Source organism: Bombina bombina, chromosome 3, assembly GCF_027579735.1.
Source record: "Bombina bombina isolate aBomBom1 chromosome 3, aBomBom1.pri, whole genome shotgun sequence".
Lineage (NCBI taxonomy): Eukaryota > Metazoa > Chordata > Amphibia > Anura > Bombinatoridae > Bombina > Bombina bombina.
The window spans coordinates 82236308-82308396 of NC_069501.1; the positions used below are offsets into that span (position 1 = coordinate 82236308).

At 38.1% G+C, this 72089-nt stretch overlaps 1 protein-coding gene across 1 annotated transcript; it reads right to left on the reverse strand.

Annotated features, from left to right (window-relative positions):
* Positions 1–21547: 21547 nt before the first annotated feature.
* LOC128651498 (putative gastrointestinal growth factor xP4) lies at positions 21548–56222 on the reverse strand. Its single transcript, XM_053704533.1, has 5 exons — positions 56144–56222; positions 40499–40636; positions 39899–40036; positions 33366–33512; positions 21548–23205 (listed from the first exon to the last, which is right to left on the reverse strand). Exons 1-5 carry the CDS (start codon positions 56220–56222, stop codon positions 23201–23203), a joined length of 507 nt encoding a protein of 168 aa, XP_053560508.1. The 3' UTR covers positions 21548–23200.
* Positions 56223–72089: the final 15867 nt, after the last annotated feature.

The window sequence follows — 72089 nt, forward strand, 5'->3', positions numbered from 1 at the left end:
GTCACCTTAAATTATTACCTTTGATTAAGCTGCAAATAGCCTCCTGCACTTTACTATATCATGTAGCAGGAACAGTAAAAAAGTTATTTTGAAATGAATATTGTTTCTGGACACTTTGAAATGGCTGCCAAGCTCCACCCACTGATGACATCACCATCTTGACAGTCTGTTGAATCCAAATAGTGAAGATGTTGTGATTGGTCACCAATCAGACATCTGGTTAATTGCACAAAGTGAGTAAGAGCACTTGTAAAGACTTAGCATGTATATACCTATAAAGTAAGATAACTTGTAAAGACATACAATATATATGCCTATTTAGTAAGATCACTTGTAAAGACATTGGGGACAATTTATGTAAATGCAAGCGGACATGATACAATGATACATGTCCGCCGCAGAATGATAAAAGACTGCTGCTCCATAACTTGTCCACCAGCTCTGAGGCCGCGGAGAGAAATCAACCGATCCTATACGATCGGACTTATTGACACCCCCTACTAGTGGCCGATACATCTATTTAGTAAGATAACTTGTAAAGACATAGCATGTATATGCCTATTTAGTAAGAGCACTTGTAAAGACATAGCATGTATACGCCTATTTAGTAAGATAACTTGTAAAGACATAGGCAAAGATTTAGAGTTCGGCGGTAGCCGTCAAAACCAGCGTTAGAGGCTCCTAACGCTGGTTTTGGGCGCCCGCTGGTATTTGGAGTCAGTGATTAAAGGGTCTAACGCTCACTTTTCAGCCGCGACTTTTCCATACCGCAGATCCCCCTACGCCATTTGCGTAGCCTATCTTTTCAATGGGATCTTTCTAACGCTGGTATTTAGAGTCGTTTCTGCAGTGAGCGTTAGAGCTCTAACGACAAGATTCCAGCCGCCTGAAAATAGCAGGAGTTAAGAGCTTTCTGGCTAACGCCGGTTTATAAAGCTGTTAACTACTGTACCCTAAAGTACACTAACACCCATAAACTACCTATGTACCCCTAAACCGAGGTCCCCCCACATCGCCGCCACTCGATTAAAATTTTTAACCCCTAATCTGCCGACCGCCACCTACGTTATACTTATGTACCCCTAATCTGCTGCCCCTAACACCGCCGACCCCTGTATTATATCTATTAACCCCTAACTTGCCCCCCACAACGTCGCCGCAAGCTACTTAAAATAATTAACCCCTAATCTTCCGACCGCAAATCGCCGCCACCTTCGTTATCCCTATGTACCCCTAATCTGCTACCCCTAACATCGCCGACCCCTATGTTATATTTATTAACCCCTAATCTGCCCCCCACAACGTCGCCGACACCTACCTACACTTATTAACCCCTAATCTGCCGAGCGGACCTGAGCGCTACTATAATAAAGTTATTAACCCCTAATCCGCCTCACTAACCCTATCATAAATAGTATTAACCCCTAATCTGCCCTCCCTAACATCGCCGACACCTACCTTCAATTATTAACCCCTAATCTGCCGACCGGAGCTCACCGCTATTCTAATAAATGTATTAACCCCTAAAGCTAAGTCTAACCCTAACACTAACACCCCCCTAAGTTAAATATAATTTTTATCTAACGAAATAAATTAACTCTTATTAAATAAATAATTCCTATTTAAAGCTAAATACTTACCTGTAAAATACATCCTAATATAGCTACAATATAAATTATAATTATATTATAGCTATTTTAGGATTAATATTTATTTTACAGGCAACTTTGTAATTATTTTAACCAGGTACAATAGCTATTAAATAGTTAAGAACTATTTAATAGTTACCTAGTTAAAATAATTACAAATTTACCTGTAAAATAAATCCTAACCTAAGATATAATTAAACCTAACACTACCCTATCAATAAAATAATTAAATAAACTACCTACAATTACCTACAATTAACCTAACACTACACTATCAATAAATTAATTAAACACAATTGCTACAAATAAATAAAATTAAATAAACTATCTAAAGTACAAAAAATAAAAAAGAACTAAGTTACAGAAAATAATAAAATATTTACAAACATAAGAAAAATATTACAACAATTTTAAACTAATTACACCTACTCTAAGCCCCCTAATAAAATAACAAAGCCCCCCAAAATAAAAAATTCCCTACCCTATTCTAAAATACAAATATTACAAGCTCTTTTACCTTACCAGCCCTGAACAGGGCCCTTTGCGGGGCATGCCCCAAGAATTTCAGCTCTTTTGCCTGTAAAAAAAAACATACAATACCCCCCCCCCAACATTACAACCCACCACCCACATACCCCTAATCTAACCCAAACCCCCCTTAAATAAACCTAACACTACCCCCCTGATGATCTTCCTACCTTGTCTTCACCATGCCAGGTTCACCGATCCGTCCTGGCTCCAAGATCTTCATCCACCCCAAGCGGGGGCTAGACATCCACTGAAGAAGTCCAGAAGAGGGTCCAAAGTCTTCCTCCTATCCGGCAAGAAGAGGACATCCGGACCGGCAAACATCTTCTCCAAGCGGCATCTTCTATCTTCTTCCATCCGATGACGACCGGCTCCATCTTGAAGACCTCCAGCGCGGATCCATCCTCTTCTTCCGACGACTAGACGACGAATGACGGTTCCTTTAAGGGACGTCATCCAAGATGGCGTCCCTCGAATTCCGATTGGCTGATAGGATTCTATCAGCCAATCGGAATTAAGGTAGGAATTTTCTGATTGGCTGATGGAATCAGCCAATCAGAATATAGTTCAATCCGATTGGCTGATCCAATCAGCCAATCAGATTGAGCTCGCATTCTATTGGCTGTTCCGATCAGCCAATAGAATGCGAGCTCAATCTGATTGGCTGATTGGATCAGCCAATCGGATTGAACTATATTCTGATTGGCTGATTCCATCAGCCAATCAGAAAATTCCTACCTTAATTCCGATTGGCTGATAGAATCCTATCAGCCAATCGGAATTCGAGGGACGCCATCTTGGATGACGTCCCTTAAAGGAACCGTCATTCGTCGTCTAGTCGTCGGAAGAAGAGGATGGATCCGCGCTGGAGGTCTTCAAGATGGAGCCGGTCGTCATCGGATGGAAGAAGATAGAAGATGCCGCTTGGAGAAGATGTTTGCCGGTCCGGATGTCCTCTTCTTGCCGGATAGGAGGAAGACTTTGGACCCTCTTCTGGACTTCTTCAGTGGATGTCTAGCCCCCGCTTGGGGTGGATGAAGATCTTGGAGCCAGGACGGATCGGTGAACCTGGCATGGTGAAGACAAGGTAGGAAGATCATCAGGGGGGTAGTGTTAGGTTTATTTAAGGGGGGTTTGGGTTAGATTAGGGGTATGTGGGTGGTGGGTTGTAATGTTGGGGGGGGGGTATTGTATGTTTTTTTTTACAGGCAAAAGAGCTGAAATTCTTGGGGCATGCCCCGCAAAGGGCCCTGTTTAGGGCTGGTAAGGTAAAAGAGCTTGTAATATTTGTATTTTAGAATAGGGTAGGGAATTTTTTATTTTGGGGGGCTTTGTTATTTTATTAGGGGGCTTAGAGTAGGTGTAATTAGTTTAAAATTGTTGTAATATTTTTCTTATGTTTGTAAATATTTTATTATTTTCTGTAACTTAGTTCTTTTTTATTTTTTGTACTTTAGATAGTTTATTTAATTTTATTTATTTGTAGCAATTGTGTTTAATTAATTTATTGATAGTGTAGTGTTAGGTTAATTGTAGGTAATTGTAGGTAGTTTATTTAATTATTTTATTGATAGGGTAGTGTTAGGTTTAATTATATCTTAGGTTAGGATTTATTTTACAGGTAAATTTGTAATTATTTTAACTAGGTAACTATTAAATAGTTCTTAACTATTTAATAGCTATTGTACCTGGTTAAAATAATTACAAAGTTGCCTGTAAAATAAATATTAATCCTAAAATAGCTATAATATAATTATAATTTATATTGTAGCTATATTAGGATTTATTTTACAGGTAAGTATTTAGCTTTAAATAGGAATTATTTATTTAATAAGAGTTAATTTATTTCGTTAGATAAAAATTATATTTAACTTAGGGGGGTGTTAGTGTTAGGGTTAGACTTAGCTTTAGGGGTTAATACATTTATTAGAATAGCGGTGAGCTCCGGTCGGCAGATTAGGGGTTAATAATTGAAGGTAGGTGTCGGCGATGTTAGGGAGGGCAGATTAGGGGTTAATACTATTTATGATAGGGTTAGTGAGGCGGATTAGGGGTTAATAACTTTATTATAGTAGCGCTCAGGTCCGCTCGGCAGATTAGGGGTTAATAAGTGTAGGTAGGTGTCGGCGACGTTGTGGGGGGCAGATTAGGGGTTAATAAATATAACATAGGGGTCGGCGATGTTAGGGCAGCAGATTAGGGGTACATAGGGATAACGTAGGTGGCGGCGGTTTACGGAGCGGCAGATTAGGGGTTAAAAGTGTAATGCAGGGGTCAGCGATAGCGGGGGGCGGCAGATTAGGGGTTAATAAGTGTAAGGTTAGGGGTGTTTAGACTCGGGGTACATGTTAGGGTGTTAGGTGCAGACGTAGGAAGTGTTTCCCCATAGGAAACAATGGGGCTGCGTTAGGAGCTGAACGCTGCTTTTTTGCAGGTGTTAGGTTTTTTTTCAGCTCAAACAGCCCCATTGTTTCCTATGGGAGAATCGTGCACGAGCACGTTTTTGATGCCGGCCGCGTCCGTAAGCAACTCTGGTATCGAGAGTTGCATTTGCGGTAAAAATGCTCTACGCTCCTTTTTTGGAGCCTAACGCAGCATTTGTTTGAACTCTCGATACCAGAGTTAAATTTATGGTGCGGCCAGAAAAAAACCCGCGGAGCGTTAACAGCCCTTTTACCGCCGAACTCTAAATCTAGGCCTTAGCATTTATACGCCTATTTAGTAAGAGCACTTGTAAAGACATAGCATGTATACGCCTATTTAGTAAGATAACTTGTAAAGACATAGCATGTATAGGCCGATTTAGTAAGATAACTTGTAAAGACATAGCATGTATAGGCCTATTTAGTAAGATAACTTGTAAAGACATAGCATGTATACACCTATTTAGTAAGATAACTTGTAAAGACATAGTATGTATAGGCCCTTTTTAGTAAGAGCACTTGTAAAGACATAGCATGTATACGTCTATTTAGTAAAAGCACTTGCAAAGACATAGGGTAGCTTTACCAATGTCTGTCCGACATGATACGGTGTAGCATTTATCATTGCAAAGCAGTTCACCAGAACTGCTTGTGCAATGCCGCCCCTTGCAGATTCGCGGCCAATCAGCCCCTAGCAGGGGGTGTCAACCAGCCTGATCATATAGGATTGGGCAGATTAAAGACCGCAGCCTTAGAGGCCTGAAGGCTCGCACGGAAATAAGGGGCCCTTGTTAAATCTACACCATTGCATGTATATGTCTATTTAGTAAGATAACTTGCAAAGACATAGCATGTATACACCTATGTAGTAAGATAACTTGTAAAGACATAGCATGTATACGCCTATGTAGTAAGATAACTTGTAAAGACATAGCATGTATACACCTATGTAGTAAGATAACTTGTAAAGACATAGCATGTATACGCCTATGTAGTAAGATAACTTGTAAAGACATAGCATGTATACGCCTATGTAGTAAGATAACTTGTAAAGACATAGCATGTATACGCCTATGTAGTAAGATTACCCTGTAAAGACATAACATGTATACACCTATTTAGTAAGATAACTTGTAAAGAGATAGCATGTATACGCCTATATAGTAAGATAACTTGTAAAGACATAGCATGTATACGCCTATGTAGTAAGATAACTTGTAAAGACTTAGCATGTATACACCTATGTAGTAAGATAACTTGTAAAGACATAGCATGTATACGCCTATATAGTAAGATAACTTGTAAAGACATAGCATGTATACACCTATGTAGTAAGATAACTTGTAAAGACATAGCATGTATACGCCTATATAGTAAGATAACTTGTAAAGACATAGCATGTATACACCTATGTAGTAAGATAACTTGTAAAGACAAAGCATGTATACGCCTATGTAGTAAGATAACTTGTAAAGACATAGCATGTATACGCCTATATAGTAAGATAACTTGTAAAGACATAGCATGTATATGCCTTTGTAGTAAGATAATTTGTAAAGACATAGCATGTATACACCTATTTAGTAAGATGACTTGTAAAGACATAGCATGTATACGCCTATGTAGTAAGATAACTTGTAAAGACATAACATGTATACGCCTATGTAGTAAGATAACTTGTAAAGACATAGCATATATACACCAATGTAGTAAGATAACTTGTAAAGACATAGCATGTATATGCCTATTTAGTAAGATAACTTGTAATGACATAGCATATATACGCCTATGTAGTAAGATAACTTGTAAAGACATAGCATGTATACGCCTATGTAGTAAGATAACTTGTAAAGACATAGCATGTATACGCCTATGTAGTAAGATAACTTGTAAAGACATAGCATGTATATACCTATGTAGTAAGATAACTTGTAAAGACATAGCATGTATACACCTATGTAGTAAGATAACTTGTAAAGACATAGGCCTCTATTTATCAAGCTGTCTACTTACCTGCATTCGACGGCCCCAATACGCTCGCCTAAGTTTGCCTAACATCGCTGCTGCGGACCTGAATACGCTCTCCAAAATTATCAAGAAAGCTGTCAAAAAGCTGCGCACCAAGTACGGGGGCAATGAGCAGCGAACTGTTGTTAACTAACAGTCATCGATCTCGCTGCTCTTCGGCTTTTTCACAGCTTTATTGATAAAATGTCACTAAGCACCCACACTATACTATACTGTTTACCCCCCTAAACCCCCCGCAACTAAATAAAGTTATTAACCCCTAAACCGCTGCTCCCGGACCCCGGCGCACCTACATAAAATTATTAACCCCTAAACCGCCACTCCCGGAGCTCACCACCACCTACATTATACATATTAAATCCTAATCTGCCGCCCCCAATACCGCCGCCACCTACATAAACTTATTAACCCCTATTCTGCCACTCCCGGAGCCCGCCGCAACTAAATAAACATTTTAACCCCTAAACCGCCACTCCCGGAGCCCACCGCCACCTACATTACATTTATTAACCCCTATCCTGCCCCCCTACACCACCGCCACCTACATTACATTTATTAACCCCTAATCTGCCCCCCCTACACTGCCGCCACTATATTAAATTAATTAACCCCTAAACCTAAGTCTAACCCTAACCCTAACACCCCCCTAACTTAAATATAATTTAAATAAATCTAAATAAAATTACTATTATTAACTAAATTATTCCTATTTAAAACTAAATACTTACCTGTAAAATAAACCCTAAGATAGCTACAATATAACTAATAGTTACATTGTAGCTATTTTAGGATTTTTTTTTATTTTATAGGCAAGTTTGTATTTATTTTAACTAGGTAGAATAGTTAATAAATATTTAATAACTCCCTAGCTAAAATAAATACAAAATTACCTGTAAAATAAATCCCTAACCTAAGTTGCAATTACACCTAACACTATACTATAATTAAATAAATTAAATTAATTAAATACAATTACCTACAATTAAATAAAATTAACTAAAATTAAGTAAAGTACAACCCCCCCCCCCACTAAATTACAGAAAATAAAAAATAAATTACAAGAATTTTAAACTAATTACACCTAATCTAAGCCCCCTAATAAAATAAAAAATCCCCCCAAAATAATAAAATTCCCTACCCTATACTAAATTACAAATAGCCCTTAAAAGGGCCTTTTGCGGGGCATTGCCCCAAAATAATCAGCTCTTTTAGCTGAAAAAAAAGAAATACAACCCCCCCAACATTAAAACCCACCACCCACACATCCAACCCTAGTCTAAAACCCACCCAAACCCCCCTTAAAAAAACCTAATACTAACCCCCTGAAGATCACCCTACCTTGAGCCGTCTTCACCCAGCCGGGCCGAAGTCCTCAACTAATCCAGGCGAAGTGGTCCTCCAGATGGGCAGAAGTCTTCATCCAATCCGGCCAGAAGAGGTTCTCCAGATGGGCAGAAGTCTTCATCCAGGCGGCATCTTAAATCTTCTTCCATCCAACGAGGAGCGGCACCATCTTGAAGACATCCGACACGGAGCATCCATCGACCCCGACAACTAAACGATGAATGATGGTTCCTTTAAATGACGTCATCCAAGATGGCGTCCCTTGAATTCCGATTGGCTGATAGGATTCTATCAGCCAATCTGAATTAAGGTAGGAAAAATCCGATTGGCTGATGCAATCAGCCAATCGGATTGAAGTTCAATCCGATTAGCTGATCCAATCAGCCCATAGGATTGACCTCACATTCTATTGGCTGTTCCGATCAGCCAATAGAATGCAAGGTCAATCCTATTGGCTGATTGGATCAATCAATCGGATTGAACTTCAATCCGATTGGCTGATTGCATCAGCCAATCAGATTTTTCCTACCTTAATTCCGATTGGCTGATAGAATCCTATCAGCCAATCGGAATTCAAGGGACGCCATCTTGGATGACGTCATTTAAAGGAACCGTCATTCCTCGTTTAGTCATCGGGATCGATGGATGCTCCGCGTTGGATGTCTTCAAGATGGTGCCGCTCCTCGTTGGATGGAAGAAGATAGAAGATGCCGCCTGGATGAAGACTTCTGCCCGTCTGGAGGACCTCTTCTGGCCGGATTGGATGAAGACTTCTGCCCATCTGGAGGACCACTTCGCCCGGATTCGTTGAGGACTTCGGCCCGGCTGGGTGAAGACGGCTCAAGGTAGGGTGATCTTCAGGGGGTTAGTGTTAGGTTTTTTTAAGGGGGGTTTGGGTGGGTTTTAGAGTAGGGTTGGGTGTGTGGGTGGTGGGTTTTAATGTTGGGGGGGTTGTATTTCTTTTTTTTTTCAGGTAAAAGAGCTGATTATTTTGGGGCAATGCCCCGCAAAAGGTCCTTTTAAGGGCTATTTGTAATTTAGTAAAGGGTAGGGAATTTTATTATTTTGGGGGGATTTTTTATTTTATTAGGGGGCTTAGATTAGGTGTAATTAGTTTAAAATTCTTGTAATTTATTTTTTATTTTCTCTAATTTAGTGGGGGGGTTTTTGTACTTTAGTTAATTTTAGTTAATTTTATTTAATTGTAGGTAATTGTGTTTAATTAATTTAATTTATTTAATTATAGTATAGTGTTAGGTGTAATTGTAACTTAGGTTAGGTTTTATTTTACAGGTACTTTTGTATTTATTTTAGCTAGGTGGTTATTAAATAGTTAATAACTATTTAATAACTATTGTACCTAGTTAAAATAAATACAAAGTTGCCTGTAAAATAAAAATAAATCCTAAAATAGCTACAATGTAACTATGAGTTATATTGTAGCTATCTTAGGGTTTATTTTACAGGTAAGTATTTAACTTTAAATAGGAATAATTTAGTTAATAATAGTAATATTTATTTAGATTTATTTAAATTATATTTAAGTTAGGGGGGGTTAGACTTAGGTCTAGGGTTTAATAACTTTAATATAGTGGCAGAGGTGTAGGGGGGGCAGGATAGGGGTTAATATGTATAATGTTGGTGGCGGCGGGGTCCATGAGCGGCGGTTTAGGGGTTTATACTTTTATTTAGTTGCGGCGGGGTCCGGGAGCTGCGGTTTAGGGGTTAATCAGTTTATTTAGTGGCGGTGGGCTCCGGGAGCGGCGGTTTAGGGGTTAATAAGTATTATATAGGATAGGTGGCGGCAGTGTAGGGGGGGCAGATTAGGGGTGTTTAGACTCGGGGTACATGTTAGGGTGTTAGGTGCAGACATTTCCCATAGGAATCAATGGGATATCGGGCAGCAGCGAACATGAGCTTTCGCTGCTGTCAGACTCCCATTGATTCCTAAGGAATCCGCCGCCTCCAGGGCGGCAGATTGAAAACCAGGTACGCTGGGCTGGAATAGTGGTGAGCGTACCTGGTTGTTCTTTGATAACTAGCAAAAGTAGTCAGATTTTGCCGAACTTGCGTTCGGAACATCTGTAGTGACGTAAGCATCGATATGTGTCGGACTGAGTCCGGCGGATCATATGTTACATCACTAGATTCTACTTTTGCCGTTCTGTAGGGCTTGATAACTTTGGCGGATCAGCCTCGCCACAAATACGCTGCGGAATTCCAGCGTATTTGCGGTTGACGGCTTGATAAATAGAGGCCATAGCATGTATACGCCTATGTAGTAAGAGCACTTGTAAAGACATAGCATGTATACACCTATTTAGTAAGATAACTTGTAAAGACATAGCATGTATACACCTATTTAGTAAGATAACTTGTAAAGACATAGCATGTATACACCTATATAGTAAGATTACTTGTAAAGACATAACATGTATACACCTATTTAGTAAGATAACTTGTAAAGACATAGCATGTATACGCCTATATAGTAAGATAACTTGTAAGACATAGCATGTATACACCTATGTAGTAAGATAACTTGTAAAGACATAGCATGTATACACCTATTTAGTAAGATAACTTGTAAAGACATAGCATGTATACACCTATGTAGTAAGATAACTTGTAAAGACATAGCATGTATACACCTATTTAGTAAGATAACTTGTAAAGACATAGCATGTATACACCTATGTAGTAAGATAACTTGTAAAGACATAGCATGTATACACCTATGTAGTAAGATAACTTGTAAAGACATAGCATGTATACACCTATGTAGTAAGATAACTTGTAAAGACATAGCATGTATACACCTATTTAGTAAGATAACTTGTAAAGACATAGCATGTATACACCTATGTAGTAAGATAACTTGTAAAGACATAGCATGTATACGCCTATGTAGTAAGATAACTTGTAAAGACATAGCATGTATACACCTATGTAGTAAGATAACTTGTAAAGACATAGCATGTATACGCCTATGTAGTAAGATAACTTGTAAAGACATAGCATGTATACACCTATGTAGTAAGATAACTTGTAAAGACATAGCATGTATACGCCTATGTAGTAAGATAACTTGTAAAGACATAGCATGTATACACCTATTTAGTAAGATAACTTGTAAAAACATAGCATGTATACACCTATGTAGTAAGATAACTTGTAAAGACATAGCATGTATACACCTATTTAGTAAGATAACTTGTAAAGACATAGCATGTATACACCTATGTAGTAAGATAACTTGTAAAGACATAGCATGTATACACCTATTTAGTAAGATAACTTGTAAAGACATAGCATGTATACACCTATGTAGTAAGATAACTTGTAAAGACATAGCATGTATACGCCTATCTAGTAAGATAACTTGTAAAGACATAGCATGTATACACCTATGTAGTAAGATAACTTGTAAAGACATAGCATGTATACGCCTATGTAGTAAGATAACTTGTAAAGACATAGCATGTATACACCTATGTAGTAAGATAACTTGTAAAGACATAGCATGTATACGCCTATGTAGTAAGATAACTTGTAAAGACATAGCATGTATACACCTATTTAGTAAGATAACTTGTAAAGACATAGCATGTATACACCTATGTAGTAAGATAACTTGTAAAGACATAGCATGTATACACCTATGTAGTAAGATAACATGTTAAGACATTGCATGTATACACCTATATAGTAAAAGCACTTGTAAAGACAAAGGCCTCAATTTACCAAGTGTCGAGCAGTGATTCACCATAGCATTTGCCATCATTGAGGGAAAAATTAATTCTGAAGTTGATCGTGATATCCTACAGGATAATATTGTCTATACTTGTGACTTTGTGGAAGATGAGATTACTTTTTATGACCAATTCATGCAGAAAACCAACTAATTTCAAAGGCTTCAAATACTTTTTCTTGCCACTTTATATATAATTTTACTAGAGGTGCCACCCCTCTGAAATAGGAGTAGTTGCCCTGCTTACGTAGCAAGTAATGCAGAGGAAAAGACCACCACAAACCAAATAGATAAAGTTATTATGTTTACTTCATTTAGAGTGAAACTTACCCAAAATAGGAGGGATTTTAATGTTTGCTCAGATAGATGCACATATTGTAATTAATTTAAAGTTTTTCAGTGAAACATAAACTCTCTAATCTTGCTAGCACAACTCACACAGTCTGTAAATCAAGATGAAAAAAGTGGGCAGCTCCTTCTAATGCTAAGGTTTTGCCCAGATTAAAAGTAAACACAGAGACATCTCTGAGGGGATATGAGTACATTATATCACAGGGTCCATATAAGAAATTATTAACTGACCTGTTTATTAACAGGACTGTTCAAAGGACAAGAAGTCATTCATTGAGAATTGAGGAACAGAGGATTTCAACAACAGCAATGTAAAGGGTTCTCTACAGTTAGAACAATAAGGATATCAATGATCTGCCTAATGAAGTTGTTTTGGCAAATTCAGTAGATGCTTTTGAAAAGGTCTAGATACATTTTTGGTAATGTGGGATATATAAGGCTATAACAGTCGGTATTATTATTACAGTATCTTGTTTATCCCATAAGTCTGATTGCAAGAAGGACTTTTCCTTTTCTGGCACAATTGGAACATTGCTTTGTCTTCTTTTGGGTCAACAGTAGCAACAGGAATGTGGGAAAGATTAACCCCTTAATGACCACAGCACTTTTCCATTTTCTGTCCGTTTGGGACCAAGGCTATTTTTACATTTCTGCGGTGTTTGTGTTTAGCTGTAATTTTCCTCTTACTCATTTACTGTACCCACACATATTATAAACGGTTTTCTCGCCATTAAATGGACTTTCTAAAGATACCATTATTTTCATCATATCTTATCATTTACTATAAAAAAAAATATAAAATATGAGGAAAAAATTGAAAAAAACACACTTTTTCTAACTATGACCCCCAAAATCTGTTACACATCTACAACTACCAAAAAACACCCATGCTAAATAGTTTCTAAATTTTGTCCTGAGTTTAGAAATACCCAATGTTTACATGTTCTTTGCTTTTTTTGTAAGTTATAGGGCCATAAATACAATTAGCACTTTGCTATTTCCAAACCATTATTTTTCAAAATTAGCGCTAGTTACATTAGAACACTAATATCTTTCAGGAATCTCTGAATATCCATTGACATGTATATATTTTTTTTTAGTAGACATCCCAAAGTATTCATCTAGGCCCATTTTGGTATATTTCATGCCACCATTTCACCGCCAAATGCGATTAAATACAAAAAATCGTTCACTTTTTTACAATTTTTTTCACAAACTTTTGGTTTCTCACTGAAATTATTTACAAACAGCTTGTGTAATTATGGCTTAAATGGTTGTAAATTCTTCTCTGGGATCCCCTTTGTTCAGAAATAGCAGACATATATGGCTTTGGCGTTGCTTTTTAGTAATTAGAAGGCTGCTAAATACCACTGCGCACTACACGTGTATTATGCCCAGCAGTGAAGGGGTTAATTATGGAGCATGTAGGGAGCCTTTAGGGATAATTTTAGCTTTAGTGTAGTGTAGTAGACAACCCCTAGTATTGATCTAGGCCAATTTTGGTATATTTCATGCCACCATTTCACCGCCAAATGCGATCAAATTAAAAAAAACGTTAAATTTTTCACAATTTTAGGTTTCTCACTGAAATCATTTACAAACAGCTTGTGCAATTATGGCACAAATGGTTGTAAATGCTTCTCTGGGATCCCCTTTGTTCAGAAATAGCAGACATATATGACTTTGGCGTTGCTTTTTGGTAATTAGAAGGCCGCCAAATGCCGCTGCATTTCACACGTGTATTATGGCTAGCAGTGAAGGGGTTAATTATGTAGCTTGTAGGGAGCTTGCAGGGTTAATTTTAGCTTTAGTGTAGAGCTCAGCCTCCCACCTGAAACATGAGACCCCCTGATCCCTCCCAAACAGCTCTCTTCCCTCCCCCACCCCACAATTGTCCCCGCCATCTTAAGTACTGGCAGAAACTCTGCCAGTACTAAAATAAAAGCTATATTTGGGCTTTATTTGTGTTTTTTTTAGCATATTTACATATGCTGCTGTGTAGGATCCCCCCTTAGCTCCCAGCCTCACTGATCCCCCACCAAACAGCTCTCTAACCCTCCCCCTCTGCCTTAATGGGCGCCATCTTGGGTACTGGCAGCTGTCTGCCAGTACCCAGTGTAGTCAAAAAAATGTGCCTTTTTATTTTTTTAAATGATTTTTTCTGTAGTGTAGCTTCCCCCCCCCCCCAAGATCAACCCCCCACCCCTTCCATGTCCCTTAGCTGTTTATTAACAGCTTTAAAAACTTTATTTTTTTTACTTCTCCCAGTTTATTTTTCTGTAGTGCAGCGGTTCCCTCCCGCTCCCGCCCCGTGCACGCGCCCGCCCGCCGCCCCCCGTGCACGCGCGCGCTCCCGTGCGCGCTCCCGCCCCTCCCGCCCCCGATCCCGCCCCCCTCCACTCCATTCGGCACATCGATGGCCGACCACCCGCCTCCCAGACTTGCTCCCACCCACCAACGATACCGGCCACCGATGTCCGGTGCAGAGAGGGCCACAGAGTGGCTCTCTCTGCATCGGATGGCCAAGGGGGGTTATTGCAGGATGCCTCGATATCGAGGCATCACTGCAATAACCGGAAAGCAGCTGGAAGCGTGCAGGATCGCTTCCAGCTGCTTTCCAGACCAAGGACGTACGCCACACGTCCTCGGTCATTAACTGTCTTTTTTTTGAGGACGTGTGGCGTACGTCCTTGGTCATTAAGGGGTTAAACATGAATGTATTTTCAACATATATTGCTTTGTAACTATAACTGAAAGGTATTTATTTAGACTTGAGCTTAAACATGTACAACGTCTTCCATTTTTGTATATGTTTCATATAAACACACTGAGCCCCATTTAAAAAAGCTGCAAAAGCAGCTTCGGGGCTCCAGCAGTTCAGGCTCACCTGAAAAACTAGTTAAAAAGCAGCGGTCTTAAGACCACTGTCACTTAACCTCTCCACCACCTATAGTGTGGCGGAGTGAAATCATCCAGATCCAATCGGGATAACTGACAGGTCCTGCTTACGGTTGATTGGCCGCCTCCGAGGAGATGGTGGCATTGCACAAGCAAATTCTTGTGCAATGTTAAATGCGGGCAGCACTTTGCTGAAATCATATGTGTGTCCGACGTGATCTGCTCAGCGGATCATGTCCGACAGACATCGCTGAATGCCGACAGCATACGCTGTCTGCATTTAGCATTGCACAAGCAGTTCTGGTGAACTGTTTGTGCAATGCCGCCCTCTGCAGATTTGCGGCCAATCGGCCGGTAACCGGGGATGTCAATCAGCCCGATCGTATGAGATCGGGCGGATTGATGTCCGCAGCCTCAGAGGCAGCGGACCAGTTAAAGAGCAGCGGTCTAAAGACCGCTGCATCTTAAAGGGACATTATACACCCATATTTTTTTATCTTTATTGGATGTAGCATGTTGCTAACATGTAGTGTATCCCTAATGAGCATTGGTAACATAATGGAAGTATATAATTTTTATAGCCGAACGCTCTATTTTTTTTTAAACTTACCAAGCCCAAATAGATTGTCAGAATACGTTCGGCCGCTCTGACTATGTGCGCTCCTATGAACAGCATGTGTGCCATTAGCCTTGTCTTCAGCTCTCCCTCAGCATGGGATCGCGGCAGCGCGCATAGGAGTGCCGTGATCCCATGCTTCTCATTGGCGGTGACGTCAGCTCTATTGTGAGGAGCGCAATAAAATGCTCCTCACAATAGAATTATCAGCTAATGTAAGTAATAGGGGCATAAGGATTGTAAGCTCTGAAAGGCACAAACTTCACAGTACTGCTGATTGCTGAACACATTGTTGGCATTAAGTTATCTTACTGATCCGGGACCCCACTAATGTGCAAACCCTCACAGCGCTGCTTCTGCTGATTAGCAGTATGACATGCTATAAATATATTTTACAGCATGGCATACACAGCTAATCTAGTAGCAAGCAGAGATTATGTGGGACGCTAATGTGTCTTTTACATTTATATGGCAAAAAAAAAAAGGCAGTCCGTGCTGTGCGCATCAGTAGGTGTAGAATAATATGCGCATGCTCAAAAACATGCCGTGCACGGGCAAGCCGTGCACGTAAGAGCTAGAGAATGCGCAATTAGAAAGGGGAAATTTAAAATGGTAATTTGAATAAATGACCTTATTGGTCAGTAGTTTAAGAGTATGCTAATGCCTACACATCCTTAGCTCTGCCCTTCTCTGTAGGCGGAGCATTACGGCGACGGGCAAACAGTGAAACTGTAAGTTACAGTATAAATTTTACAAAGATTTCTAACATGTATTTTTATTACCTTGGGACATATTTACTAAATAACTGTAAATGTGTACATAAACTGTGAAACAATATTAGTGCATAATGGTCCTTTAACTGCTGTTTCCGATGAGCCTGAATGTGGAAAAAAGGTGGAATAAACAGCGCTAACAAATACTAGGAGTATAAGAAAGCAAGGGTTATACATCAAACACTTATTTTCTCTAATAATAAAACACAATCTACTACCACAACTAAGTTATAATATAAAATTAATTTATTCACTAAAATGCATAGTAAAGGTATATAGAATGAAATTTAGCAATAAAAATCTTGCAATAAAAATCAAGCAATAAATTTTATTAAAAATCATACACTAAAATTCATACAATAAAAAACGTGCACTTAATGCTACCGTAGAGAACGTCTCCTCTGTGGTGATCGGTACAAATATTAAATATCACCTTTCGTATAGCTGTGTTAAACTTAAATACCACCTTATAAATTGATACCACCTTTAAATGTTGGGTATTAATATAATGATCATTTTGTTAGATTGTTGCAAAGTTCACTTGTTAATAAAAAGTTCCCTTTCACAATGTATCAATATTACTCTTCTGTTTAGTGCACTTAGTAGGCGTTTTTACTCGATCAAACCTGCATAGTTAGCTGAATCGTTGAGGTTATATACTGCAGTAAATGCTGCGTAAGCTATCCGGTGTAGGTTAATACTTATTCAGATATGAACATACTGCTGCATATAGTGGAGATGCGTTACCAGTCCCTTTGCCGTTTCTATCCCGTGGCGTGTTTACCAACACGTTTGCAGTCTGTCCTTGGACCGTTGAACTTCCGATCTCACCTCTGACCTCTTGGAGTGTGACAGCGTCACATACAAAATTCTGAAATTTCGGGTCTGCTGTAGGTCTCACAGAGGTGGCGGGTAAATCAGGGCTACTGGTCCTTCTCACCTCCACTTACGTCTGTGACACTGTGTTCATCTGTTGTGACCAATGGTAGTTATAGTCTCTTTCTGTAGTTTCTTCTCTCTGCGCATAGTGCCAGTTGTCAATTGAGACTATAAAGATTCTTTCAATGCTGTATAATTATCTTTAGACCCCTGGATTAACGTCAACACGTTTCACCTGTGACTAGGCTTTATCAAGACTGCTATCCAAGGGTATATTAACTGTGTTTAAATACCCCACCTAGAGTTCTCATTTGTTTAAAGATACTCCAATGATTTCTTTTAAATTTAAGGTGGTATTATCTCCTTCATTACTTAAGGTGGTATTTTCTTTTAAATGTTAAAGGGACAGTTCACCCCAAAATTTTCTCCCCTTTAAATTATTCCCAATGATCCTTTTTACCTGCTAGAGTGTATTAAATTGGTTACAAGTAGCTCCTTTACTCCTATTTCAGCATTTAAAATAGCTGATTTAGCCTGTGGTATCCCCACCTATACTGAACATATTAATACTGGAGTATAGGCTATTGAATAGCCTAAGTAAACACAGCCAGCAGAAGAAGTTACACACTCAGTGGGATGCAGGATAGTTAAGTAATAAAATGATTATTTTCCATTGTTTGTCTTTATGTATTGAGCTTTGGTATTCCAGACAAATAAAAGATAAGGAAGCAAGTCTGTTTACCCAAAGTTATAACATAATGAGATATGATATCACCTTTAAGTTCAACCCATTGTAATAGGCTGTGGTTTCAAAGCAAAAAATCAGCTACTTCATATACACAAATAAGCATGAAAATACAATTTCTCAAATATTTTATACTCTGCAGTTGGTATAACAAGTCATTTAAAATACATTAATGGACAAAAATGTTTACAGTGTACTGTCCCTTTAAATCTTTAAATGCAGACTACTGGGTGGTTTCCCATTTATAAAGGTGGATTTACACTCTTTGCTTTATTAAAGGTGGATTACACAATTTTTTTATATACGTATTTACATATATTTAGAGTTTGACCCCTAAATAATGATAAAGAATGACATTTCATTTATCATAATACAACTAAAGTTCAGACATTTTATATTATTTCATATACCTTTTTAAGAACAATTTATGGTATTATAATCTTAAATTGTCCTATACCGCTACTGAATGTATGTGAGTTTGTGATCCCTCTGTATATATTCAATTATTTAGTTGGATAGATACAGTTGATATGGGTACTTAGTATTTATTATGTACTCAGATAATGATGTCTTAAATTTAAAATGTCACTTTAAATTGTAGCTTTCTAATATAAATGGACTAAGATCTAGTTCTGAGTTAAGTCCATTTGGGTATAGGGTTTCCATATTGTATATATATTCTGCCTCTTTTTTTAGTAATACTTTTTCAAAATGACCCCCTCTCCAGGGTTTTTAACTTTTTTTATACCCCAGTAGGTTAAATCTTTGACATTGTTGTTGTGTATTGTTCTAAAGTGATCATATAGGTGAGATTCTTGTTGTCCCTTTTCTATATTCCATAAATGTTCACGAATCCGTGTACGGAGACATCTAGTCGTTTCACCTAAATATTGTAATTTGCAACTACATTGTAATATATTTATATATAACTCCTTGGTCACTACATCTGATGTTTTCATTTATTTTAACTTTGTAATTATTGCTGGTGGGTTCTATTTCTTTTTTCTTACTGCTGTGTTTACAAGCCTTACAGCTGTAACAGGGATAAAATCCCATTTTTATTATTCCTTTAAGGTCTTTTTCTAATTTTTTTTTATTTCTGTGTAAATTCACCCGGGGCTAGTATGCTTCTCATATTTCTTGCCCTTCTATATACAAAATTAGGGTTTTCTGTTATTTTTTTCTCCTATAATTGGGTCTTCTTTTACTAAATGCCAGGTCTTTTGACTATCGTTTCCACTATTTTGTAATTACTATTAAAATTGGTAATAAATGGTACTTTTAATTTTGTACTACTCTCTTCCTTTTTTGCTGTTCTTTGTCTACATATTCCATTCATATTCTTACCATATTCTATAGCTGTTGTTATTGTGTCTTGACTATATCCCCTTTCTAGGAATCTTTCTTCTAGGATTTTAATTTGGGCATCATAATCTGTCAACCTAGAGCAATTTCTACTAATTCTTAAACACTTTTGGGATATGGATCCAAAGATAGTTCAGCAACTTTTACTGCAGTATAGTGGTTAAAACAAGCTTGACAAAAGGTCTTTTATCTTCATCTTTTCTTTCTTTAAAGGTTTACTTGCATTCCATCTTCAATCTTTTGAAGAGTGCACTTATGGAAATTTATCTGTACAGATTTTACCTAAATATGGAAACTCAAAAATAATTCAGTTAGTGTCTTTAATCTCTGGATACAGCTGCATAATCTCATCCTGCAAATACTTTACTTTTAAATAGCACACAGGGTTAAAGTTTAGCGCTTCTTGAGCTTCCACAATAACTCCGACAAGCCTGAAGACTTGCGCGGAAACAGGGGCATCAGGGGCCATTTGGCCTTTGATAAATCGGCCCCAAAGTCTCTCTGTTCAGGTGAGATATTCTAAAATGATCTTCCAGCAATGCAAAATCCCTAGTGAAATTCTCAAAAGGAAGATGTGAAAGAGAAACAAGTTAGTGCAATATAGCACTGCATGACATGATACATCTGCTGCATTTACACTTTGTGCTTTCTATTTTATATCACTTTCTATTTTGTATTTTATTTTGTTTACAGCAGTGTATTTAGGATTGTGATTTTACAAATTGTGATTATGCCTTCACAGTTTCTGTGTAACTTTAATAAATTTGGATTATACTTTGTATATTTGAGTGTATTATTTTTTACAAATTAAAATGCACTTTGCATGTCTTTTATTTAAATTAAAAATTAAAAACTGACAGCTTCAATTTCCAAGAGAGTGGAATTACTTTCTATGGGCCAGAAAATCAAACATTCTCTAGTTTGGGGAGAGATTATAGTGCAGACTTCACAGGGGCAGAACTCATTGAATTTTCTAAGAAAGGGTGAGGAACCTGGAAATCCCAGAGAAATGAGAGGTGCCTTCTATAGAAAGTAATGAAGCTCTCTGGGATACAAATTTCATATGGAAGTGAGAAGGTAAATGTAGAACCCCTAGGGCTGATATAAAGGCTTCATTTGCATCAATTCCAAATTAAATTAAAATGTTTTCAATACAATTTAACTTGATTTTGTCTATATTTTAGTTAATATTACTTTTCTGTTAGTTAAAATCAGTGTATTGTGAATTTTGAGCAAACTTCTGCATACAGCTTTTCAGATAAATCAGTGAGACCAGCTTTTTTTAAATGCTTATAAAATTTCACAATACTAGTGAGAGAGCTTCAGACATACTCTGGGAACTTCCCTGTTCAGCCCAGGGAACTGTCCTGTCTTCCTATTTTCTGAAACTATCGGCATTCGTTTACAGTGGAGAAAATAGAAAGTGCATTATAATTTGTAAAAGATACACAGAAATATACAAATAATGATCCTAAGTTATTAAAGTAACATAGAAACTTTCAATCAGAATGTGTAAAATCACTGCTTGATATAAATCTAAATGTATTAAAATATAAAAAAGAAAGTACAAAGCTTAAATGCAATAATACTGAAAGGACACAATCTGAAATGTATTGTAATATGAAATAAAATGCACAAAGTTTAAGTGTAACAAAAACCTCATATCATGCAGTGCTATATTGCACTGGACTTGTCTCTGCTTTTCATACATAAATGAGAGAGATCTCGCTGTGCTGGAGAGTTCTGCCCTTTTTCTGTTAAAAATTCAGTGAGTTCAGCCTTTTCGAAGTCTGAACTACAATTTCTCTCCAAGCTGGTGAATCTTTGAATATCAGGGCCACAGTGAGGTCCAGCAGACATGTCCACCAGACCTTTAATAAATGGAGTTACATGGGGTTCCATTGCAATTTTGTATCATAATCTTGGTTATTATTTATTAACATTTGCTTGTATAGTTCCTCAAAAGTCCGACTTGATTTGTGCATTGGTATTACTCAGTGGATCGCAAATAATTTAGCTCTCCACTTGTATTCTGGCCCATAATGTTTAATTTAATATTTCATTTGTTTGCCATAGTTTCAAAATGTTAAAGATTGTAATGAGGACATTTTTGAAATTTTATCATGGTGTCAAGCACTGATAATTATAAGGGTTTGCAGCACCATCTGTTCACAAAAAAATAGGCTTAGATTTGACATTAAAATAAAATTGTAATTTCTGCTCATTTATTACGTATTGCATTTAATCACTTATCTTAGCAGGCTGTCATACATTTGCATTCTCATTTTTAATCACAATCATTTATATTAAAAAACTAACAACACCATTAAAGTCTATGAGGATTTTTGTACATAAATCAATAGATACTTCATTAGATCTGCAGCTTTCAACTCAAAGTGAGTTATGAATATTTTACAGAAGATAAGAGCCATAGGCCCAGCAAGGCTGCTCGATATTTCCTAAAAGTATGAACTTATCTAGTTCATAGGAGATAGCCTTATGCTTATCCTAGGCATTCTTAAAGTCCCCCATAGTGTTTGTCATTACCACCTCTTGTGGAAGTTTATACCATGCATCAATCACCACCATATTTATAAATGTATAAATATATATATATATATATATATATATATATATGAGTATATATATATATATATATATATATATATATATATATATATATATACTGTATATATAAACATGTATTTATGAATAAAAAGAACATATTTTGTTATTTGAAGAACATTAGATTGTGAAATATTCATATTTTTTTGTTGGGTTAGTGTAAATGAGAATATGTGATCGGGTTTGTGCCAGAGTGTGGTGTTTTTTTTTAACTTTTTTTTTCTTCATTGACTTCTTTGTGGGAATCCGTGAACGTGCACGTTATATTCTAACTCCGGCTTTTGCGCGTGTCAGTTTAGCGCAAGAGCCAAAATACAGTTTACTTTTCAACTTGTAATACGAGTGCAACCCAACAAGCGCAATAAAGCTTACTTCTAGAGCAATTAATGCTCAAGCTGAAGCATTAATTTGCACTCCACTTGTAATCTGGCCCATTATAAAATATTACAATTTTTAAAAATTGTTTTTCATGTTTTAAGGTATTTGAGTGGAAAGGTCTCCAAAGTGTGTGTATGTATATATATATATATATATATATATATATATATACAGTTTATGTGTGTGTGTGTTTGTGCGTATATGTCTATACAGGTGTATATATGTGTTAATTTGTGTATATATATATGTATGTATATACATATATACAGTAAATACATAAAGGCACATCTATATACAATATATATATATATATATATACTGTATATATATATATACTGTATATATATATATATATATTCACACACACATATTTAAACTTATACATATACTATATACCTTTGAACCCTTCTAAAGATATTTTCTTAATATTGATATGAATAATTGTTATCAGATAGTGTATATATATGAGTGTAACACTTATTATTAATGTATTTATGTTGTGTTTGGTGCACTTTAGTCTTTACGGTAACCTCTAACCCAACAAGTACAAATTTATTTACGCACAAGCTCATCCGTTTCTTTTCAGCTTGTAATATGTGCACAGTTGCGATATTGGATATTGTGACCCGCGTTAGCAATAGCGTGCCACTTGTAATATAGCCCTAAATGTACAAAAACAGCATGCTCATGCCTTAGAGGGAACATGCATCTGACATAGAATATAATTTAAATCATTGTTAGGTTTAGCACAAAAAAAAAGAAATCACTAGAATGAAGAGGAATTATTCACTAATCTTCAACTTTGTTCTCATCTTGAACTCTTGAACAATTCCATTTTATAGATGAGTTATACTGTAAGAAAGGAAGAGAGGATAGTTACTAGATATACAAGATCATACACAAACAAACACTTATACTGGAAGTAAATTTACAAATGGGATCCATTATACTATTACACATTCTATATTTTAAAATTAACTTTAGTAATTCAAGGCAAATGTTTGAAGTATTTTACTGTGTAACAATTATTAATCAGTTTAGTGGCAAAAGAGAGATCAATTCTTACTCAGATTAATAAACTAGAAAATCTATTAAAATGACTTTTTCAGAGGAATATTAGTGCAATGGATTGTGTTTTAATATGTTTTAAGGTAACAGATTTGTGAGCAATTTATATCAGCACTTCTGACAGAAAAAGTGTTTTGGTCATGGGAGCAAATGTAGTGGGCACAAATATATGGGGCCAATGACAATCCTTTTGAAAAACATATAAAATAATTTTAACAGAAAAACTCCAAAAAAGTCTAGAGGTTATGTACCCTTTCTTGAAGGAGCAGCAATTCACTAATGTGAGCTAGCTGAACCCATTTAGAAAGCCAATGAAAAGAGGATATATATTTATATATGTGGAGCCATCAATCAGCAGATATCTCCCAGTAATGCATTGCTCTATTGAGCCCCTTAGATATGCTTTTCAATAAAGGATACCAAGAGAACAAAGCAAATTAGATGGAAGTAAATTGGAAAGTTATTTAAAATCACATGCTCTATCTGAATCATAAAAGTTTAATTTTGATTTTACAGTTCCTTTAATAATTTAATTGTATAGAACTAATGTAAACGTTGAACACCTTAGTTGATATGTATGCTAAACCCAACCACTAAGCTGATATTTATAATGTTTTTGAAAGCAATCTCTTATGGTGGTTTACATAACACATTTTCAATGTAAAGAATTGACCAACTTATTAATGGTTTTTAACAGTCACTAGTCATTAGTCTCTTAATATAATATATAACATGATATGGGAAGAACGTTTTAGCCAACTTAGATCTTACAAATTATGAGCAAAATCTAAATATTACAGCAATTATTATTAACAGGACAAGTACACAATAACTCCAATCCTCTGCACATCAGAGATTAGTCCCAGGAAAATTGGAAATGTAACACAGGGGGGCTGAATTATCAATGTCTGGCTGACATGATACGCTGTAGCTAAATGCACTTGCACAAGCAGTTCTAGTGAACTGCTTGTGCAATTCCTCCCCCCTGCAGATTAAGACCGTTAGCAGGGGGTGTCAATCAGCCCGATCGTATGAGATCGGGCGGATTGATGTCCACAGCCTCAGAGGCAGCGGACCAGTTAAGGAGTAGCGGTCTTAAGACCACTGCTTCTTAACTGCTGTTTCCGGCAAGCCTGAAGGCTAGCGTGGAAACAGGGGCATGAGGGGTAGGAACAGGAGAAAAGGCAGGCACTACTCGGGGGTTAAAAAACAAAAAGATTTATTGATAAACATAAGCCAAACAAAAGAAAAATAGGTTTAGAAATACCAACAGCAATACAGCAGATAGAATGACACAGAGGGACAGACGGCCTGACGTGTTTCGCGCCCCCTAGTGGCGCTTAATCATAGGCTGTTTTGGAGAAGACAAGACAACCCTTATATACACAAGGGGATTAACCCCATCCTCACCAACATAACAAAATAATAAAACTTATATAAACTCTAATGCATTTGAAACTGTGACATGAAATAAGCAAAAGAAAACATATGATGCCACCTCCTAGTGTAATCAAAAAATCTGGACTAATATATAAATTAAGTATTAATCATGGCCAGTTTTGAAAAGATGACCTCACTTAGTAATATCTAACAAATTCCAGACTAATTACCAATTAAGTTATGGGCAAAAGGGGGGGGGGGGGGGGTTCTTATATATATTAATCTTATGCACCTGTAAATGAAAAATATCTAAGTGTAAATAAAAAAGTTAATATCGCAGTCCTTATTCATGCCATGTGGTATTCTAGTGTGTAATTTTAAAATCCAGTAAAGTTCTTTTCTATCTAGGATTTTATTTTTATTCCCACCTCTAGGGGGAAGTATGACTCTGTCAATAACTTGTATTGACATATCTGCAATATGGCTGAAATGTTGATAATTAAAATGGTTTGCTACAGCAGAATCTACAAAGTAACTTTTTACATCTCTAGTGTGCTCACTGTATCTTGTTTTTACCTCACGTGACGTTTCAAAGAAAGGTAATTTCAAATGCGGTGGCAGACAATGTACCACTTGCACAAATCTAACAGTTGGAAACAGCTTTGTTTCATCTTATGATAATAAAACTTACCACATTGATTTTTATGCAAATTGTAAAACCACCTACGTGGTCTACTTATTAACCTGCAACCTTTGTAAAAGCCAATACGTGGGAAAAACGTCACGTGAGGTAAAAACAAGATATAGTGAGCACACTAGAGATGTAAAAAGTTACTTTGTAGATTCTGCTGTAGCAAACCATTTTAATTATCAACATTTCAGCCATATTGCAGATATGTCAATACAAGTTATTGACAGAGTCATACTTCCCCCTAGAGGTGGGAATAAAAATAAAATCCTAGATAGAAAAGAACTTTACTGGATTTTAAAATTACACACTAGAATACCACATGGCATGAATAAGGAATGCGATATTAACTTTTTTATTGACACTTAGATATTTTTCATTTACAGGTGCCTACTGACTGATATTTACTATTCAGGTTCAGCATTACATTGACTAATATTAAAATAAGATTAATATATATAAGAACCCCCCCCCCCCCCTTTTGCCCATAACTTAATTGGTAATTAGTCTGGAATTTTTTAGATATTACTAAATGAGGTCATCTTTTCAAAACTGGCCATGATTAATACTTAATTTATATATTAGTCCAGATTTTTTGATTACACTAGGAGGTGGTATCATATGTTTTCTTTTGCTTATTTCATGTCACAGTTTCAAATGCATTAGAGTTTATATAAGTTTTATTATTTTGTTATGTTGGTGAGGATGGGGTTAATCCTCTTGTGTATATAAGGGTTGTCTTGTCTTCTCCAAATCAGCCTATGATTAAGCGCCACTAGGGGGCGCGAAACGCGTCAGGCCGTCTGTCCCTCTGTGTCATTCTATCTGCTGTATTGCTGTTGGTATTTCTAAGCCTATTTTTCTTTTGTTTGGCTTATGTTTATCAATAAATCTTTTTGTTTTTTAACCCCCGAGTAGTGCCTGCCTTTTTCTCCTGTTCATACTCACTTTGGGCTTGATCCCCCTGGCTACGGCACTCCGGAGTATCTGTTCAATCATTGGATAACCCCGTGGTGTATCTGCAGTTCCGGGTCAGTGCAGCCGCACGCCGTACCTTTCTTCCTACGCATGAGGGGTAGGGATGGGCGAATGTTTTGCAACATTCGAAAAAGGAAACAAATTTTAACACATTCGTTCGTTCAAATCGAATTTTGAATGTATACATAACATTCTAACATTCGATTTTCGAATGTTCGGTTTCGAATTTTATGATTACATTCGAAAATATTCTTTTCGAAAATTTGAATTTATATTTGTAATACTATTTCTAATGCTTTCTTTAAATGTAATATTCGAATTATGCAATATTCGAATTCGAAAAATTCAAATTTATATGTTTGTAATAGTATTTCTAATGCTTTCTTTAAATGTAATATTTGAATTATGCAATATTCAAATTCGAATTTATATGTTTGTAATAGTATTTCTAATGCTTTCTTTAAATGTAATTTTCAAATTATGCAATATTCTATATAGAAACATTCGAAATGATATATTTGTATCTAATATGTATCAATTTACTAGATTCCCTCCCTACCACATGAACTATTGAACTTCTGAATAGTATTTGTTAAATAGAATGTTAAATTCGAAATTTCGAATTTGGACATTCAATATGATTATAAACATTCGAATTCGAAAGTAACATTCGAAAACTGTAAATAGCATTCGATTATAGAATTTTTAAGAATATTCATTCTTATCAACATTCGGATTTATAATTCGAATTTCGGTAATAACATTTGTTCTAACATTCTAAAATTTTACATTCGCCCATCCCTAGTGAGGGGCCAATCGGCCCTTAATAAATCAGCCCAAAAAGTCTTTCTGTTCAGGTAAGATATGCTAAAATGATCTTCCAGCAATGTGAGATCCCTAGTGAAGTTCTCAAAAGGAAGATGTGAAGGTGAGACAAGCCCAGTGCAATATAGCACTGCATGACATGATAATTATGCTGCATTTACTCTTTGTGCTTTCTATTTTATATCCCTTTACACTTCAGATTACATTTTATTGCATTTAAACTTTGCACTTTCTATTTTGTCATTTATTTTGTATACAGCACTGTATTTAGAGAGTGGAATTACTTTCTATAGGCCAGATAATCAAACATTCTCTAGTTTAGAGAGAGATTATAGTGCAAACTTCACAGGGGCTGAATTCATTGAATTTTCTAAGAAAGGGGGAGGAACCTGGAAATCCCAGAGAGATGAGAGGTGCCTTCTTTAGAAAGTAATGAAGCTCTCTGGGATACAACATTCACATGGGAGAGAGAAAGTAACTGTAGAACCCCTGGGGCTAATATAAAGGCTTAATTTGCATCAATTCCAAATTAAACTTAAATGTTTTCACTACAATTTAACTTGCTTTTATCTATATGTTAGTTAATATTACTTTTCTTTTAGTTAAAATAAGTGTATTGGGAATTTTGAGCAAACTTCACCTGCATACAGCTGATGAAATAAATCAGCGAGATCAGCTTGTTTAAAATGCTTATAAAATTTCACAAGACTTGTGAGAGAGCTTTAAACAAACCCTGGGAACTTCCCTGCTCAGCCCAGGGAACTGCCCTATCTTCCCACTTTCTGAAACTATTAGCATTAGTTTACAGTAGAGAAAATTCAAAGTGCAATATAATTTGTAAAAGATACACAGAAGTATACAAATAATAATTCTAAATTATTAAGATAACATAGAACCTTTCAAAGCATAATCAGAATGTGTAAAATCACTGCTAGATATAAATCTAAATGTATTAAAATATAAATGAGAAAGTGCAAAGCTTAAATGCAATAATACTGAAAGGACCCAATCTGAAATGTATTGCAATATGAAATAAAATGCACAAAGTGTAAGTGTAACAAAAACCTCTTATCATGCAGTGCTAACAGGGGGTGTCAATTAGCCTGATCGTATGAGATCGGACAGATTGAAGTCCGAAGCCTCAGAGGAAGCGGACCAGTTAAGGTGAGTTGCTTCTTAACTGCTGTTTCCGGCGAGCCTGGAGGCTTGTGCGGAAACAGCTGCATTGGGGCCGATTGACCACTTGGTAAATAGGCCAACAAATCTTTATTTAGAAATGAATGTAGCACACAAAGGAACCGCATATAAAACCAAAGCAAATTCAGTGTGTAGGTGTGTAAGGAGCTATCCATACATGTTTCAGGTAAACTTAGCCCTTTTCACTGTCTGTAAACTCCTCCACCAAAATGTTCTTTTATAATACAGACCACTCATGGGTATCCAATTATGTATCATCAAGACTGAAATTCATGGTCAGTAACCCCCTCTCACCTGAATAAATATTACTGTAATGTGATAAATAAATCTAAGACTATTTGGCACATCAAAAAGTAATTTTAGAAATAATCATATGCTATGGTTAAATGAAGAGAGACGAAAAAAAAAAAAGATAGCGATTGCAATAAGAAAAATCCTTTGCATCTTGTATAATTAGATTTTATGAATATGAGGAGAAATATTAATGTATAAATGTTTTGTAAGATATAATTGTTTCATAACAGATTAGTGATATTACAATGTACAGATTTAGGCCGAGATTAAATTGTTATTGATAATGAATTATCACCCTCCGTGTAGAATTAATTTTTCTCATGCTGCGCATAACGTGTCTAATGTGTTTACTTAGTTTCAATTTCCTGGCTTTGTGTTTCCTAATTATTTCCCTCAGTTTACTGTTTGTGGCTCCTATTGAAATGAATGGGAACTGCTGAACAAGAACTTGTACTGCCTGTGCACTGTACACACTGATCTTTGGCCAAAAAACTTGTTTCACACAACAAAGATCAAGAAAAAGGGGTACAGATGTATCTGAAAATAAAAATTACAAACAACGGGGTTTATCACAATCATTTAGAAAAAACATTCCTAATGGTTTATCTACAAAAATCCCCATAAACTTTAAAGGGACATTAGACACTTAGATTACGAGTGTAGCTCACTATTCTGCGTTAGGCACCTTCCATAGGCTCCAATGGGAGCCTCGTTCTCATGCTGTCAGATAGAGCAAAGTACCTAGTGCAGCACAGAGGGCAATTCGTGCATCGTTAGGAAGCAAAATAAATATAAATATATGTACTGTATATGAATATTTACATTGATGTTGTATATTTATGTGTTTATTTGTGTATACACATGTTAACACATAAATATATATGTAAACAAGCATATACAAAAAGAAGTGACAGCCGGCACCCTCTTCAGTAATTAAAAGAAAGTCTTTATTGGTCCTATATTAAAAAAAGATAACATCTGATGTTTTTCAGCTTGGTAGCCTTTATCATACACGTACCTGGTTGAAATACACATCCACTAATTAAAATAAATGCTGTGAGCCCATAGGGCAAATGGAAAAACATGTGACTAAGATCAGCACATCCAATAATAAAACCACTCCCATTTAACCCCTATATACATATTTTAAAGGTACTGTGTGAAGAGCCACATTTAACACACATATATAGGGGTTAAATGGGAGTGGTTTTATTATTGGATGTGCTGATCTGCACTTCCATTTCTAACAGGAACTGAAAAGCTCACAATTTCAGAATATAATTACAGGAAAAGAGGGCAAGATAAAAAAAAATATTTTGCAAAGTTTTTTTTATATATACGTTTTATTAATTTATATTTCCATCTCAAAGTGTTAAATGCCCTGTTAATAGTTAGCAATATTTTTTTAAAGGATTGTGATCAACCCCATTGTTGTGTTTGTATGAATTAGTTTGTACAGTGTCTAAGAAAAATGACGATTACTGTAAGAAAATGACGACACAAAGTTCTAAATATTGTAAGTTTCAATTATGGAAAGCACAATTTTTGAGACCTCTGTTTTCTGTAAAAACCTTTCAAAACAATTGTGATCACCAACAAATAAGACAAAGCAGCAAATGGTTTCATCTTGATGATAAAGAGGCCATTGCTGAAAAAAAAAATCTCATTTAAAAAGGAAAACATTACTGTAACTTCCGATTACAATGTGAGTATGAAATAAAAGATTTTAAGAACAAAATTGCTAAATGCCATTACCAGAGTCATGACCGTTTTTTTATGTTTTCCAAAAAATCTTGTTAGCTATACAGGATATCATGTATAAGTGTATGAAATTCATATACAGTACATATGCAAATATCAGTCCCGCCCACTACCAATGGATTATAAAAAAGCGATAACATCTTGGGTACTTGAGTGTTTTGCACTAATTACTTGCCATTTTTTTTCACAAGCAGTTAAAGGGACAGTCTACACCATAATGTGTATTGTTTTAAAAGATAGATAATCCCTTTATTACCCATTTCCCAGTTTTGCATAACCAACACGGTTATATTAATATACTTTTTACCTCTGTGATTACCTTGTATCTAAGCCACTTCTGACAGCCCCCTGATTACATGACTTTTTATTTATTATCTATTGACTAATTTAGCCAATTAGTGCTGTGTTGTGCTGACTCTTAACTCCACGGTCGCGAATGCAATATTATCTATATGGCACACATGAACAAGCAGTCTGCTGTTGTTAAAAACAAATAAAAAAGCATGTGATAAGAGGCTGTCTGTAGTGGCTTAGAAACAGGCAGACAATTAGAGGTTTAAATGTTATAAAGTATATCAATATAACTGTATTGGTAGTGCATCTTTTTAAACAATAACAATTTTAGTGTTGACTGTCACTTTAAAGCAGAATGCAAAAACATATACTCTATGTGTAAAATGAAAGTTAATGCAAGATTTTGTAAAGTGATATTTTTACTGCTATACAACCTCCAATTATCAGCAACAATGTAAATGTTGTTTTTTTATGTCAGTAGACAATTATAATCATGCCAGCATGTTCTATATAGGTCATGTTAAAGGGACACTGAACCCAAATTTTTTTCTTTTGTGATTCAGATAGAGCATGACATATTTAGCAACTTTCTAATTTACTCCTATTATCAAATTTTCTTCATTCTCTTGGTATCTTTATTTGAAATGCAAGAATGTAAGTTTAGATGCCGGCCCATTTTTGGTGAACAACCTGGGTTGTTCTTGCTGATTGGTGGATAAATTCATCCACCAATAAAAAAGTGCTGTCCAGAGTTCTGAACCCAAAAAAAAAAAAGCTTAGCTGCCTTTTTTTTCAAATACAGATAGCAAGAGAATGAAGAAAAAATGATCATAGGAGTAAATTAGAAAGTTGCTTAAAATTTGATGCTCTATCTGAATCACAAAAGAAAAAAATTGGGTTCAGTGTCCCTTTAAGATGGTTAACATTTGTAAATGTGAAATAGCTGTTATGGAAATGTAGTCTTGCTCAATAAAATGAAGGGCAACTCCAGTCTTGCGAAGTAGACTCTATTTCCCTTTAGATTTTTTTGACTCACTTTTGTGTCTTGCTATTGAAGCATTTTCTTTCTTTGTTCATATTGATGTGAATTGTTATTTTGAAGTATGTTTTTATATAGTTTCTTGGTAATATTTTGAAGGTGCTTTTGTGATACCGGTATCCTTTACAATAAAGCTCATTCTTAGGGATAGATTTACCAAAGGTCAAGCGGACATCATTCACTGTAGCGAATCATGTCCACTTGACCTTGCTAAATGCTGTCTGCATTTAACATTACACAAGCATTTCTGGTGAAATGCTTGTGCAATGCCTTCCCCTGCTATCAGGGGTCATCAATCATCCCAATCATATCGGATCAGAATGATTTCAGTCCACCATCTAAAAGGTGGCCTAGAAGTTAAGGAGGAGTGGTCTTACGACAGCTGCTTCTTAAAGGGACAGTAAACATTCAGCTCTGGTATAGTATTGAAAGCGAGCTACATTTAGTCCAAGGGGTCCATTTATCATTGTGCGGACGGACATGATCCGCTATAGCGAACTGTTCACCGCACATCGATAAATGCTGACAGCATACGCTGTCGGCATTTATCAATGCACCAGCAGTTCTTGTGAACTGCTGCAATACCGCCCCCTGCAGATTCACGGCCAATCGGCCGCTAGCAGGGGATGTCAATCAACCCGATCATATTCGATCGGGTTGATTTCTGTCCGCCACCTCAGAGCAGGCACACAGGTTATGGAGCAGCGGTCTTTAGACCGCTGCATCATAACTTGTGTTTTAAAGGCTTGCCAGAAACACGGAGCATCAAGCTCCGTTCGGAGCTTGATTAATAGGCCCCCAATAGCGCAATTGGGCATGCTGTGACTAGCCAGCAAGCCCATGAAGCGCTTTGGATATCCAAGACCCGCTCAGTAGATCCTGGAGCGGAGTCCAACTTTACACTTCAAAATCTACAGAATTATATAACATTATTCTGAATGTTTACTGTCCCTTTAACTTCCGTTTCTGGCGGACCAGAAACGACGGGGCATCAATGCAGCATCCGCTGCTTAATAAATTGACCCCCTAGAGTTGTATGATGACAAGATATAGGCTCCTCTAATGACAAATCATTTATCCTGAGGATGTTATGTGGAGATGGACATACATTGGTTTGAGTTACATCAAAGTTTTTATGGCATAAAATTATATTCACAAAAGAGTTTTATTGAATATAGGCCAATGTTTGTAACAATGTTATACATTTAGGGCTCGAGACACGTGTATGCTCCTGAGTCTACCTCAATTTCTTCTCAGAGAATTTAATGTTTCGACAAAAGATACCAAAAGAAAAAGGTAAATTTTATTTTAAAAAAAGGACATTTGATTTTTTTTTTAATTGTACACTCTATCTAAATTATAATGGTTTATTTTGACCTCCATGTCGTTTTAAGCTCATACATACAACTACGACATATATTATAAATACAGTTGTTACACTTTTATTGAATAAACATATAATTTGTATTATAAGAAGCATAAAATTACCTTGAGGTTTAAAGCACCATACGGTATTGTAGATGCTTGAATTGTAACAACAACCTTTTTCCTTGCATTCAGCAGGTGTGACGCCTGCGCCAGCGCATGCAACTCTCTTGGTAATGGGGACAGCACATTTCCAGGCATCCTCTGATTCTAGAAAAGTAGCACAAATTGCCCAATGAAGTAGAACTTTAAAAAAGTTAATGCAATTTTTAGGTAGAAATTAGTCATTTTTGTGAGTAATGTAAGGCTACTAAGGTCACCCACCAAAAAATGAAAGTTGAATTAAACCTGACACTTATCAATTTCAACTAATCAAGTAATGCAACTCTGCTGGAAGATTATTTAGGAGATTTAAGAGTGTGTCTTCCATTCAGTGTTTTTACTTTGTAACATATTTATCTATCAGGGGCTATTCTACACCTCATAAATGGGGTCCGAGTTCTGTTTTAACCCATTCAGAGCCCAAAATAAACACAAACAGCAATGTACTGTAAAATTATTTCTCCTATATGTGAACTCTATAATTCGCTTAACCCTATGTGTATTAACTGTTTCCAAATAACTCCTTTAATTTTATTTTGTCATTTTAAATAACTAATTTTGCCGGTTGCAACCTCCACCTATACTATTATTTGTAGAAAATCCATGTAAACAAGAAGCAGCAGATTAAATTAACTTTATAGTGGGATGAGAGAGAGAGAGAGAGAGAGAGAGGGATTTTTGTAACTGAAATAGCTGGTTTGGCTTATTGATGAACCACCCTGCCATGTGCCATCATTAGCTTTTCAATACTTAACTAATAGGCTTATTATATATAGAGAGACAAAATAACCAGCTCTGCTTTTTCTGCAAGGTTGAGATTTTATCCACTGCGAGAGAATAATGCACACACAGTAGTTCTTTAGCCCTCTAAGTCTCACTACCTTTACATATGTCCTGTCAATCAGGCCAGTCAAGCATAAAAAAGAAGCAAACGTACTCTCAAGAAATAAAGCGAACCAGCGAGATTAATTCAGACTAATACTGAACAATTTGTGTGATCACATGCTTTGCAGTGTCTTACACCACTCCCTCATATAGAGCCAGACCCTCTAAAGCTCTCCGTTGATGAAATTCTCTCTCTCTCTCTCTCTCTCTCTCTCTCTCTCTCACACACACACTCTCTCTCTATGCATTTAATATGGGTATGTCACTGGCCTTTTTTTGGGACTTGATTGTTTTATAGCGCGGTCTTGCCACCAGCGTTGAGACTGCTCTATTCCACAAAGTCTGCTGGAGGGAGTACATTAATAGCGTGTTCTTGCTAGACTTGTGCTATTATGTCCTGAAAAAACCCTTAACGACCAGTGACATACAGGGTACATTGTGGTCATTAAGGGGTTAAAAGCAGAGGCTTGTCTAACAGGCAGCCAAATCTCACAAGCTGTGCAGAGACAAACTGTAACTGTACTGTAGCCCTAGAGCCCCCACTACACTAGCGCCCGGGGCAAATGCTGCCTCTGCCCAATCCTAACTACGTTACTGATGTGTCACTCTAATGTATGTCATAAAATTAGCCTTTCTCAAAGATACAGTATTTGTACACAGGTTTGTAAAGGGGAATATTACAATTAATACAGATGAGGAGGGCTAAACAATTTCTCCTTTCTTTAGTTACAGTCAATCAGACGGTATCTTCTAATATCAGAATTAAACTGATGGTAAAGTTACCAATTTGTATAATCAGCTACGGAATGGAAACAATATTTTTGATGGATTTTAATTCATTAATTCTAATGTAGATATACTATAACTTACTTTTTAATATAGCTGTGAAATTCTTATAACCAGCACTCACACCTCACCTTTAAAAAAAAAACGGTTTTGACTGTCCTCCAATCGGCGCTCTAGCCATACTTCATACTTCACTCATACAATTACTTTTTTGTGTTGCTAGAACGCCAATTGGAGAACAGTCAAAATCGTCAGCTCGCAAAAAAAAAAAAAATACTTTTGAAGTGGGTGGCCCGGAGGGGTATTAGAATTTCGTTGCTATATTACAAAGTAAGTTATAGCATAACTTTATAAGAATGATTGAATAAAAGTCCATCAAAAATATTGTTTCCATTCTGGATATAATTATACAAATTGGAAACTTTACTATCACATTAATGCTCAATAAATAATAATTGTACATTGATGAAAACCCATCACAATTTATTAATTGTTTCTTATCATACATTTATTAATATATGTCTTAATTAAAGATATATACATATTAATAAAAGAGGGTCAAGTACTTAAAAATTTGTCTTCCAATCCAATTTTTACGATACACTCAGTTAATAAATATATGTATATTTTTTTAAAAAAGCCTTTCGGCTAGATTATGAGTTTTGCGGTATGAGTGAAAAAGCAGCGTTAAGGCTCATAACGCTGCTTTTTCACTACCGCTGGTATTACGAGTCTTGCAGGTTTAGGGGCACCGCCTTATTGGCCTTAACGCAAATTAACTTACGCAATTTGCGTAAAGTCTTTTTTCAATGGGACTTCCATAGCGTCGATATTAAAAGCTTTTTCTGGGAGGCCAAACAGTGAGCGGTACAGCCTATCAGCAAGATTCGTAACGCAATCTAAAGTCAGTAGTTATGAGTTATACGCTACAAAGCTGTAGCATACAACTCATAACTAAAGTGTTAAAAAGTACACTAACACCCATAAACTACCTATTAACCCCTAAACCGAGGCCCTCCCGCATCGTGAACACTAAAATAAAATTATTAACCCCTAATCTGCCACTCCCTACATCGCCGCCACTATAATAAACATATTAACCCCAAAACCGCCGCACTCCCGCATCGCAAACACTAGTTAAATATTATTAACCCCTAATCTGCCGTCCCTAACATCGCCGTCACCTACCTTAATTTATTAACCCTTAATCTGCCGCCCCCAACATCACCGCTGCTATACTAAATTTATTAACCCCTAAACCTAAGTCTACCCCTTACCCTAACACCCCCTAACTTAAATATAATTAAAATAAATCTAAATAAAAATTGCTATCATTACCTAAATAATTCATATTTAAAACTAATTACTTCCCTGTAAAATAAACCCTAAGATAGCTACAATATAACTAATAGTTACATTGTATCTAGCTTAGGGTATATTTTTATTTTACAGGCAAGTTTGTATTTATTTTAACTAGGTAGACTAGTTAGTAAATAGTTATTAACTATTTACTAACTACTTAGCTAAACTAAATACAAATTTACCTGTAAAATAAAACCTAACCTGTCTTACACTAACACCTAACCTTACACTACAATTAAATAAATTACCTACATTAAATACAATTATCTAAATTAAAAAAAACCCACTAAATTACACAAAATAAAAAAAGACATTATCAGATATTTAAACTAATTACACCTAATCTAATAGCCCTATCAAAATAAAAAAAGCCACCCCAAAATAAAAAAAATCCCTAGCCTAAACTAAACTACCAATAGCACTTAAAAGGGCCTTTTGCGGGGCATTGCCCCAAAGAAATCAGCTCTTTTACCTGTAAAAAATAATACAAACCACCCCCAACAGTAAAACCCACCACCCACACAACCAACCCCCCCAAATAAAATCCTACCTAAAAAAACCTAAGCACCCCTTTGCCCTGAAAAGGGCATTTGGATGGGCATTGCCCTTAAAAGGGCATTTAGCTCTTATTCAATTGTCCAAACCCTAATCTGAAACTAAAACCCACCCAATAAACCCTTAAAAAAAACGAAGATCCACTTACAGTTTTGAAAACCGGACATCCATCCTCAACAAAGCCGGGAGAAGTCCTCAGCGAAGAGGCAAGAAGTCCTCAACGAAGCCGGGAGGAGTCTTTATCCAAGCCGGCAGAAGTGTTCCTCCAGACGGGCAGAAGTCTTCATCCTGACGGCATCTTCTATCTTCATCCATCTGGCGCGGAGCGGATCCATCTTCAAGACATCCAGCGTGGATCATCCTCTTCAATCGAAGTCTTCTTCCCGAATGAAGGTTCCTTTAAGTGACGTCATCCAAGATGGCGTCCCTTGAATTCCAATTGGCTGATAGAATTCTATCAGCCAATCGAAATTAAAGGTGAAAAAATCCTATTGGCTGATGCAATCAGCCAATAGGATTGAAGTTCAATCCTATTGTCTGATCCAATCAGCCAATAGGATTGAGCTTGCATTCTATTGGCTGTTCCAATCAGCCAATAGAATGTGAGCTCAATCCTATTGGCTGATTCGATCAGCCAATAGGATTGAAGCTCAATCCTATTAGCTGATTGCATCAGCCAATAGGATTTTTTCACCTTTAATTCCGATTGGCTGATAGAATCAGCCAATCGGAATTCAAGGGACACCATCTTGTATGATGTCACTTAAAGGAAACTTCATTCGGGAAGAAGACTTCTATTGAAGAGGATTCTCTGCGCCGTATGTCTTGAAGATGACCCGCTCCACGCTGGATGGATGAAGATAGAAGATGCCGTCTGGATGAAGACTTCTGCCTGTCTGGAGGACCACTTCTGCCAGCTTGGATGAAGACTTCTCCCGGCATCTTTGAGCACTTCTTGCCGCTTCGCTGAGGACTTCTCCTGGCTTCGTTGAGGATGGATGTCCGGTCTTCAAAACTGTAAGTGGATCTTCGGGGGTTAGTGTTAGGTTTTTTTAAGGGTTTATTGGGTGGGTTTTAGTTTTAGATTAGGGTTTGGGCAATTGAAAAAGAGCTAAATGCCCTTTTAAGGGCAATGCCCATCCAAATGCCCTTTTCAGGGCAATGGGGAGCATAGGTTTTTTTAGTTAGGATTTTATTTGGGGGTTTGGTTGTGTGGGTGGTGGGTTTTACTGTTGGGGGGTGTTTGTATTTTTTTTACAGGTAAAAGAGCTGATTTCTTTGGGGCAATGCCCTGCAAAAGGCCCTTTTAAGGGCTATTGGTAGTTTAGTTTAGGCTAGGGTTTTTTTTATTTTGGGGGGGCTTTTTTATTTTGATAGGGCTATTAGATTAGGTGTAATTAGTTTAAATATCTGATAATGTCTTTTCTTATTTTGTGTAATTTAGTGTTTGTTTGTTTTTTGTAATTTAGGTAATTGTATTTAATTTAGGTAATTTATTTAATTGTAGTGTAAGGTTAGGTGTTAGTGTAACTCAGGTTTGGTTTTATTTTACAGGTAAATTTGTATTTATTTTAGCTAGGTAGTTAGTAAATAGTTAATAACTATTTACTAACTAGTCTACTTATTTAAAATAAATACAAACTCGCCTGTAAAATAAAAATAAACCCTAAGCTAGATACAATGTAACTATTAGTTATATTGTAGCTAGCTTAGGGTTTATTTTACAAGTAAGTATTTAGTTTTAAATAGGAATTATTTAGGTAATGATAGCAATTTTATTTAGATTTATTTTAATTATATTTAAGTTAGGGGGTGTTAGGGTTAGGGTTAGACTTAGGTTTCGGGGTTAATACATTTAGTATAGTGGCGGCAACGTTGGGGGCGGCAGATTAGGGGTTAATAAATGAAGGTAGGTGGCGGAGATGTTAGGGGCGGCAGATTAGGGGTTAATAATATTTAACTAGTGTTTGCGATGCAGGAGTGTGGCAGTTTAGGGGTTAATATGTTTATTATAGTGGAGGCGATGTCCGGAGCAGCAGATTAGGGGTTAATAAGTATAATGTAGGTGTTGGCGATGTCAGGGGCGGCAGATTAGGGGTTAATAAGTGTAAGATTAGGGGTGTACAGTGAAGTGAGTGGTGACAATAACTTGCAAGTTAGTACCACACCGCTCTTACCGCAAAATTCATAATCTAGCCGTTTGTTAGGGCTTCACTTCTTCAGAGGGTCAAGTCAGTAAAGTGACTCATTTCCCTATGATCATCTGCCTTACATTTATGTACCTAACATATGTCAGCAGTAGGAATGGGTGAATGTTTCTAAAAATTCTAAATTTAAAACAAATTTTGATACGTTCGTTCAAATCGAATTTCGAATGTTTATATAACATTCTAACATTCTATTTTCAAATTTTTAAAAATTTGAAAAAAATTTGTTCCAATAATAGAATGTTTAAGCTATGTATTCATTCAATTTCAAAATGTAATATTTTAATTTGAATGTGACATTCGAATTCGAATGTAAAATTTTAATTTGAAATAGTATTTTTAGTCTACAACTGTGTTTGATAAATGTAATATTCAAATTCGAATGCTACATTCGAATTTGAAATAGTATTTCTAGTCTAATACTGTGTTTTATAAATGTAATAGTCGAATTTGAATGTGACATTCAAATTCAAATGTGATATTCGAATTCGAATGTGACATTCGCATTTCGAAAGTGACATTCGAAAACTGTAAATAACATTCGATAATAGAATTTTCAAGAATATTCGTTCTTATCAACATTCTGTTATGTAAATCGAATTTCTACAATAACATTTGTTCTAACATTCAAATTCGAATATAAACACATTCGCCAATCCCTTGTCAGCAGTAGTATGTCTGCTAATAATATTACAATACCGTTAAGTTTATAGCACCAAACTTGACCAGTTAATGCATGAAAACAGCAGCCTTTCTCCCTGCATTCAGCGGGTGTCACTCCTTCACCTGCACATGCAACTCTTTCGGCAGGGTCAACATAGCATCCAGGTCTGAGATCTGGAATACAAAGAGCAGATCATTATATTACCTTTAATTCATTTTCTACAACAGTAAGAGTTTTCTTGTATAGAAGTCAGAAACACAAGTTGGGTCTACCAACCCGGTGTTAGAAAAGACAAGGTGTAGCAGATCAAAAACTGCAACAAAAACATAACTGAAAAGGCCAAGCAAGACTGAGAGTATATAAGAAACTCAATAGGGACAGTTTTTTTTTTTTTAATAGGGAGCTATTATGGGCCCCTTTGGACTCATATAGCCTAATAACTTGTTGAATTAACCATCAATCACAAATGTATCTCATAGAGGGGATGATCACAATCCTTTAGAAAAACTTATCAAAATAAATAATTTACAAAAATCCTCATAGACTGTAAAAGTATTTTTCTGCTAAAAATAATTAGACACTTTTTCTAAAGGATCGTGATCAACCCCATAGTGCATAACGTACATATAAATTACCTCTTTGTCTAAAGCACCAGATTGCACCAGATTGCCTATTATCATAACAACACCGCCTGGCATTGCATTGTTCTTTTGTAACTTCCTCTCCGAAACATGCGATTCTGTCATATGCTGCGACTGCACACTTCAGACTACCTGCATTAAACATACATGCATTAGTGAAAGTGTCTTAACAGTAATAAAAACGTCATATTCAAATTACATGATATATCTATTAAATATAGTCCACAAACACAATCTATCGGTGGTTTGCTTCTTAAAATGATATATGATTGCGGGCTAGGAGCGAGTGATCACAATGTTATATTGTATCATTTGTTAAAAAAGCAAACGCAAATGCTTTTTTAACTGAAAAGCTTTAAAACAAAACTTTTTGTTTCATAAGTACCTCTTTTTCAAATAGAAACTGAGAGGTCTCTGAAAACTGACACATATAATATCTCACTCACACCTTTTAAAGGGACAGTCTACTTGAATATTTTTTTATTGTTTAAAAAGATAGATAACACCTTTACTACCCATCTCCCAGTTCTGCACAACCAACATTGTTATATTAATATACTTTATAACCTCTAAATCTCTGCCTGTTTCTAAGCCCCTGCAAGACTCCTCATTGTGTTTCCTTAGCTTTTCGCTGCCAGACAGTGCTAGTGCATGTGTGCCATATAGATAACATTGTGCTCAATCTCGTGGAGTTAAGCAGGAACCAGCACAAACTGGCTGAAATGTAAGTGCAAAAAGCACTAAGATAAGGGGGCAGTCTGCAGAGGCTTAGATACAAGGTAATTATAGATTTAAAAAGGTATATTAATATAATTGTATTGGTTATGCTAAACTGGGCAATGGGTAATAAACAAGAAACATTTTCAAGTAGATTGTCCCTTTAGCAGGATAGCTTCTTTTTTCACTCTTTGTTTGCTCCTTTGTTCACTCTGAGACTGCAGCTTTTTCTAGCCTGCTCTCCTTCCTGCTTGTCTCTCCCATGCCACAGCCACTGCCCTGCCCCCCGCCTACCAGCACAGTACAGGTAACTCCCTTTGTTAACTTTCTTTCTACAGCCCCTGCCCTGCCCACCGCCTCCCAGCCCTCCCACCTCCCAGCACCTATTTAATCGAGGTTGCTGCTGCCTTACTCTGAGACTTCAGCTTTTTCTAGCCTGCTCTCCTTCCTGCTTGTCTCTTCCATACCACAGCCACTGCCCCCCGCCTACCAGCACAGCACAGGTAACTCCCTTTGTTAACTTTCTTTCTACAACCACTGCCCTGCCCCCCGCCTACCAGCACAGCACAGGTAACTCCCTTTGTTAACTTTCTTTCTACAACCACTGCCCTGCCCCCCGCCTACCAGCACAGCACAGGTAACTCCCTTTGTTAACTTTCTTTCTACAACCACTGCCCTGCCCCCCGCATACCAGCACAGCACAGGTAACTCCCTTTGTTAACTTTCTTTCTACAACCACTGCCCTGCCCCCCGCCTCCCAGCCCTCCCACCTCCCAGCACCTATTTAATGGAGGTTGCTGCTGCCTTACTCTGAGACTGCAGCGTCTTCTAGCCTGCTCTCCTTCCTGCTTGTCTCTCCCATACCACAGCCACTGCCCCCCGCCTACCAGCACAGCACAGGTTACTCCCTTTGTTAACTTTTTTTCTACAACCACTGCCCTGCCCCCCGCCTCCCAGCCCTCCCACCTCCCAGCACCTATTTAATGGAGGTTGCTGCTGCCTTACTCTGAGACTGCAGCGTCTTCTAGCCTGCTCTCCTTCCTGCTTGTCTCTCCCATGCCACAGCCACAGCCCTGTCCCCCGCCTACCAGCACAGCACTGGTAACTGCCTTTGTTAACTTTCTTTCTACAGCCACTGCCCTGCCCCCCGCCTCCCAGCCCTCCCACCTCCCAGCATCTATTTAATGGAGGTTGCTGCGCAACCGAAGGTGCGCCAAAGGCAAGCCCGTCTGTGCCCGTCCGCGCCTGGACCACATCCAGTGCCACTAACCCTGGCTCCTACAACCACCACCCCTACGACGCCAGCACCGTCCACCATCTGAACACCTGTAGATCATCTGCCTGCCATCACGCATCCAAGACGAACACCATAGGACCCTTCACCTGCCGCAACTGCGCCTTCTCCTCCCTCCGAACCACTAAACTGCCAGTCACCTCACGCGCCTTCTCCTCCCTCCGAACCACTAACCTGCCAGTCACCTCACGCAAAAACAACCGCAACCACCTCAACTGCATTCTCCTCAACACCCGCTCTGTCCGCAAGCACGCCATCGAAATCTGGAACCTGCTCAACTCCACCTCCCCAGATGTTGCCTTCCTTACCGAAACCTGGCTGAACCCCACATCAATGCCTGACATCGCCATCGGCATCCCCGACGGATACAAGATCTCCCACAAGGACCGCAGCAACCGACCCGAAGGAGGCATCGTCATCGTCCACAAACACTCCCTCCATGTCACAACCAGCTCTGACTACCACTCACCAGGCCTGGAACACCTACACTTCAAGATCCAGGTCAGTCCCAACACCACCCTCCATGGCACCCTCATCTACAGACCTCCTGGACCTCGTCCTGCCTTCTGTGACTCCATCACCGACCTCATCGCACCCCACACCCTCCCCTCAACAGACTACATCCTCCTCGGTGACCTCAACTTCCACCTAGACAACCCCAATGACCACAACACCGCCAACCTCTTAGAAAACCTTGGAACCATCAGACTTAAGCCACTCGTCAACTCCCCAACCCAATTAGCCGGACACACACTCAACCCTATCTTCTCTGCAGGCAACCACATCTCAATCAACCACATCACCAAACTCCATTGGACTGACCACCATTGCATACACTTTTCCTTCAACAAACCCACCACACACCTCTGGCAGCACCACCCACCCCGCAGAAACTGGAACAACATCACCGAAGACCAACTCCACCCTGAACAAGTGCCCCCCCAGCTACCTCCACAGATGCCAACTCCTCCACCCGCAACCTCCACCACTGGCTCACAGACTGCGCCAACACCCTCGCCCCTCTCAAGAAACCGTCCAACCGCCAACCCACCAACAAGGCTAGTTGGTTCACCCCTGCCCTCCAGGACTCCAATCGCCACTGCAGGTGATTGGAAAGGACCTGGAGATCCAGCAAGACCCCCTCAAATAAAACAGCCTACAAAGAAGCCATCACTACCCATCACCACCTCATCAAAACCACCAAGAAGACAGTCATCAAAGATAGAATCAATGCCAACATCCACAACAGCAAGGAGCTATTCACAGTCATCAAGGAATTCTCCAATCCCAACAGCGACACCATCGACATCCCGCCCTCCCAGGACCTCTGCGATAACCTTGCAATGTACTTCCACCGCAAGATCATCGACATCTATGACAGCTTTGTGCCCCAGAACTCAACCAACACCGCCTACCCACCAACCCCCACTGATACCTCACCCAAATACACCACCGCCTACCCCCCACAGACCATCTGGACCCCCTCACCACAGAGGACACCATCAGAATCATGAGATCAATCCACTTCGGAGCACCCTCGGACCCATGCCCGCATCACATTTTCAACAAAGCGGGTGACACCATCGCCCCCGAGCTCTGCAGCACCATCAACTGCTCCATCGAAACTGGCACCTTCCCGGATGATTGGAAGCACGCAGAATTAAAACCCCTACTGAAAAAACCCACGGCTGATCCAAAGAACTACCGCCCAATCTCTTTGCTCCCCTTTGCGGCCAAAGTAATCGAGAAGTCCATCAACGCGCAACTCATTGACTACATCGAAGCCAACCACACCCTGGACCCCTCCTAATCCAGTTTTAGGAGCAACCACAGCACCGAGACCACCCTCCTCGCCGCCACAGATGACATCCTTGCCCTACTCGACCGAGGAGAGACCGCTGCCCTCATTCTCCTAGACCTCTCAGCAGCATTCGACACTGTCTCCCACCTCACCCTCCGCAACCGACTACATGATGCCGGCATACACGACAAAGCCCTGGAATGGATCACCTCCTTCCTCACCAGCAGAACCCTGAAAGTTAGACTCCCACCCTTCACCTCCAAGCCCACAGAAATCAGCTGTGGTGTACCCCAAGGCTCTTCGCTGAGCCCCACTCTATTCAACATCTACATGGCCCCTCTCGCCGCCATCGCCCGACGACACAACCTCAACATTGTCTCCTATGCCAACGACACCCAGCTAATCATCTCACTCACCAGTGACCCCACCACCACCAAGAGAAACGTCCATGAAGGGCTGACAGCAGTCACCACCTGGATGATCTACAACTGCCTAAAGCTGAACGCAGACAAGACCGAAGTCGTCCTCCTCGGTCCCACCACATCCGCTTGGAATAACTCCTGGTGGCCCACAGCCCTTGGACACCCTCCAACCCCCACCGACCATGCACGAAATCTAGGCGTCATCCTGGACTCACTGCTCTCCATGGGCCGGCAAATCAACGCCGTCTCTTCTGCATGCTTCCACACACTTCACCTGCTGTGAAATATCTTCAAATGGATCCCAACCGAGACCAGGAAGACTGTCACTCACGCCCTCATCAGTAGCTGACTGGACTATGGTAATGCACTCTACGCCGGCACCACCATCAAGCTCCAAAACAGACCACAGCGCATCCAGAACGCCTCGGCCAGACTAATCCTTGACATCCCTCGTCAATGCCACATCACCAAACACCTGCGGGACCTGCACTGGCTCCCCATCAACAAAAGAATAACCTTCAAGCTTCTCACCCACGCATTCAAGGCCCTCCACAACATCGGTCCCTAATACTTGAACCACCGCGTTACCTTCTACACACCTGCCAGACAACTTCGATAAGCCAACCAAGTCATCCCCCTCATCAGGAAAACCACAGCGGGAGGCAGATCCTTCTCTCACCTGGCAGCCAAGAGTTGGAACTCCCCCCCGCTGCACCTCAGACAAGCTACCGCCCTAACTAAGTTCAGAAAGTACCTCAAGACCTGGCTTTTTTCGACTGAACTGCAACCCTCAGCGCCTTGAGACCCTTACGGGTGAATAGCCGCGCTTTACAAGAACCCAATAGATAGATAGATAGATAGATAGATAGATAGATAGATAGACTCTGCAAGGCTAATATCATTTGCATCTGTGGCATTATCAGCACAATACATCCTCAACACTCAGTGACCATATGAATGCCCTACGTATCTTGCAGCATGGACATATTTCTATAGTCACATCAGGACAACAACATCTACAAATGTCATTTTATTATATTTCATTTTTTATTTTATTTTTTATTTTTTATTGAGGTTGAAATATAAAAACAGAACAAGATTGCCGCACATATAGCCACTGAAAAACACATAGTAGCACTTAACAAGATAATTGTTACACATTGCATTACAAGATGAGTGGTTAAAGGGCCTGTGTTACAATACTATGCAATTACATATATCAGTGGGAAAGAATATTCAACTTCAGTTTTTCTTTAAGTAAATATTCCCTTCTAAGACATTGTCTAACTATGGAGTGCAAACTTCCCTAAATATATACATTGGCCTCTCTTGGATCATAGACACAAATCTAACCGTAGAGGGAAGGGTTTAGGGGAAGGATAACAAGTGTCACTCTTGGATCTTAATGGCACATTTTAAGGAAAACAACAATTTTAACTTCCTCTGGGAACACTAGAGGCCACTTTTGGGCCTACCTATACAAATATAATAACAAGGAGGAAAACTGGAAAGTAAATTGGTATATTAATATATTAATATGTTAAGAACCATCAGAATTAACTGTTTTAGACCACTTAATCACAGAAGGTGCTGCACACTATAAAAGATTATTCCCCCCCCCCCAAAAAACCCCCACAATATAACCTTAAAGCATAAGATAGGGTTTTCTTAAAAGCAGGATTTCAAATACAAATAATGGTACATATGTCTGCCATGACTCCATTGTTATACATTCAAATTCTAAGAGGCTAGAGTAAGAGAGAGGTCTGTGTAATGTAAATGCTAGGCTATGTGCAATCCCCTGTAGATAGTAGAACCAGAGGTCCCCTGATGATAAAACTAAATGTGCCACCTCGGCCGCAGGTGGCGCAGCGGCAGAAGACAATTAATATGGTTAGAGAGCAATGTGCTCAATACCGCCCTCTCAATTTATGGGACTTATACACAATAATCTATAATTGGCTCTTTGGGACCTACTCCTATATGTATCCAGAAGAGCAAGTATATTTCAGGCCTCTTGAGATACCCCTGTAACCTCCAGCTCCTGCTACCACTTCTAAAAGGAGATCTGGCAATTTGCTCTCGTGATATGGGTCTAGCATTTATAAGAATATATTGCAAGACTAGTAGCAAACTAAGTTTGTGTCCCCCTATTGGTATAACATCTGCTAGAGACACAAGTAAGATTCTCTCCACATACGGATAACTGTACCTTTATGAACCTTGAATATACGATTAGTAGCTTAGGTGTAAAATATCAACCCCTCCTAGCTCAATATATATAGATTTCCCAACTAACTTACGGCTAGATTTAGAGTTTGGCGGCCAAAGGGGTGCGTTAGCTACGCGTGCTTTTTTCCCCCCGCACCTTTTAAATACCGCTGGTATTTAGAGTTCACAGAATGGCTGGGTTTTCAGTGCGTTAGGCTCCAAAAAGGGAGCGTAGAGCATAATTTAACGCCACTGCAACTCTAGATACCAGCGGTGCTTACGGACGCGGCCAGCTTCAAAAACGTGCTCATGCACTATTCCCCCATAGAAAACAATGGGGCCATTTGAGCTGAAAAAAAACCTAACACCTGCAAAAAAGCAGCGTTCAGCTCCTAACGCAGCCCCATTGTTTTCTATGGGGAAACACTTCCTACGTCTGCACCTAACACTCTAACATGAACTCTGAGTCTAAACACCCCTAACCTTACACTTATTAACCCCTAATCTGCCGCCCCCGCTATCGCTGACACCTGCATATTTTTTAACCCCTAATCTGCCGCTCCGTAAACCGCCGCTACCTACATTATCCCTGTGTACCCCTAATCTGCTGCCCCTAACACCGCCGACCCCTATATTATATGTATTAACCCCTAATCTGCCCCCCTCAACGTCGCCTCCACCTGCCTACACTTATTAACCCCTAATCTGCCGAGCGGACCGCACCGCTACTATAATAAAGTTATTAACCCCTAATCCGCCTCACTCCCGCCTCAATAACCCTATAATAAATAGTATTAACCCCTAATCTGCCCTCCCTAACATCGCCGACACCTAACTTCAATTATTAACCCCTAATCTGCCGACCGAATCTCGCCGCTACTGTAATAAATGGATTAACCCCTAAAGCTAAGTCTAACCCTAACCCTAACACCCCCCTAAGTTAAATATAATTTTTAGCTAACAAAATAAATTAAGTCTTATTAAATGAATTATTCCTATTTAAATCTAAATACTTACCTGTAAAATAAATCCTAATATAGCTACAATATAAATTATAATTATATCTTAGCTATTTTAGGATTAATATTTATTTTACAGGCAACTTTGTAATTATTTTAAACAGGTACAATAGCTATTAAATAGTTAATAACTATTTAATAGCTACCTAGTTAAAATAATTACAAAATTACCTGTAAAATAAATCCTAACCTAAGTTACAATTAAACCTAACACTACGCTATCAATAAATAAATTAAATAAACTACCTACAATTATCTACAATTAAACCTAACACTACACTATCAATAAATAAATTAAATACAATTCCTACAAATAAATACAATTAAATAAACTAACTAAAGTACAAAAAATAAAAAAGAACTAAGTTACAAAAAATAAAAAAATATTTACAAACATTAGAAAAAAATTACAACAATTTTAAACTAATTACACCTACTCTAAGCCCCCTAATAAAATAACAAAGACCCCCAAAATAAAAAAATGCCCTACCCTATTCTAAATTACAAAAGTTCAAAGCTCTTTTACCTTACCAGCCCTGAAAAGGGCCATTTGCGGGGCATGCCCCAAATAATTCAGCTCTTTTGCCTGTAAAAAAAAACATACAATACCCCCCCCAACATTACAACCCACCACCCACATACCCCTAATCTAACCCAAACCCCCCTTAAATAAACCTAACACTAAGCCCCTGAAGATCTTCCTACCTTGTCTTCACCATGCCAGGTATCACCGATCGTTCCAGGCTCCGAAATCTTCATCCAAGCCCTATCGGGGGCTAGACATCCATCATCCGACGGCTGAAGAAGTCCAGAAGAGGCTCCAAAGTGTTCATCCTATCCGGGAAGAAGAGTAGATCCGGACCGGCAACCATCTTCTTCCAAGCGGCATCTTCTATCTTCATCCGATGAGGACTGGCTCCATCTTGAAGACCTCCACCGCGGACCCATCTTCTTCTTCCGACGACTTCCCGACGAATGACGGTTCCTTTAAGGGACGTCATCCAAGATGGCGTCCCTCGAATTCCGATTGGCTGATAGGATTCTATCAGCCAATCGGAATTAAGGTAGGAAAATTCTGATTGGCTGATGGAATCAGCCAATCAGAATCAAGTTCAATCCGATTGGCTGATCCGATCAGCCAATCAGATTGAGCTCGCATTCTATTGGCTGATCGGAACAGCCAATAGAATGCAAGCTCAATCTGATTGGCTGATCGGATCAGCCAATCGTATTGAACTTGATTCTGATTGGCTGATTCCATCAGCCAATCAGAATTTTCCTACCTTAATTCCGATTGGCTGATAGAATCCTATCAGCCAATTGGAATTCGAGGGATGCCATCTTGGATGACGTCCCTTAAAGGAACCATCATTCGTCGGGAAGTCGTCGGAAGAAGAAGATGGGTCCGCGGTGGAGGTCTTCAAGATGGAGCCGGTCCTCATCGGATGAAGATAGAAGATGCCGCTTGGAAGAAGATGGTTGCCGGTCCGGATCTACTCTTCTTCCCGGATAGGATGAACACTTTGGAGCCTCTTCTGGACTTCTTCAGCCGTCGGATGATGGATGTCTAGCCCCCGCTTGGGCTTGGATGAAGATTTCGGAGCCTGGAACGATCAGTGATACCTGGCATGGTGAAGACAAGGTAGAAAGATCTTCAGGGGCTTAGTGTTAGGTTTATTTAAGGGGGGTTTGGGTTAGATTAGGGGTATGTGGGTGGTGGGTTGTAATGTTGGGGGGGGTATTGTATGTTTTTTTTTACAGGCAAAAGAGCTGAATTATTTGGGGCATGCCCCGCAAATGGCCCTTTTCAGGGCTGGTAAGGTAAAAGAGCTTTGAACTTTTGTAATTTAGAATAGGGTAGGGCATTTTTTTATTTTGGGGGTCTTTGTTATTTTATTAGGGGGCTTAGAGTAGGTGTAATTAGTTTAAAATTGTTGTAATTTTTTTCTAATGTTTGTAAATATTTTTTTATTTTTTTGTAACTTAGTTCTTTTTTATTTTTTGTACTTTAGTTAGTTTATTTAATTGTATTTATTTGTAGGAATTGTATTTAATTTATTTATTGATAGTGTAGTGTTAGGTTTAATTGTAGATAATTGTAGGTAGTTTATTTAATTTATTTATTGATAGTGTAGTGTTAGGTTTAATTGTAACTTAGGTTAGGATTTATTTTACAGGTAATTTTGTAATTATTTTAACTAGGTAGCTATTAAATAGTTATTAACTATTTAATAGCTATTGTACCTGTTTAAAATAATTACAAAGTTGCCTGTAAAATAAATATTAATCCTAAAATAGCTAAGATATAATTATAATTTATATTGTAGCTATATTAGGATTTATTTTACAGGTAAGTATTTAGATTTAAATAGGAATAATTTATTTAATAAGACTTAATTTATTTCGTTAGATAAAAATTATATTTAACTTAGGGGGGTGTTAGTGTTAGGGTTAGAATTAGCTTAAGGGGTTAAACAATTTATTAGAGTAGCGGTGAGATCCGATCGGCAGATTAGGGGTTAATACTTGAAATTAGCTGTCGGCGATGTTAGGGAGGGCAGATTAGGGGTTAATACTATTTATTATAGTGTTATTGAGGCGGGAGTGAGGCGGATTAGGGGTTAATACATTTATTATACTAGCGGTGAGCTCCGGTCGGCAGATTAGGGGTTAATAATTGTAGGTAGCTGGCAGCGACGTTGTGGGGGGCAGATTAGGGGTTAATAAATATAATATAGGGGTCGGCGGTGTTAGGGGCAGCAGATTAGGGGTACATAGGGATAACGTAGTTGGCGGCGGTATACGGAGTGGCAGATTAGGGGTTAAAAAATTTAAATATAGTGGCGGCGATGTGGGGGGACCTCGGTTTAGGGGTACATAGGTAGTTTATGGGTGTTAGTGTACTTTAGAGCACAGTATTTAAGAGCTTTATAAACCGGCGTTAGCCCAGAAAGCTCTTAACTACTGACTTTTTTCTGCGGCTGGAGTTTTGTCGTTAGCTCACTTCCGCCACAACTCTAAATACCAGCGTTAGAAAGATCCCATTGAAAAGATAGGATACGCAATTGACATAAGGGGATCTGCGGTATGGAAAAGTCGCGGCTGGAAAGTGAGCGTTAGACCCTTTTATGACTGACTCCAAATACCAGAGGGCGGTAAAAACCAGCGTTAGGAGCCTCTAATGCTGGTTTTGACAGCTACCGCCCAACTCTAAATCTAGGCCTCTGGTAATATAAAACCTGCTGGACACATGTACTTCAAAGGGCGTTATAGTTATACAGGAGATAATGTGTGCAGGGGTTAACTTATGTAAATATGAGGTATGAATAAATTCTGGCTGAGAATGGCTATACAGAATCACAGACCTTATAGAAATATGTCCATTGAGGGTGTTAGCATCTATCAAACATCAACTAAACCTCAGGTAACCAGCGTCCTGCAGTCCATATCCTGGTGGACAATCTCCCCCCGTGAGGGGGGGCACTATGTGTAATATAATTTGTCCCATCAGTTACTCAAGGGTTTGGAATCATCAGCAAGCTCTTAATGAACAGAGCTACCCTTATAACCCAGTTCTCTTGATATATTTAGCCCAAACCATGTCGTTCATCTCGCAGCCCCCTAAACCAAAGAGGAGGGGGTTGCTCTCTCCACAGACTGTAGATCATTAGGTGCTGGTGTTTTAGCCGATTCCAGCAGGTACAAGTCGACACTTGCTCTCCGTATATGTCGGACAGGGTAACATCAGAAAATGGGGACTTGTAACAACTTTTAACAATGCGGCCATTCAAACTCAGAGGGCTCAGGACTACCGGGTATTTGCGCGTCTTGAGTAAGGGCCGATTTAGCTCTCCTGCTATAAGACCATCCATCACAGCACTATCACCGCATGTAGGAAAACACACTTCCATTTCATACCTTTCCAGGCTCAGATTGCATTGAGAGTGCGTGCGGCTCCATATTGCAGGCTGGGTCTACAGAATTCTTTCGGATCTCCTCCCTGCTTGTTTTAGCAATCTTACAGTCTTTCCGCTCCGGTCTGTAATCCACACGCTGGCTGAAGGGGATTGCAGCATGTAGCATGTCTCCGTGAGTCCCAGAGACTACCCGTGTGGGTATAAGGTTGGGCAGAGTGTTTCGTGGTTCCAGGGTTGCCGGAGTCTGAGTTGTGGCTAAGAGGGCTTCCTCCCCGATCAGGCTTAGATCAGGGCCATCCGCCACTACCATGGCATGTTCGGCGGGTGCCCGATGTGTTCCATTAGGAAGTCTCCCTTCGAGAAAGATAGCACACAGGTCCCTCTCCAGGTCTTGAAAGTGATCTTGTAGGAGTTTGCTCACTTGTGCCTCCCATCTTGCCAGGGCCTCCATTTGCACACGGTGGGTTAAATGCGATTTATGTTACAGGATAGGCACTTGCTATAGCACCTTCTTATAGTTGATGGTTCTCTGTTTCGAGTGAAGTAGGCAGTCTCAGTATGACTGCTATACCCCAAGTTAATGGGGGGGGTGCTGAATCCTCGTGGTGAGGCCGCCGCATAAGGTTCCAGCAGTCCAGATCTGGGTCAAGTTGTCATTAGCTCTGCAAGTTTGGTGTCTTTCTGTTCCACAGGTTGTAGACTATTCAAAGTTTCAGATGGTTTTAGCCGAAGTTGCAGGATGAACCCAGTAACTGGCGGGTTAGGGAAATCAAACTAAGAGCCACAGATATTGCAACCTAGCATGGCCGCTGCCTAGACACGCCCCCATTATATTTCATTTTTAATATGTGATATAACTTTCATTCACAGTGTTGTGATTGTCACTAACAGTACTGGCATTAGGAAAATCGTGTTATTAAAGGCGATCTCTTAGTCGCATCTTTCAGAGACCCAGATTACAAGTTGTGCGGTACGGCTATACCACTGAAAAATTGGTCTTTGCAAGCGGAATAGTCAGCTCACCTGTATTACAAGTCGCAGAGGTATGACTATACCGCTAGCATTTTAGCCTATAATGCAACGATCCATTCTGCACTCAAAAAATGGCTTTTGAGTGGGGAATATTCAGCTCACCTGTATTACAGGTTGTGCGGTACTGCTATTCAACTAGCGTTATAGCTTATACGGCCATGATCCATTCCGCAATCAAAGGCCAGAAGTTATGGATTTTGCGAAACAAAAATGTTTTACAAAACTCATAATAAAAATGTTACAAAGTACCCTAACACCCATAAACTACCTATTAAACCCCATTAACCCCTAAACCACCACCGCATCGCAAAAACTATAATAAACCTATTAACCCCTAATTCGCTGCCCACCCACAGCACCAACACTAAATTAAAGTATTAACCCCTAGTCCACTGCATCGCCAACACTAAATAAACCTATTAATGCATAAACCGCCAACCCACCAAATCACGACTCCCTAAATAAACCTATTAACCCCTAAACCGCTGACCCCCCACATCGCTACTACTAAAATAAATCTATTAACCCCTAAACCATCGACCCCCCACATCACTACTACAAAAATGGATCCCTAAACTAAATTAAACTTTTAACCTCTAAACCTAATACCCCCCTAACTTAAAATTAAACTTACAAAATAACTACCATCAAATAAATAAAAGCTTATCTGAGAAATAAAAAAACTAAGTACAAACTATAAAAAAAAAACTAACATTACTATATTTAAAAAAAAAAAAAATAAACCAAAAATAAAAAACTAAATTACAAAATTAAAAAACACTACAAAAAACCCCCCAACCTAACATTAGAAAAAATAACATGCTCTAAAATTATGAAAAATTTAAAAAATCTTAGATTACAGAAAAAAAAATAAAAAAATAATCCAAATAAAAAAATTAAATCTAATCTAATACCCTTATAAAAATAAAAAAGTCACCTAAAATAAAAAAAAAAACTAATCTAACAATAAACTACCAATAGCTCTTAAAAAGTCCTTTTGTAGGGCTTTGCCCTGAAGAAATCAGCTCTTTTACATAAAAAACTCCTAACAGTAAAACCCAACTCCCAAAATAAAAAAGACCTAACTCTATGAAAACCCAAGATACCCTTTGCTTTTGTGTGGGCATTCCACTTAAAAGGGCAATCAGCTCTTTAGTGCCCATTAAAAAAAGCCCTAATCTTAAAAAAAAAACACACAAAAAAACAAAAAAACAACAACTAACACTAACCCCAAAATAGGTACTCACCATTCCTGAAGTCCGGCGGTGAAGGTCATCTTCCAGGTGGATCCATCTTCATCCAGCGCGGGGACATCTTCTTTCTTCATCCCGGTGGCATGGAGCAGAGCAGGAACAGCAGAATTCCAGCATGGAAGAACCTCTTCATGTGATCGTCCGCCACACAAGGTATTGGGGTACCTTGCATTCCTATTGGCTGAAATATTCAAATCAGCCAATAGGATGAGAACTGCTTAAATCCTATTGACTGTTCAAATTATATGCTATCGGCTGCTAGCAGGGGGTGTCAATCATCGTATTGGATTGGGGTGATTGCAGTCCGCCACCTAAAAGGTGACAGAGAGGTTAAGGAGCAGTGGTCTTACGATGAGCCGGAAACTATGGGGGTAGATAGTAGAATTTGCTGCTTTTTTTGCAACCCTAACCTTAGTAACATTTTTTTAGATCTAACTGCATAGATTTGGGCTTCTGCAGTTAAGACAGACAGGCAGACAGTCCATGTGAGAGTAAAATCAACCTCATTGGCGGACATGGCCAGGGCTGAAATGTTTCACTTTTCTACCAATTCTAGACTAATAAAACAATTGCAGTAAATGAGAAGGAAAATAGGATTTTCCATATGCTTAAAGGGACAGTCTAGTCCAAATTAAACTTTCATGAGTCAGATAGGGCATGCAATTTAAAACAACTTTCCAATTTACTTTTATTGTTAAATTTGCTTTGTTCTCTTGGTATTCTTTGTTGAAAGCTAAACCTAGGTAGGTTAATATGCTAATTGCTAAGCCCTTGAAGGCAAACTCTTATTTCAGTGCATTTTGACAGTTTTTCACAGCTAGACAGCGCTAGTTCATGTGTGCCATATAGATAACATTGTGCTCACTTCCGCAGAGTTGCTTATGAGTCAGCACTGATTAGCTAAAATGCAAGCCTGCCAAAAGAGCTGAAATAAGGCGGAAGATTGCAGAGGCTTAGATACAAGGTAGACACCGACATGAAAGTGTATTCATATAACAGTGTTGCTTGTGCAAAACTGCTGAGGAATGTGTAATAAAGGAATTATCTATCTTTTGAAACAATACAAATTCTGGAGTAGACTGTCCCTTTAACTATATGTATATTCTATAAATGTAAAAAGATAGATACACAGACAAACAGACATAGATACAGATAGATAGATAGATAGATAGATAGATAGATAGATAGATAGATAGATACCAAGATACATAGATAGATAGATACAAATACAAAATTTGGTTTTTTAGCACACCTTACAAAATTTATATACAACATCTGTGAGTGCTGCCAATATGACCTAGTAATTACACAAACAAAGAGGTATTGGCGCACATCAATTTTCAAAAGCACAACATATTTTTTTGAGCTGCTGCAAAAAAATTGCCTGCAAACAACATCAAGAGACAACTATTCTTTTTAAATAATATTGGGATCTTAGTCACACAATATGGCCATATTTTGCTTAGCCAGTCACCACTTACAAGGTGCCCCAATTAGACTGGTCCTACTCTACAGTCCTTTTGCCACAGAGGGCTGAATCATTCCTGCTTTTACTCTCCATAATAGAATGAGACTCCCTGGTTTTTTATTCACAACTATTACACTGCCATGAGCACACCTGAGCTTGGGTGGGGTGCTTAAACCAATGGGAGATGGTCAGTCTCCCTGATTATTTTTAAATACAAATACAAAATTTGTTTTTTTAGCACACCTTACAAAATTCATATACAACATCTGTGAGTGCTGCCAATATGATAGATAGATAGATAGATAGATAGATAGATAGATAGATAGATAGATAGATAGATACCGAGATACATAAATTATAGATAGATAGATAGATAGATAGATAGATAGATACCGAGATACGTAAATGATAGATAGATAGATAGATAGATAGATAGATAGATAGATACAGAGATACATAGATAGATAGTTAGATAGATAGATAGATTAATTGGAACTTGAATCACCCATCTGAAGGTCTGAAAATCCATGGCCACAGCCAATAGCCAATGCTATTGTCACTATGAAGAACATCTTGCTTGCCATGAAAATGCAACAAAAATAACACTGAATAAATTATTAGATTTATATCCAAGCTGAAATATTTACAAACGCTTGTTACTGCAGTGTCATAAGACAACACAAGCTAATGACTTCAAGCTACTAACCACATGAATGGATAAATATGTATTAGCTTGGAGCTCTGTGAAAGTGAGATCACAGGATAGTGGTGAAAAACATTTTCTTTAACCCCCGCCATGAAAAGGAACTTCAGAGAAAAACTTGCCCAAAATACCGAAGAAATTTTTAGCATTTTTTTGCTATCACTCCTTTTAAACATAAATACAGCCTTGTTTATTTGCTAATTAAAACATTTAAACAATATCGTTTTTATAAATAGACATTAGATAGTATTGTAGTGTAAAGACTTCTGTCCCACCTGACACCTCCCACCAACCTGATCACTCCCAAACAGCTCTCTCTACCCACTCTCTTCACCACCATCATATATATATCACATATGCCTTTAATACATATATGCCTTTAAAAGAATAAGTTACTAGTTTCTCACTCTGCTTTCCTGTTCTCTGTTTTAGCAGATGTTCTTATCTAGAAAGAGGGGATGTTACATTCCAATGGGAGATGGTGACAGGCACTAACCTGAGGTTGGTTATGGGAATATTTGCTTGTTATGATAAACACTTATTTTGCTAAAATAATGTTAAATGAAATAATATGATTGATATAAAGTTAGACATGCCTTCTAAACTGAGGGTTTAATTAGAATTGCTAAGCTAAGAGGGAGTGAGAGTCTGCAGGGAACGTCTTAGAGACTTGTCGGATTCACTACCTGTTTTCTTCTTAATGCATAATGAATCTCCGTGTCATTGAGGTCACATGCTTGCTTGCCATTGAAAGCCATTTATGCCTTATTCAAAACTCGAAGATAAGTCATGTGCTTAGAGGGGTCTATTTATCAAGCTCCGAATGTTTCTGGCGAGCCTTCAGGCTCGCCAGAAACACAAGTTATCAAGCAGCGGTCTAAAGACTGTTGCTCCATAACCTGTCCGCCTGCTCTGAGGCGGTGGACAGACATCACTGAAAATCAACCCGATCCAATATGATCGGGTTGATTGACACCCCCTGCTGGTGGCCGAATGACCGAGAATCTGCAGGGGGCGGCGTTGCACCAGCAGTTCACAAGTACTGCTGGTGCAATGATGAATGATAAACTGCTGGTGCAATGCCCTCTCCACCGATGCTTGATAAATCGAGCCCCAATGTACGCTACAGAATTAGAGCTAGATTACAAGTGGTGCACTAATAATAGTGCAAGCGCAATAACCAATATCTCTTGACCACGCTTGACTTCATATTACAAATCCATGTTTTACCAGAGAAGGGTTAGCACGCCGAACTTTGCTTTAGTGCAAATTATACTTTCAATGTATATTGTGTGCTTGATAAATAGCACTCATATTACAAGTGGAAAGCTATAGATTGTGCATGAGAGAAAGACAAAATAGCGCTTGAAGAATTAGCATGGCCTGATACTTGATGTAAACTGTATGACTAAAAATAAAAAGCTGCACAAAACACATCAAATACATATTAAAATAAAGTAATACACTCACATACATGCATATTAAAAATAATATATATAAATATATATATTTATAATTCTACATGTATTAACAGGGATTTAAAGGGATATGAAATATGACAAGGTATTGGACTGTGAATGACTCAAAAGTGCATACATATATATATGTTTGTATATATGTGTGCGTATTTGTCTGTGTGCATATATACAACCCTAATTCCGAAAAAGTTGGGACAGTATGGAAAATGCAAAAAAACTAATTAAAAAAAGGTAGAAGATTACAAGTTATGGGCGCAACGGGGTGCAAAACGAGCGCAACAAAAGTTATTTTACACTCCATTGCGCTGCCATTACAAGTTTTCAAAAAGCCGGCTTGTGCGTTTGATATGGTTGCATTGAGCTCCATACAGCACAAAATACAAGCGCTGTTTTGACGTGCTCATGCTCGCTTTCCCCATAGACATCAATGGGGAGAGCGGGTTAGAAAAAAACACCTGCGATCGCGGAATGAAAAGCTCCGTAACTGTCAGGTTCCATTCAGGTGATGTGTATACCTTTAAATCTTTCCCTATAATTTCCCATACAACCCTTCACCACTTGCCAATTAATGTTTAGCTGTGTAGCATTGCTGCATGACTGAACAAGCTGTTGAAAACAGTTCCGGCTTTAACCTAGCTGAAAGGCTAAAATTCTACAGAATCTCTCCTTCTGCAGTGAAGGATTAAAGTACAGACCCTCAAGATACAATTGGGGTTTCTACCATTCCTTCCAAGGTTTGTGCTCTTAACTTCAAGCTCTAGAAAAACTACTACTGATATTGATGCAACAACGTCCTCACTGAGGATTTCCTTTAATACCTCTCATCAGGGCGAACCTCGGACTGACTGCCTTATGCTATACCGTTCCTCATAGAACTCCTACCTGTCAACCACTCAAAGGAATTACAAGCTTTATCAAGTATAATTGTACTTAGAGACTTACCTGTACATATCTAACCTCTACTACAATATACGGACAGTGCCGCACCCTATACTACGTCACTCTCATAGGATATAAAGAAAGAGCCTGTTGTACTACTAGGGCACTAACGCCCTTTACCCTACGTCAGACACAGAACGGTTCTCTGTAGTTAGCATTGACACTGTGCAGACTCTCTGCTTCTACCAGTCACAGTAACCTAAAATAAGAATTCTTCTAACAACCGAAATGACGTTTACTTTATCCTAGACCGTGTCTATGGTAACACTCAATTACAGCTTCTGAACTTTTAACTTACAAGGCTGAATAAGCCACGCCCCCAAGAAACGTCATTCAGAACAAACAGTGCACAGGTTGATACAAGTACTTACTCCTGTAACATACTAACAAGAGCAACACACTCATATTACAACTCTTGTTTCTCTTTTTTCTCAGTTTAGATTAGAACAGAAAACCTGCAGTTGTGATCCAGAACTAAAACTCCTCTTCACAAAGATAAACTCCAGCTGCCTGACAGTAACGCAGCCCCATTGATGTCTATGGAGAAAAAAAAAAGTTACGTTTAAACCTAACACCCTAACATAAACCCCACATCTAAACACCCCTAATCTGCCACCCCCAACACCTACATAAAGTTATTAACCCATAATCTGCTGCTATCCATTTCGGTGCCACCAAAATAAATCTATTAACCCCTAATTTGCCACTCCTGATATCGCCGCCACTATACTAAAGTTATTAACCCCTATTCCCCTGCACCCCAACATCGACCACACTATAATACATCTATTAACCCCTATTCCACCACTACCCGACATCGCCGGCACTAAATAAAGTTATTAACCTCTAAACCTCTGGCCTCCCACATCACTACCACTAAATTATTATTATTATTATTATTGGTTATTTGTAGAGCGCCAACAGATTCTGCAGCGCTATAAACAAAGGCAGAGTACAACAAAACAATTATAGGGATCAAATGGGTAGAGGGCCCTGCCTAGTGTCACACTGTTAAAGTCAGCTCTTAAGAAGGTGATCTACAAACAGCTGGACTCTTAGGCTTACATGCTAAGGGGTTCAGGAGATAGCAATGGAGGAGAGGAACTGGTATAAAGAAAGGTTAGGTTAACTTTAACATAATTAAAATAAAGCTAAATTAAAGGGACACTGAACCCAAATTTTGTCTTTCCTGATTCAGATAGAACATGCAATTTAAGCAACTTTTTCATTTACTCCTATTATCAAGTTTTCTTCGGCTCTTTCTATCTTTATTTGAAAAAGAAGGCATCTAAGCTAAGGAGCCAGCAATTTTTTGGTTCAGACCAATAGACAGCACTTGTTTATTGGTGCTGTCCAATCAGCAAGGACAACCCAGGTTGTTCACCAAAAATGGGCTGGCATCTAAACTGACAATCTTGCTTTTCAAATAAACATACCAAGAGAATGAAGAAAAAAGGAGTAAATTAGAAAGTTGCTTAAAATTGCATGCTCTATCTGAATCACAAAAGAAAAAAAATTGGGTTCAGTGTCCCTTTAAAGTTACAATTATTAACTATATAATACCTATTTAAAACCTCCATTCCGCAATACCCCTTCACTCTCCTAATAATAAATGTATTAACCCCTAAACCGCCGCTCCCGGACCCCGCCGCACCTAATAAAGTTATTAACCCCTAAACCGCCGCTCCCGGACCCCGCCGCCAGCTATATTAAATGTATAACCCCCTAATGTGAGCTCCTACCCTGCCGCCATCTAAATTATCTACCCCCTAATGTGAGCCCTTTACACCGCCGCCATCTAAATTATCTACCCCCTAATGTGAGCCCCTTACACCGCCGCAATCTAAATTACCTACCCCCTAAAGTGAGCCCCTTACACCGCCGCCATCTACATTACCTACCCCCGCCGCCAGCTATCTTAAATTATTAACCCCTAATCTAATCCCCCTACACCGCCGCCACCTATATTAACTATATTAACCCTAATTATATTAGAGTTAATATAGTTAATATAGTTATTATATTATATATATTAACTATATTAACCCTAATTATATTAGGGTTAATATAGTTAATATCGTTATTATATTATATATATATATATATATATATATATATATATATATATTAACTATATTAACCCTATCTAACTCTAACATCCCTAACTAAATTATTATTAAGATAAATCTAATTAATATTATTAATTAAAATATTCCTATTTAAATCTAAATACCTATAAAATAAACCCTAAGATAGCTACAATGTAATTAATAATTACATTGTAGCTATTTTAGGGTTTATATTTATTTTACAGGTAACTTGGTATTTATTTTAACTAGGTACAATAGCTATTAAATAGTTAATAACTATTTAATAGCTACCTTGTTAAAATAATTACCAATTTACCTGTAAAATAAATCCTAACCTAAGTTACAAATACACCTAAACTATCAATAAATTAAATAAACTACAAATATCTAAACTAAAATACAATTAAATAAACTAAACTAAATTACAAAAACAAACACTAAATTACAAAAAATAAAAAAAGATTACAAGATTTTTAAGCTAATTACACCTATTCTAAGCCCCCTAATAAAATAATAAAGCCCCCCCAAAATAAAAAAAATTCCCTACCCTATTCTAAATTAAAAAAAGTTAACAGCTCTATTACCAGCCCTTAAAAGGGCCTTTTGCGGGGCATGCCCCAAAGTTATCAACTCTTTTGCCTGTAAAAAACAAACACAATACCACCCCCCAACATTACAACCCACCACCCACATACCCCTATTCTAAACCCACCCAAACCCCCCTTAAAAAAACCTAACACTACCCCCCTGAAGATCTCCCTACCTTGTCTTCACCCAGCCGGGCCAAACTCATCATCCGATCCGGGCGATGTCTTCAATCAAGCCGCAGAGAAGTCTTCTTACATCCGGGCGATGTCTTCAATCAAGCGGCAGAGAAGTCTTCTTCCATCCGAGTGATGTCTTCAATCAAGCGGCAGAGAAGTCTTCTTCCATCCGGGCGATGTCTTCAATCAAGCGGCAGAGAAGTCTTCTTCCATCTGGGTGATGTCTTCAATCAAGCTGCATCTTCAATCTTCTTTCTTCGCTCCTCCGACGCCGAACATCCATCCTGCACGACGACTTCCCGACGAATGAGGTTCCTTTAAATGACGTCATCCAAGATGGCGTCCGTCGAATTCTGATTGGCTGATAGGATTCTATCAGCCAATCGGAATTAAGGTAGGAAAAATCAGCCAATCGGATTGAACTTGAATCTGATTGGCTGATTGAATCAGCCAATCAGATTTTTCCTACCTTAATTCCGATTGGCTGATAGAATCCTATCAGCCAATCGGAATTCGACGGATGCCATCTTGGATGACGTCATTTAAAGGAACCTCATTCATCGGGAAGTCGTCATGCCGGATGGATGTTCCGCGTCGGAGGAGCGAAGAAAGAAGATTGAAGATGCGGCTTGATTGAAGACATCACCCGGATGGAAGAAGACTTCTCTGCCGCTTGATTGAAGACATCGCCCGGATGGAAGAAGACTTCTCTGCCGCTTGATTGAAGACATCACCCGGATGGAAGAAGACTTCTCTGACGCTTGATTGAAGACATCGCCCGGATGGAAGAAGACTTCTCTGCGGCTTGATTGAAGACATCGCCCGGATCGGATGAAGAGTTCGGCCCGGCTGGGTGAAGACAAGGTAGGGAGATCTTCAGGGGGTAGTGTTAGGTTTTTTTAAGGGGGGTTTGGGTGGGTTTAGAATAGGGGTATGTGGGTGGTGGGTTGTAATGTTGGGGGGTGGTATTGTGTTTGTTTTTTATTTTGGGGGCTTTATTATTTTATTAGGGGGCTTAGAATAGGTGTAATTAGCTTAAAAATCTTGTAATCTTTTTTTATTTTTTGTAATTTAGTGTTTGTTTGTTTTTGTAATTTAGTTTAGTTTATTTAATTGTATTTTAGTTTAGATATTTGTAGTTTATTTAATTTATTGATAGTGTAGGTGTATTTGTGACTTAGGTTAGGATTTATTTTACAGGTAAATTGGTAATTATTTTAACAAGGTAGCTATTAAATAGTTATTAACTATTTAATAGCTATTGTACCTAGTTAAAATAAATACCAAGTTACCTGTAAAATAAATATAAACCCTAAAATAGCTACAATGTAATTATTAATTAAATTGTAGCTATCTTAGGGTTTATTTTATAGGTAAGTATTTAGATTTAAATAGGAATATTTTAATTAATAATATTAATTAGATTTATTTTAATAGGAATTTAGTTAGGGATGTTAGAGTTAGATAGGGTTAATATAGTTAATATATATATATATATATATATATATATATATATATATATATATATATATATATATATATATATATATATATATATATATAATAACGATATTAACTATATTAACCCTAATATAATTAGGGTTAATATAGTTAATATATTTAATATAATAACTATATTAACTATATTAACCCTAATATAATTAGGGTTAATATAGTTAATATAAGTGGCGGCGATGTAGGGGGGTCAGATTAGGGGTTAATCTATTTAATATAGGTGGCGGCGGTGTAGGGGGATTAGATTAGGGGGTAATACATTTATTATAGGTGGCGGCGGTGTAGGGGGATTTAGATTAGATGCAAAAGAGCTGATTACTTTGTGACAATGCCCCGCAAAAAGCCCTTTTAAGGGCTGGTAAAAGAGCTGATTACTTTGGGAAAATGCCCCGCAAAAAGCCATTTTAAGGACTGGCAATAGAGCTGTTACTTTGGGGCAATGTCATGCAAAAGGCCCTTTTAAGTGCTGGTAATAAAGGTGATTACTTTAGGGGGATTAGATTAGGGGTTAATGTATTTAATATAGCTGACGGCGGTGTAGGGGGATTAAATTAGGGGTTAATGTATTTAATATGGCTGGCGGCGGGGTAGGGGGATTAGATTAGGGGTTAATGTATTTAATATAGCTGGCGGCAGGGTAGGGGGATTAGATTAGGGGTTAATAATTTTAATATAGTTGGCGGCAGGGTAGGAGCTCACATTAGGGGGTAGTTTAATGTAGCTGGCGGCGGGGTAGGAGCTCACATTAGGGGGTAGTTTAATGTAGGTGGCAGCGGGGAAGGAGCTCACATTAGGGGGTAGTTAATGTAGATGGCGGCGGGGTCCGGGAGCGGCAGTTTAGGGGTTAATAACTTTATTAGGTGGCGGCGGGGTCCGGGAGCGGCGGTTTAGGGGTTAATACATTTTTTATTGTTAGGATAGTGAGGGGGGATAGCGGATAGAGGGTTAGACGTGTTGGGCTATGTTTGGGAGGCGTGTTAGACAGTACAGGAGATTTAATAACTTAGTCAGGTTTTGTAGGCGCTGGCAGTTTCTAAAGTGCCGTAAGTCACTGGCGAAATTTGTACTTACGCAGATTTCTGGACATCGCTGGTTTATCCGACTTATGGCACTTTAGCATCTGCCGGCGGGGTAAATTGGATAGCTCGAGTTGCAAGCTGAAACTACGGGCGGCAGGGGTTCCCTCGCTTGCGACGCAAACTAAGATCTATATTGGATCGCGCCCCCGATGTTGAGGGTCCAGCACCAACTTCCATATCTGTAAAATATTAAAGCAAGGTTTGATATCATTATTACTAATTATAACTTTGACACAAACAATCAGACATATTTATTGTATTTGGTCAAGGTAAAAACATATTATTAAATAGTCATGTGATTTCATGGTTTATTAAAATGTATGTATAAATGCGCAGAAATTACATCCTAGTTTTGATTTGGCAGAATTGTATTACTATATTTTTAGAATTGTATTAGTATATTTTTAGAATTGTATTAGTATATTTTACTTTTAATTTTTATCTTATAACAATTTAATATTATCTTGCTATTATCACTTTTATTATAATCCTAGGTAGGTTCACATGCAACTTTCTTAGACTTTGAAGTGTGCCTCTTATGTTTAGTCCAAATTAAACTTTCATGAATCAGATAGGAAATGCAATTGTAACAACTTTCCCGTTCACTTGTAACATCAGATTTGATTTGTTCTCTTGGTCTTCTTTGTTGAAAGTTAAACAGAGTTTGGCTCATATGCTAATAATTAAATCCTTGAAGTGCAAACCTTATTTCAATGCATTTGGCAGCTTATCACAGCTAGAGGGCGTAATTTCATGTGTGCCATTCAGATAACGTTGTGACCATGCTGTGGATTTACAAGTGAGAGGGCACTGATTGGCTAAATGCAAGTCTGTCCAAAGAAATGAAATAAGGCATCATTCTGCAAAGGCTTAGATACAAGCTAATGACAGAGGTCAACTGTGTATTATAATAAATGCTCTGTTTATGGAAACAAGTGGATTTAGAAATAAAGGGGTCATCTATGTTTTTAAAATAAAAAAATTATGTTGTTGACTGTCCCTTTGAGTCATTTTATATATTTTTGCATTGACATCAATTGTTAGACATTTAGCTGTCATTATTTGTCTATTCCTAGTATAGATAATTTTATATTGAATATTTAAATCATGATACTGTATTTTTAAATATTCAAATCAAAATAAATGTATATATTTGGTCAACATGTAGAAAGTAATGCCACTGTAACATCTAACTCATGTTCACGTCTCTGCGCAATTTTTTCTCGATGTGCATTGCGCAATAATTAAAAGTGTAATTGTGCACCTGTGATTATAAATACTGTATATTTGGATCTAGAAGTGTAATAGGTATATTTTATATATGTTTCTAATATATTAACAATTGTGTTTATTACGAAATTTAGATATAATGTTTACAAATATTTAATGATGCAAAAAATTGTTTACATGTTATGTAGTAATCGATATTCAATTAATAAAATGGCGGAGGATAGGGAGTTCATGGATACTCACTTCCGTTTTAGCTCTGTGAGGTATAATCGTCACTGCGCAAGAAATATACTTATTCTTATATGATGTTTGATGAATCTAAACTCATATGTATATCATCCTAGTTAATGTATGTTGAAAATATGAATGTATACACATTCCTAAAATGTATACTAAAAGATACAAAGATTATATGAAGTATAATGTTTACCTGGTTCAGCCTCTGTCCCACTTGCTCCCAGGTCACCTATGTGAGGAGCACTGGCCTCCGGGTTGGGAGCATCAGCTGGGGGCTGAGAGCTGGTCGAGGACCACCCATTTGCAAATGAGGAGAGGAATCTGATTTTGAGGAGCGCGTATAAAGTCTCCTCATGAGGCTTATGGAATAGTTTCCATGGGGGTGAGCCATGAGCCTCACCTCTCCGACAACAACGAGTCCACTCCTTAATGAGGCCAACTTTTTTTTGCAATCGCAAACTCATATCTGCGAATCTTCTACTCATTGCAAGGGTGTCCTCTGGAAGTCTGCCACTTAATTAGCTGTGATTGCCACAGACATCCAGATGGCATTTTATTCTGCCACAGTCGTCAATCTCCTCCGACGAGCCCCATAAAGCTGCAGATAATGCTCCTCCACCGCGTAGACCAGTGCCGCACTTTCCTCTCTGGTGAACCTGGGAAGCACCATGTTGGCACACAAGGTAAAGAGAACTGAAAAAAATGTCTACGTGCAATGGACTTTTATATGAGGGAGTAAACATGAGATACACCATGGGACATGGTATCTGTACATCTCATTGGATTAAATAATGTAATCTTGTTAGTATGTCTGTGAGGCCATACTGACTCAAGTCATGTTTGTGTGATCAACTCTGATTGGTCTTACTTAATGGTTCATGGGTTAATATCTTTGTAACTTACATACACATACGCCCTAGGGGTGCTATGACTACATTTGGCATGTAGACATTTCTTTATCATTTATGATAATGGAATGCGTATATGATTCATAAATAATATACTGCATCCGTTTACTATTATGCTGTTTTGTTTACATTTTACTGTTGAAATGTATTTTATTTAATATTCATAAAGTAAATATCATCCAGTCAGATTAGTAAATGTTTATTTAACCATGTCTGGTATAATTTAACATTTCAAAGTTTAATATTGATCAATAGATGTGTAACATTGTTCAATCTTTTTTGAAATAGGTTGGTAATTTATTCTTATCCAGAATGTTAATATTGTATGTATTTGTTTTCTTTTAAATAAATAAATATTGTGACTTATTGTCAAGTATTTGGAGTGCTTCATATTTAATGTTCTTACAATCACAACTATGCGTATTGATTGTGTGCTAAGTGACAGTGTGTGAAGTTATATTTAAATCTAAAGATATGCGAATCTCGTGTTGAAAAACACGTTTACCAAGCTAACATTTCAATAATGGTGAAATGCTTTTTTTGTATATTTTATACATTGAAGGGACATGAAAAACAAATGTTTATTGTAATTGTTTAACACTATTCAAATAGAGCATGTATTTCTATTAAATAATCACAATTACTTAATTTTTCTAGATAACTTCCTTCTCCTGATATTCTTTTTTGAAGGAACAGCTATGCAATACTGGGAGCTATCTGAAGACATCTGGAGAACTAATGAAACTAGGCATTTGTGGCCACCCACAAATCAGCAGATACCTCCCAGTAATGCTTTGATGATCACCAAAGTAGATCTGATTTTCCACCAAGGATACAAAGAGAATGAAGCAATTTAGATTATCAAAGCAAATAGTACCCTTTTTTAAAATATGCTTTGTCTAAATACACATTTCAAGCGATTTACAAGAACAAAAAAACTTTAAAGATGTTTAAATTTATATTATTGTAATTATTAATGATTAATGCATGTAATACACACTATTATAATAGTAAATATGCATAGGCAATGTTGGAAGAAAATAAGATTTAGATGAAGTAATGTATTAAAACCACACATGTAATAATATTAGTCTAGCCACTGTCAAAGGTTATATACATTTAAAGGGACAGTCTACACAATATTTGTATTGGTTAAAACAAATAGATATTAACTTTATTACCCATTAAGATTTTGGCATACTCAACCATGTTATATGAATATAATTTTGACATTTGTGATTACCTTGTATGTAAGCCTCTGCAAACGGCCCACTTCTCTCCACCCTTTGACAGACATATTATTTTTAAGCAATCAGTGCAGACTCTAAAATGACTCCACGAGGTGAGCACAATATAATAAATATGTCAGACAAAAAGTAGCTCTGCCTAACTGTGAAAATTAATTTAGCTAGAATGTTGAATTTAAATATATTTGAGTCTACCTATGTTTATCTTGTACCGAATGACAACATGAGAACTAATAATTTTTAAAAATAAACAATTGATTGTAATATGTCTACAAAATTTGATGTCAGATATTATTAATTAAAATTAAATTTAAGATAGACTGTCCCTTTAATATAGCCATTTCCCCCCTACCCCCTCCACATTATTTATTAAATTTACATATAAATATATATTCATGATTAACATTATACTTGAATCAATCAACATTTGTTAGGTTGATCAATTGAAACATGTTTTAAAAACTAAACTGTGTAGTAAATTGAAAATCAGGCATGTGCTTTGAAAATAGATAATTTAACAACCAGTTATGGGACTCTTCTTTACATGTCCTTCACATTTTAGAAGGGTGTGTCAGTGTCTTATTTTGATAAATATATAAAGATGATTAAGTATATATATATATATATGTGTGTGTGTGTGTGTGTGTGTGTGTGAAAGCCTGCATCCAGGTGGATTCCGAAAAAGGCAGGGTGGTGAAAGAATCCATCCAGGTAGATTCTTTCACCACCCCTTTTGCTCTCTCTCCCCCCTCTCTTTTGCGCTCTCTCCCCCCTCTCTTTTATGCTCTCTCCCCCTTTCTTTTGCTCTCTTTCTCCCCTATCTTTTGCCCTCTCTCTCCCCTCTCTTTTGCTCTCTCTCTCCCCATCTATTTTGCACTCTCTCCCCATCTATTTTGCACTCTCTCTCACAGTCTCTTTTGCTCTCTCTCACCGTCTCTTTTGCTCTCTCTCTCCCCCTCTCTTTTGCTCTCTCTCCCCCTCTCTTTTGCTCTCTCTCCTCCCCCTCTTTTGTGCGCTCTCTTCTCCCCCTCTTTTGTGCTCTTTCTCTCCCCCTCTCTTTTACTCTCTCTCTCTCTCTCTCTCTCTCTCTCTTTTTCTCTCTCTATTTCTCTCTCTCTCACTCTCTTTTTCTTTCTCTCTCTCTCTCTCTCGCTCTCTTTCTCTCTCTCTTTTTCTCTCTCTCTTTTTCTCTTTTTCTCTCTCTCTCTCTCGCTCTCTCTCTTTCTCTCTCTCTTTTACTCTCTCTCTCTCTCTCTCTCTCTCTTTTTCTCTCTCTCTCTCTCTCACTCTCTTTTTCTTTCTCTCTCTCTCTCTCTCTCTCTCTCTCTCTCGCTCTCTCTCTTTCTCTCTCTCTTTTTCTCTCTCTCTTTTTCTCTTTTTCTCTCTCTCTCTCTCTCTCTCTCTCGCTCTCTCTCTCTCTCTTTCTCTCGCTCTCTGTCTCCCCCCTCTCTTTTACTCTCTCTCACCCTTCTCTATCTCCCCCTCTTTTGCTCTATCTCACCCCTCTTGTGCGCTTTCATGCAGACAGCCATCACTCCATCAGGCCCAGGCACCGCCCCCTCATGTTCAACAAGCAATGCCCCCTTCACGTCCAGTCATCCACGCCCTCTTCATGTCCGGTCGCCCACGCCCCCTTCACGTCTGGTCATCCATGCCCCCTTCACATCCAGTCGCCCATGCCCCCTTCACATCGGGTCATCCACGGCCCCTTAACGGACCAGGTGCCAGCACTGCCAGGACATATTATTTTTAAGCAATCAGTGCAGACTCTAAAATGACTCCACGAGGTGAGCACAATATAATAAATATGTCAGACAAAAAGTAGCTCTGCCTAACTGTGAAAATTAATTTAGCTAGAATGTTGAATTTAAATATATTTGAGTCTACCTATGTTTATCTTGTACCGAATGACAACATGAGAACTAATAATTTTTAAAAATAAACAATTGATTGTAATATGTCTACAAAATTTGATGTCAGATATTATTAATTAAAATTAAATTTAAGATAGACTGTCCCTTTAATATAGCCATTTCCCCCCTACCCCCTCCACATTACTTATTAAATTTACATATAAATATATATTCATGATTAACATTATACTTGAATCAATCAACATTTGTTAGGTTGATCAATTGAAACATGTTTTAAAAACTAAACTGTGTAGTAAATTGAAAATCAGGCATGTGCTTTGAAAATAGATCATTTAACAGCCAGTTATGGGACTCTTCTTTACATGTCCTTCACATTTTAGAAGGATGTGTCAGTGTCTTATTTTGATAAATATATAAAGATGATTAAGTATATATATATATGTGTGTGTGTGTGTGTGTGTGTGTGTGAAAGCCTGCATCCAGGTGGATTCCGAAAAAGGCAGGGTGGTGAAAGAATCCATCCAGGTAGATTCTTTCACCACCCCTTTTGCTCTCTCTCCCCCCTCTCTTTTGCGCTCTCTCCCCCCTCTCTTTTGCTCTCTCTCCCCCCTCTCTTGCGCTCTCTCCCCCTCTTTTGCTCTCTCCCCCCCTCTTTTGCCCTCTCTCCCCCTCTCTTTTGCTCTCTCTACCCCCTCTCTTTTATGCTCTCTCCCCCTTTCTTTTGCTCTCTTTCTCCCCTATCTTTTGCCCTCTCCCTCCCCTCTCTTTTGCTCTCTCTCTCCCCATCTATTTTGCACTCTCTCCCCATCTATTTTGCACTCTCTCTCACAGTCTCTTTTGCTCTCTCTCTCACCGTCTCTTTTGCTCTCTCTCTCTCTCCCCCTCTCTTTTGCTCTCTCTCCCCCTCTCTTTTGCTCTCTCTCCTCCCCCTCTTTTGTGCTCTCTCTTCTCCCCCTCTTTTGTGCTCTTTCTCTCCCCCTCTCTTTTGCTCCCTCTCTCTTTCTCTCTCTCTCTCTCTCTCTCTCTCTCTCTCTCTTTCTCTCTCTCTCTCTCTTTTTCTTTCTCTCTCTCTCTCTCTCTCTCGCTCTCTCTCTTTCTCTCTCTCTTTTTCTCTTTTTCTCTCTCTCTCTCTCTCTTTCTCTCGCTCTCTGTCTCCCCCCTCTCTTTTACTCTCTCTCTCACCCTTCTCTATCTCCCCTTCTTTTGCTCTATCTCACCCCTCTTGTGCGCTTTCATGCAGACAGCCATCACTCCATCAGGCCCAGGCACCGCCCCCTCATGTTCAACAAGCAATGCCCCCTTCACGTCCAGTCATCCACGCCCTCTTCATGTCCGGTCGCCCACGCCCCCTTCACGTCTGGTCATCCATGCCCCCTTCACATCCAGTCGTCCATGACCCCTTCACATCCGGTCATCCACGGCCCCTTAACGGACCAAGTGCCAGCACTGCCAGGTCAGTATGCCCCCACCTCCCACACCTCCACCAGCAGAAGATCGTTACAGATGATGACACACACACAGTGTCACCGTCTGTACCTATCAGGCATCTGGCCTCATATGGAGGCGGAGCACCGATCATGCTCACGCTCCATATGCGGCAGATGCCTAAAGCTTCAGGAGCTCTAGATCTCAGCTGTTATTTTACAGCTGAGAGTTTGAGCTCCTGAAGCTGTCTCTAGCTGAGGTGGTTGCGTGCGCATCCAACATTCCTTTGAGGATGCGTGCGCAATTGGCGACGGACATTACAAACACAATTATAGTATAGATATATATATATATTTATATACAAACATACACGCACGTTACAATATACAACTAAAAATATTTTATATGATAAGTTTAAAAATATATTTCAATAAAAAACCAAATAGTATGTAAATTTATTTTATAAATTAAACTCACTAACAATAAATAATTATATATATATATGTTTTTATTTTTTTATTTTTTTTATTCATCAAACGGGAAAGTCTGTAAGTAAAAATAAAAGAGAAAATTAGCAAATGAAAGCAAGTGTGATATTAAATAACACATTCAACAACATGGTAGCAAAATAATTATTTATTATCTTAGCAGTAAACTCCAATAAAATGTATATATTATCTCAGCAGTTGCCAACCAATAAAATGTATATACGTAACAATATATATATTGAAATCAATATTTACTTAAAGGGACAGGAAACCCAAAAACTTTCTTTCATGATTCAGACAGAGAATACAATTTTAAACAACTTTCCAATTTACTTCTATTATTTAATGTGCTTTCTTCTCGTGTTATCCTTTGCTTAAAGGTTTATCTAAGTAAGCTCAGGAGCAGCAAATAACCTAGATTCTAGCTGCTGATTGGTGGCTTCATATATATAATGATTGTCATTGGCTCACCCA

Coding starts and splice junctions, on each gene's coding strand:
- LOC128651498 (XM_053704533.1), bottom strand. CDS start 56,222: ATGGCAAGCAAGATGTTCTTCATAGTGACAATAGCATTGGCTATTGGC. Junction 40,037..40,498: donor CTGGTGCTTTAGACAAAGAG/GTAATTTATATG, acceptor TTTGTATTCCAG/ATCTCAGACCTGGATGCTAT. Junction 33,513..39,898: donor TTGGTGCTATAAACTTAACG/GTATTGTAATAT, acceptor CTACTTTTCTAG/AATCAGAGGATGCCTGGAAA.